The sequence below is a fragment of the Dipodomys spectabilis genome, unplaced genomic scaffold (assembly GCF_019054845.1).
Source record: "Dipodomys spectabilis isolate Male_0828 unplaced genomic scaffold, ASM1905484v1 ptg000036l, whole genome shotgun sequence".
Lineage (NCBI taxonomy): Eukaryota > Metazoa > Chordata > Mammalia > Rodentia > Heteromyidae > Dipodomys > Dipodomys spectabilis.
The window spans coordinates 2,671,276-2,743,364 of record NW_024870713.1 but is presented as its reverse complement, the minus strand read 5'-3'; the positions used below and the strand labels follow the sequence as shown (position 1 = coordinate 2,743,364).

The 72,089-nt window shown below is 42.3% G+C and overlaps 1 protein-coding gene across 1 annotated transcript; it reads left to right on the top strand.

Annotated features, from left to right (window-relative positions):
- The first annotated feature begins 42,359 nt into the window (after window positions 1-42,359).
- Window positions 42,360-63,577, top strand: Mgst3 (microsomal glutathione S-transferase 3). Its single transcript, XM_042677326.1, has 6 exons — window positions 42,360-42,467; window positions 56,018-56,144; window positions 58,326-58,399; window positions 59,920-59,977; window positions 62,154-62,226; window positions 63,326-63,577. The coding sequence occupies exons 2-6, from the start codon at window positions 56,028-56,030 to the stop codon at window positions 63,496-63,498; spliced, it is 495 nt and encodes a 164-aa protein (XP_042533260.1). The 5' UTR covers window positions 42,360-42,467; window positions 56,018-56,027; the 3' UTR covers window positions 63,499-63,577.
- Window positions 63,578-72,089: the final 8,512 nt, after the last annotated feature.

Below are 72,089 nucleotides of genomic sequence, written 5' to 3'. Positions count from 1 at the left end.
CTTATGTGGTGCTGAGGAGTCGAACCCAGGGCCTCATGCATACAAGGCAAGCGCTTTTATCTCTAATAAACCACCAGAAAACTGCAAGTGGCACTGTGGCTCAAGTGGTAGAGTGCTAACCTTGAGCTGAAGAGCTCATGGACTGCGTCAAGGCCCAGATTTCAAGCCCCATGACGGAGGAGGAGGAAGAAGAGGAGGAGGAGGAGGAGGAGGATTAATAACTGCAAACAGTACAATAAAAAAACAAAACCTGTTGCTTCCATTTCTTGGATCTAATTTTGATAAGCATCATTTTATTTGCTCATATCCATATCATCAGAAAGAATGGCATTGCCCCATTTGTAAGGAAGTGGAAAGACTTTGAAAATTACATTAAACATTACATTAAATTACATTAAACAAAGTAAGCCAAACTCCAAAAAACATGGCTGCATGGTCTTCCTTATTAGTAATAACTAGAATATGTCTAGGATATTCTTAGCAGAGGATTGTAATAGCTCAATGCAGATATGATCATGTTAAATGATGCTTATTGAAATGAACTCTAAATCGTAAATGAATTTTTATTTTTTTTTAAATGAATTTTTAAACCATTTTGTTTCTGATCAAAATTTTTTCATGCTGGATGCAAATGGTTCACATCTATAATCCTAGCTATTCAGGAAGTTGAGATCTAAGAATTATGGTTTGAAGTCAGGCAGGCAAGAGTATCCATAAACACTTATCTCCAATCAACCATCAAAAAGCCAGAAATGGAGGTATGGCTCAAGTGGTAGAATGCCTGTCTTGGGCAAAAAAATGAAGGGGCATCACCTTGACCCTGAGATTCAAGCCTTACTAACAGAATTTTTTTTTCCTTTGAGATAGACTTGATATATAGGCCAGGCTGTCCTTAAATTGTGATCCTCTTACATCAGCCTCCTGATATCTGGTATTCTAGGAATGTATCACCACCCTCAATAAGATCAAAGATTTTTTTTACTACTCAGTTTGAGAGATAGATATGCTAATTTTCTACCTGATTATTACACAGAGTATATATGTATTGATATATTACATTGCACTCCCATAAATTTGTACAATTATTATTTTCAATTATTTTTTAGTGGCTACATGTTCATGCTAATGCACACATGTAATCCTAACATTCAAGAAGCTAAAGCAGGAGGATTGCAAGTTCAAAGCCAGTCTGGGCTACATACTAGTCTCAAAGAAAAAACAAAAGTTCTTTTAGAGGATAGACAATGTATGCACCTCAGTGAGTGACTGCATCAAGAAAATGTGGTATATATACACAAGGAAATTTTACTCATTCATTAAAAAGAATGATATTGTACCATCTGTAAAGAAACAAAAACTTGGGGGGAAAACTGCTAAGTGAAGTAAATCAGGTCCAGAGAGATAACAGATTAATGTTTTTCCTTATATGTGGAAGCTAGATTTAGCTTACAAACTCATAAATATGTTGGGTGGTATGCAAATTTATACAAATGTATTAAATAGGGCTGGGAAGGTGGCTCAGTGGTAGAGCACTTGCCTTGCATGCCAGAGGCCCTGGGTTCGATTCCTCAGCACCACATAAGCAAAAAGAAAAAAGCCGGAAGTGGCGCTGTGGCTCAAGTGGTAGAGCGCTAGCCTTGAGGTGAAGAGCTGAGGGACAGCGCTCAGGCCCAGAGTTCAGGCCCACGACCGGACCCAAAAAAAAAAGAAATACAGTAGATTCAAGGGAGAACTAAAATAGTGTAATTCCTTAGAAAGTCAAAAGCAAAGTTCAGCAAAACAAAACACCAGGAAGCAGGTAATCCAAAGGGGTAAGGTGGGGTCAAGGGGAAAGAAGTAGATGAAGAGAAACAGGAGGAAATGCAGACAAAAAATCCAATGTGTAGCCTACAAAATTAAGAAGAGTGAGAGGAGGAGTGCGTAGAGGAGGGATGGGTAAGAATGTTGAAAAGGGTGACATTGATCAAGATATATTGTATTCATAAACTGCTTTGTTGGGCTGGGAATACTCCTCAGTACCACATACACAGAAAAAGCAAAAGTGGTGCTGTGGCTCAAGTGGTAGAGTGCTAGTCTTGAGCAAAAGGAGCTCAGGGACTGTGCCTAGGCCCTGAGTTCAAGCCCCAGGACTGGTATAATTAATAAATAAATAAATAAATAATAAACTGCTTTGTTAAATGGCAGCTCCTTTGTATAACTATTTAAATATAATGATTCAAAAATTCAAAAACAAAGTTTTAATGAGGCTAAGAGAAATTATTTGGAGAATGAGACAGAACCCTGCCACAGGCCTTTCAGTCCAGGCAGAATCACTTTAAGGAATGCACAGCATTGTAAGATACACACTGTATACATAAACAGCTATCCTGCTTTATTAGACCCGAGAAAGCAACTCACTTCGGCTTGGCAAAGCAGAAGGTACTCCATTGGGAAGATGACATCTAAGCTGAGTTTCAAGGTGGCAGCTAGGTCAGAACTTTCCAAACAGAAGGAAGCATGTGAGTGTCCCAAGGTGCGGTGGAGGGTGACACATTCAAGTGTTGAAAGGAGAGAGCTTGGTAACTATAACTCAGGCAATAAGAAGTGTGGTGCAGGGCTGGGAAGGTGGCTCAGTGGTAGAGCGCTTGCCTTGAATGCATGAGGCCCTGGGTTCGATTCCTGAGCACCACATAAGCAAAAAGAAAAAAGCCAGAAGTGGCGCTGTGGCCCAAGTGGTATAGCGCTAGCCTTGAGCTGAAGAGCTGAGGGACAGCGCCCAGGCCCAGAGTTCAGGCCCCACGACTGGACCCCAAAAAATAAAAAAAAGAAGTGTGGTGCAAAATAAGAGGGACAGCCAAAGCCTAGATCACTCTCCAATCTTCAGTGTATGTTTTCTCTCATTATGTGGAGGTTAGGTCTAAATTATAAACATATATGTGTAAGGTAAGTAAAATAGGTAGGTTTAATTAGGTAGCCGATGAAAAGAATACCACGCTACCAAACTGCTGCCCTGCCTTGCATGGTGGGTGTGCACAGGCTGAAAGGGGATGTCCTGTTTGTGTGTAAGTAGGAAAGGGGTGGAGAGGAAGTGTAGCCAGGTGTGGGAAGGTGTGGCTGCTCTGGATGTGGATGTGACCTCAGGGCCTGGGACCCTCCCCTGGTTGGATGGAGGCATGGGGGGAGGGGGCAGGATGTGACCTCAGAGAAGGGGGAGGGGACTGCTTCCAGTTACCTAGGTAACAGCAGGTGCTGGGTAGAGACTGATGCAGGAGGTGGGGAGGCCAGGGCCTGCATGGCCAGGGACAGACCTTACAATATGAAAACATACAAGGTCATGTACACAAATTGCCTAAAGTATGTCCTATTCAGGGAGAGATTCTAACGGTGTAACTCGTCTGAACAACTAGCAAACAGTTTAACAAAGTGAATACTAGAAAACTCAAATATGCTGGTGATGGGGAGGCAAGGAGAGGGGAGGAGAGGATAGATGAGTGGAGAAAGAAGGGCAGGAAATGCAGGCATTATATTCAATGCACATATGTGAAAATCAAATCATGTAACTTGAGGGTATGGCTGGAATTGAGAAAGATGGAAAGAATGATGGAAGGAGTGACATAGATCAAGATGCATTCTGCTTATAAACTGAAATGCTGAATTGAAACCTCTTTGTACAACTACTTAAAGATAACAATGATAATTTAAAAAATAAAAAAGGCCAGATTTTGCAGGGCCCTGTGTGTCATAGAAAAGATTATGGTCTTTATTGGAGAAGGGAAGGGGAGAGAAGGGGAGGGGAGGGGAGGGGAGGGAAACCATAGAAAGTCATTAAAGAATATTAAGCCAAGGTAGAATATAACCATAATTTAGATTTAAAAAGAAAATTATTCTAGCTGTAGCTTTAGTAAAGGAAAGAAAGGAGCCGAGCACCAGTGGCTCACACCTATAATCCTAGCTACTCAGGAGGCTGAGATCTGAGGATCACGGTTCAAAGCCAGACTGGGCAGGAAAAGTCCATGAGATTCTCATCTCCAATAAACCACTCAGAAAACCAGAATTGGCACTGTGGCTCAAGTGGAAGAGCACTAGCCTTGAGCTGAAGAGCTGAGGGACAGTGCCCAGGCCCAGAGTCAAGCCCCATGACCAACCAAAAAAAAAAAGAAAAGAAAAGAAAGGATATAGGAGGATGTTGCAAGGTCTGAATAAAAGAGGATTGTGTCGGGGCTGGGAAGGTGGCTCAGTGGTAGAGTGCTTGCCTTGCATGCATGAAGCCCTGGGTTCGATTACCCAGCACCACATAAGCAAAAAAAAAAAAAAAAGAGAGAGGATTGTGCCGAGCACCAGTGACTCATGCCTGTAATCCTAGATACTCAGAAGCCTAAGATCTGAGGATCATGGTTCAAAGCCAGCCTAGGTAGAAAAATCCCCATGAGACTCTTATCTCTAATAAAGTATTCAAAAAAAGCTGGAAATGGCACTGTGGCTCAAGTGGGAGAGCACTAGTCTTGAGCACAAAGAGGCTCAGGGATAGTACCTACACCCTGAGTTCAAGCCCCAGGACCAGCAACAAAAAAAAAGGAGCATTGTGACAGTCAGTACAGAGAGAAGTGGTAGATCCAAAAGACGCTGAGGATGTGCAGAGAAGAGAATCTGCAGCTAGACAGAATGAGAGACTGCTAGAGAATGGAGATTTAACAATGAAATTTTGGTGTCCCGTGGGCATAACTGTCTGGATGGCATGTTCTAGAGGGGAAGTAGGTTTATTATATTGGATTTATCTGGATATTGTAGCAGACTTGGGTAGGTGACTGGCTATATGGTCTTGGGCTCAGAGGCATCTGATTGTGAGGAAATATGAATCATTAGAGACTAGCTAACTGAAGCCACAGTTATATTGAGATCACATGTAGAAAAGAGTAGAAGAGAAAGGGGCTTAAGAAAGCCTGAGAATGTCCACATTTCAATGAGTAAAGAAAAATAAATCAGGCTGGGAAGGTGGCTGACTGGTAGCATGCTTGCCTAGCATGCATGAAACCCTAGGTTCAATTCCTCAATACCACATAAACAGAAAAGGCTGAAAGTGACACTGTGGCTCAAGTGGTAGAGTGCTAGCCTTGAGCAAAAGAAGCTCAGGGACAGTGCCCTGGCCCTGAGTTCAACCCCCAGGACTGGCAAAAAAAAAAAAAAAGGATGAATCAACAGTGACTGAAAATAAGAGGGAGAAAAAAAATAAGAAATATATTTTCAGACATTAATCAATTATCATCATCAATTATTATCAGCTGTGTTTAAAAAAATTTTTAATGCTGAGATCAGATAAATGGCCATAGACAAAGAAAAAGAAAAGCAAAACGGCTCAAGGATTTCATGTACACAATAATTACCCCTGGATTACAGGGAACTTCCTCCATTGACGATATTAAGGTAGATTGTATCACTCACTTGCAAGGCCCTACCATACTGAACTTGCCTTTAGGCAAAGCATACTTCCACACGAGCTGACTTTGAGTCTGGCCATAGGATATGAGTAGGTGGAATGTACACCATAGCCAAGCAGCAAGTTTAAACACTCTGAAAGAATGGACTCCGATTTTCTGGAGTTTTCCCCTTCCCCCTCTCTCTCCCCCTCTCCCCCACCACAGGCATACACACCACCATGAAAACAACAAATGTCTCCAACTGGCATGGTGGAATGAAAAGATACAAAGAGCAGACCCATCCCAGAAAAGCCATATGTCAGGCACCTCATGGGTGACATGATGGGGAAATAAACACACATGATTTCTTTTGTAAAGGTAATGTACACAGGGGTTACAAAAGTTAGATAATGAGTACACTTCTTTTTGAACAGTGACAATTTCTCCCTCATTTTCTCCCAGCTTTTCCCTCTCCACATGTGTTTTTAACACAGCTTTGAAGGCTGTTTGTTACAAAAGTTAATATTCTTTCCACAGTTAGATAATTTAACAGGCAGAAAAGGTTGTGTTTGTCTGTATCATTATATATCTTGTACTAATAAGCAATTAATGGGCATCATCTCCTTTGATCCTGATGATAGTTGTTTTTACCATTTTATATGAGCAGAGTTTCAGACACGTTAAATACATTTCCTGGCTTCACAAAGCTAGCAAACAATGGAACAAACTAACTAATTGTGAAGCTTATATACTCCCCATAATATAGGATTTCCTAGAGATCTAAACTTGGTCTTCCACATTGGAAGAAAAAATTTAAATCCTGGTAAGTTCTCAATATAGTCTGAAATCTAGATTGTGGTAACTCTAGTCATCACAGATAACAACAATGTCACCAAGCTGTGAACACCAACTCTCTATCCCTTCCATACTCTAATGCCACAACCTTGAAGCTGTTAACTGTAGTACACTCACTTCAGAGATTAGCAAACTAAGAGGGCAAGTGGCAAATTCAGAGCAGAGCTGTATCTCCCCTGCCCTTATTGGGGAGAGAGAAAGAAAAAGAGAGAAAGGAAAGAGAGAAGGAAGGAAGGAAGGAAGGGAAGAAGGAAGGAAGGAAGGAAGGGAAGGAGGGAGGGAAGGAGGGAGGAGGAAGGGAGGGAGGGAGGGAGAGAGTTGTGTTCTTTGAGGGCTGCACAAACTCTCAAAAGGTATTGATTGTAAGACTTGAATGCCACAAACAACAAATCATTGCTGAATGAAATTAAAGAAGATCTGAATTAATGAAGGAACATTCCATATTTCTAAATTCCAAAGTTCAATATGGTTACCATGAGAAATGCTTTCTAAATTGATCTATAAATTCAAAAATATACATATTTAAAGCAAGCTATTTTGCAGAAATTGAAAAGCTGATATATTAATATTTATCTGGAAATGCAAAGAGTAGCCAAAACAATTCTGAAGGAAAAAATAGTTGAAGAATTTATATTTTCTACTTGCAGAATTTATCATAAAGCTACAGTAATCAGACAGTGCGGCACTGACCATAAAAATAAACACATACCCTGAGGGAACAAAAGTGAAATCCCAAAAACAATCCTATTTATGATCAATTGATTTTCTTTTCTTTGGTTTTTGTTTTGTTTTTGCAGTCCTGGGTCTTGAACTCAGGGCCTGGGCACTGTCCTTAAGCTTCTTTTGCTCAAGGCAAGCACTCTACCACTTGAGCCACAACACTACTTCTGGCTTTTTCTGTTTATGTGGTACTGAGGAATCAAACCCAGGTCTTCATGCATGCTAGAAAAGTACTCTACCACTAAGTCACATTCCCAGCCGGATCAGTTGATTTTCAACAAATGTACCAAACAATCTAACAAGGAGAAAACAGTCTTTTCAAAAAATGGTACTGTAACAGGTAGCAGTTGCTTATACCTATTATCCTAACCGCTCAGGAGGTGGATATCAAGAAGATCACAATTTGAGGATACTCTGAGAAAAAAAGTTTTCAAGCCCTATTTCTGCCAGTATAGCTGGGCATGATGGTACACACTTGTCATCCCACCTTCAGTAGGAAGTATAGATAGGAAGATCAAAGTTTAGGCTAGCATAAACAAAAATCAATACTCTAATCTCAAAAATAACCAAAGCAAGGCTGGGAAGTTGGCTCAGTGGTAGAGTGCTTGCCTTGCGTGTATGAGGCCCTGGGTTCAATTCCTCAGCACCACATCAGCAGAAAAAGCAGTAAGTGGCACTGTGGCTCAAGTGGTGGAGAGCCAGCCTTGAGCTGAAGAGCTGAAGAACAGTGCCTAGGGCCAGATTTCAGGCCCCGAGACCAATAAAAAAGCAGAAAGGACTGGAGGCATGGCTTAGCAGTAGAGAACCTGCAAACCCTTTACTTTGAAAAATAAAAATTAATAAAGAATACCCACATGCAAAAATATTGAAGTCTCACTTAAATCATACATAAAATTTAACTCAAAATTAATCACATCCCTAAATTTAAGAAGTAAACATTTGTAAAAGAAAATCTAGCCAGGCGCCGGTGGCCACGCTTGTAATCCTAGCTACTCAGGAGGCTGAGATCTGAGGATCTCAGTTCGAAGCCAGCCTGGGCAGGAAAGTCCATGAGATTCTTATCTCCAATAAACCATTAGGAAACCGGAAGTGGCACTGTAGCTCAAGTGGTAGAGCACTAGCCTTGAGCTGAAAAGCTGAGGGATGGTGCCCAGGCCCAGAGTTCAGGCTCCACGACCGGACCCAAAAAAAAAAAAAAAAAAAAGAAAGAAAATGATTTGACTGTTTCTTAGAGAGTTACCTTACCATACAGCCCAGCAAGTCCACTCCTGGCTATTTACTCAAGAGAAATGAAAGTATTACACATTGCACACAAAGTTATCCATAGCAATATTATTCATAATAGACAAAAAGTGGAAACAATCTAAACGTTCATTAGCTTATGAACAGATAGGTAAAACGTGGCACACCCACACAGCAAAACCATAAGTAACAAAATCCTAATGAACCAACACAGATGAAACTCAGAAATATTAAGTGAAAGACACCAGAACAAAAGATTATATGCTACATGACTTTCCTTGTTTCTTTCTGCTTTCTTTCTTTCTTTCTTTCTTTCTTTCTTTCTTGTTGGTCATAGGGCTTGAACTCAGGCCCTGGGTGCTATCCCTGAGCTTGTTTGGCTCAAGGCTAGTGTTCTACCACTATGAGCCAAAGCACCACTTCCAGTTTTCTGGTGGTTAATTGGAGATAAAAGTCTCACACACTTTCCTCTCTGGGCTGGCTTTAAACTGTGATCCTCAGATCTTAGCCTCCTGAGTAGCTAGAATTATAGGTGTGAGCCACCAACATCTGGCCATGTATATATCTTAAAAAGGCAGAATTATAGAAACTGAGATTCCAGAATCTAGAATCTAGATCTGGGCTAAAGGAGGTGCTGACTGCAAACAAGCAAGGGGGATCTATTGAGGGTGATAAAATATATATATATAAATATATATATATTTAAAAACCACATTGTGGTAATGGATTCAGATTACAGAGCTCTGTATATTTGCTAAGACTCATCAAGTTGTACACTTAACCCAGATGAAGTTTATGGTTTGTAAATTATAACTCAAGAAACCCAGTCTTTCACAGGTTTCTATGGAGTTCACTGCAAAATTCCACAAATGAGGAGAAGCAAATAACCTCAGTGAGTCTCCTCCCCAGCCTTCCTCCTTTCTGTTCTCTAGGAAGATCACCTGAGTTCCTCTCTGCCTAAGAGCTATTTTCCTAGCAGCCTGCAGTATCTGTGCCCAACTCTGAGTGACTCTTAGTGGCGCCAGTTCAGGTCTCTGGCAGCAAAGCTCACCTTGCTGAAATACTGTAAGTGTTATAAATACTTTAGGACCTTGAGGAACTCTGTCAGTTCTCGGCAATGGCGCCCAGTGACCCAGAGGAGCAAGGAAACTTCTACTCCTGGGCATGCTGAGTTGCCAACAAGCAGGCTGGCTTGAATAAGCTACAGGCATTCTGGTGCAATAAACTATCTTGACTGAGTCAGGCTTGGAACCCTTAAAGCACCTGTGCTTTCTTAAAAGCTAATTCCTAAAACTTAATTGCAGCCAATACACCCAGAAAAAAAAAACAAAACAGCTAAATGTAGATAATTCAAACTAAAGCCCATTCCCCAGATGAGAGGACTGAGAAGGTTCTCAGTGGAAGATTCTTAGCTTCAGAATAAAACTACCTGGTAAGCTTTTAAAATCCTTTGCCTGGCCTCCACCTACTGAGGTTTAGATTTAAGTGGCATTGAATGTGGGCTGGGTGTCAACATTATTTTTAAGTTCTCCAGGAGATTCAGTTGCATATCTAGGGCTGAGAATCACCAAGGGACAGAGTCAAGGCCAGGTCACCCCCTATGATGCACTAAAAGCTGCAAGTGCATTATTCCCTGGAAATGGACCTTCACACATACACACACACACACACACACACACACACACACACACACACACACACACACCCCTCAAATGACTGTTGTAACTTGCAATTCTATGTTGCCCATTTATCTCAGTTTATCTCAAATGAGTGTACCTAGTGTGTATATTCATAATCAAGTGCCCTGAAAGAAGAGCCAATACAAACAGCATTACTATTAATAGAGAGGGTTAAAAGAAGTCACTACTCCTATTTATTTGAGGAGTGACAGGGTTTGCACTCAAGATTATATGCTGACCAGTAAAGCATTTTGTCATTTGAGCCATTCCTTTTTTTGCTTCTGAGTAGTGTCTCATATTTATGCTGAGGTGGACCTGGACCTCAATCCTCCTATTTATGCTTCCCACATAGCTTGGGTGACAAGCTTGTACCACTATGCCCAGATTTGTCTGTCTGTCTGTCTGTTTGTTTTGTTTGTTTTGATTAAAAGGGAGAGTCTCACAAACTTTTTGCCCTGACTGGCCTCAAATCTTCATCCTCCCGATCCCTTCCTCCCAAATGCTAGGATTACAGACAGGAGCCACATGAGTCCAGCTAAACTCCTTATTATCAGTAATCTAGAACTTCTCTGTACATAAGGCACCAAGAATAAAATCACTTAGCATCTAGTATAATAGAAATAGCATTAAATATCAAAGGAAATAATCTCAGACGTTCAGTGAACAGAAAAATCTTTGTGGGTGGGCAGAGAACTAGCTGAGTCTTGCAGAATGGATATAATGTAAGTTGGAGAAGTCCAAGAACAGTAAGACAATCACAAACCAGACACCTTCATTTCAAGTATCCTTTTATTTAAGCCTCAGAATCACCTTATGGGCCTTATTTTACATCTAAGGAAATGAAGGCCAAGAGGGGTTAAATTTCTTCTCATGCTCACAGTCAGCAGGCAGGATTCAAACCCAAGAATCCAGGTATCCAAGAAAAGGCAGGAAGACAACCACAACAAAAGAAAAAAACAAAAACACTCATGCCATGGGGGGGGGGGGGGGGTTGCCCTGCAAAGAATCCAGGGGTCCAGGTCCTGTCCTCAGAACCCCAGGGAGGAAGCTGTCTAACTGGGACATCAGCTCACCTCCAGGGCCTTGACATGTCAGAGCCAGAAAGGGAGATGCCCCAGATATTAAGCCAACTGCAACTTGGAGAGCTGAATCAAAAGGAAGCTAAAATGGGATTTCCTTTTTTAGAAAAGCAAGATGAAAAGAGCATCAGCTAGGTGAGTGTGTAAGCACAGAAGCCCAAGTCTGGAGATTCCCAAGGGCCAGACTTCACCACATGCGAGCCATGCAAGCAATGCAGGATCAGATTGGAAGAGGGTTCCTCAGCAGGAGCTTAGGCTTTACCCATCAAGGACTTCCCAGGATGTGGTAAAGGGCAGTTGAGCTAGAAAAGCAGAGACTGTGTGAAGGCTTCACAGGGAGTAAGACAACAGGAATGGCAAGGCAAGTATCTGGGCCTGAATCACGTTTTTCTGATTCTTGTTTGCAATCAGAAGGAATCTGGTACCTACTATGGATTTTTTTTCTTAATATATATTTTTTATTGTAAAGATACTGTACAGAGGGGTTACAGTTACATGAGAAAGATAATGAGTCCATTTCCTATCCAGCATTGGTACACCCTCCTTTGTTTTTCCCCTACGATCCCTTCCCTCCCCACCACCCCAACTCATCCCTCCCCTCCCCACCACCACCCCCCCTGCAAAGTTGTAAAGTTCCTTTTCAACATATTGTCTTGTACATCTCATTATTACAATGGTCATCCTGAATCCTTATTTCTGCATTTTGATTTTAATGCCAGGAGCATGAGCATGGAAGAATTGTGGCTGTGACAGGCACACAAGAGATATGATCCCTTGCAACAAGGAGCACACTTACCTGTAGGAAAGGCAGGAAGATAGTGACTTGTACTTGTAATTCCCTCTGATCTTTGGAAAGAGTTGATTGAAGCCTCAATTATTTGGCCTTTTCTCAACATTTCAGTCTGAGACTAAGTCACTGTGAAAGATCACAAGGAAAAGAAAGGGAAAAATAGGAAATGAAGAAGAGAGGGAGGAAGTGAAAAGGAAGGAAGAAAAGGAAGGGGAGAGAACCAAATTCATATGAGAAACTCATTCATGGGGATTTAATCCAAGTGTGAACATGTCTTGTTTACATTAGAGTCAGCCTGGCTCCCTAATAAGACAGATGCTCTGAAGCGGAACTTCAGTCACAAGTCCCTGAAAGGATCCCTAGGCACTCAGATAACTGAACTATAGGTCTGATCTCTGCCTGTGACCAGCACATATGCTCAGAGCCCAACACCTGCTCTTAACATCTTCAGCTTCCAACCTGTAAGTACCACCTCCTACTTAGAATGGGGGTCCTGATGTGAGGCAAAGTCCTGAGTCATCCAAGAAAAAGGAGAAGAGGAAGAAGGAGGAGGAGGAGGAAGAGGAAGAAGGAGGAGGAAGAGGAAGAAGATGAAAAAGAGGAAGAAGAAGGAGGAGGAGGAGGAAGAAGAAGAAGAAGAAGAAGGAGAAGGAGAAGGAGGAGGAGGAGGAGGAGGAGGAGGAGGAGGAGGAGAAGGAGAAGGAGAAGGAGAAGGAGAAGGAGAAGGAGAAGGAGAAGGAGAAGGAGAAGGAGAAGGAGAAGGAGAAAGAAGAAGAAGAAGAAGAAGAAGAAGAAGAAGAAGAAGAAGAAGAAGAAGAAGAAGAAGAAGAAGAAGAAGAAGAAGAAGAAGAAGAAGAAGAAGAAGAAAGAAGAAGGAGAAGGAGAAGAAGAAGAAGAAGAAGAAGAAGAAGAAGAAGAAGAAGAAGAAAAGAAGAAGAAGAAGAAGCCACCTAAGAGAAACCCTCTTGCCCCTTCCACCATGTGAAGAGACAGTAGTTAGAGGGGCTGTTTATAAATAATGAAACAGGCACTCATCAGACACAAACATAAACATTTAAAGATCAGGGCATTTTAAAAAATGCTGTCACACAGCTGTAATCCTAGCACTCAGGAGGCTGAGGCAGAATTCCGAGTTGGAAGCTATGCAGTAAGACTGTCTCAGGGAGGGGGTAACAATGTTCAACAAGAAATGTATTCATTACCTGGCTTACGTAACTAACTACTCTGTGCATCACCTTTACAACAAAAGAAAATTTTTTTTCAAAAGAGAGGAGGGTAAAAAGAGAAAAGAATAGATAAAGGAGGAAAAACAGTGAGATGTTCTATATTTATAGTAGGATGTTTTTGTAAGACTGAAAAAACAATAAACTCTCACCTAAGACCAACAACAAAAGACCCTGTCTCAAAAATTCATAAACATGCCAGGCACTAGCAGCTCATGCCTATAATTCTAGCAGCTCAGGCAACTGAGATCTAAGGGTTCCAATTTGAAGCCAATCCAGGAAGGAAAGTTTATGAGACTCTTATTTCCAATTGCCTATCAAAAAAGACAGAAGTGGAGCTGTGGCTAAAATGGTAGAATGCTAATGTTGAGCAAAATAGTTCATGGACCGGAGTTTAAGCCCCAGGACTGGTACCAAAATGAAAATCATAAACAAACAAGCAAATAAATACAAGAATATGGGTAATTTTTAAGAACATGAATATCAAAGGTTATTCATTCAAATATAGGAAGTTTGTTTCAAAGCAGTCATTTTAAGGATAAAGTTGCAAACAAGTAGGGAATCAAAAGAGAAGTTACCTATCAGAAAGATGCCCCTAAATTACAGAACTGATCAAGAACAGGCTATTACTTTAAATAATGCCCTATTTTGCAAGCATGATATATCATTATCAAAAGTATAGCTTCAATAAAAAATATTGCTTCATTGCAGCAGTGGTCCTCACAGACACCATGTTGAAAATGAACTATACAATTTGTGAGTCGTGATGGGAGGGAAAAACAGAGAGGTGAGGGAAGGGGAGACATTATCCAAAAACAAATGCATTCTTTACTGGACTTTATAATAATGATGTCTTTTTCCATATATATTTTCATTGTAAAAATACTGTTCAGAGGGGTTACAGTTACATGACTAGGGTAATGAGTACATTTCCTATCGAGCATTGTTACCCCCTCCTTTGTTTTTCCCCTACCGATCATCCCTTCCCTCTCCACCTCCCCAACTCCTCCTCCCCACCCCCCAAAATTGTGAAGTTCGTTTTCAACATAGTGTCTTGTACATCTCATTGTTACAATGGGTCAATTTGTTTCCTTATTTAAGCATTTTGTTATATCCCTTCCCCTCTCCAAATTACAGAAATGTATATATAAGATGGAGGACACTGGAATCAGGTACAGTGAAAACAGGGGTTATACCATGGGGGAAGAACATACAAAAGAAAATTACATAGTGCTGGAGGAGATGTGGCCAAAAGGGAATCCTACTGCATTTTTGTGGGAGTGTAAATTTGTTCAACCATTTTGGAAAGCAGTATGGAGGTTCTTCAAGACTATACATAGAGCTCCCCTATGACCCAGCAATCCCACTTTTGGGCATTTACCCAAATGATCACAAACAAGGCCATACTAAAGCTACCAGCACAACTATGTTTATCACAGCATTATTTACCATAGCTAAGATATGGAACCAACAGGGATGCCCTTCAGTAGATGAATGGATCAAGAAAATGTGATATATATATATATATATGAAATGGAATTCTATGCCTCCATCAGAAAGAATGGCATCGCCCCAACTGTTAGGAAATGGAAAGACTTGGAAAAAATTATACTAAGTGAAGTAAGCCAGGCTCAAAGAAACTAGTTATTTGCAATAACTAGTACATGTCTAGGACAAGCAAAAAAGGTCAAAAGGTATGTACATGTGACCTTATAAGATGATGTTAAGTGAAATGAACCCCAAGACAGGGACACACGTAGTTTTTTTCTTGCTTGCTATTGTTTTTAATGTACTTATATAATAATGATTTCTAAAAGTCCAAAAAAAGTATTTGCTTCTAACTCTGTTCAAACTAGTCTCTTGTTCTGCCAATTAGTGCAACAGAAGTTCATTCTGAACATTAGTATATAATTAATGAGTAATCCTGAACTAACTACAGATAAAATATCAATTCACAGCAAACCAGACCCAAAACCCCTAGATGTTCCAACAAGTCACATGCCAGAGTGGAACTCTGTCCTCAGATTCTCCTATCCCCATCTTTGACTCGGCTGAGACACTGTGGCTTCTCTGCTGGGTCAAGGTCAAGGGTTCAGCTAGAGCAGGGTGTTTCCACAGCCAGTGTGTGACCCATGGCTGGCACTGTGGCCCAGACTATTACACCAGTGGCCTGAGTCACAAAACCATGCTGGCTGCAAGCTGTGAAAAAGGAGAGAATTACAGGAATTTTTGTAATCCTTCTTTTAGAGTTCAGGCCCCAATAGCAGCACAAAGAAGAGTGTTTTTTCAACACAATTCCCAGTCCTGCTTGCTTTAATTCTTTATAATTGTTAGTGTATTATAAATACATCTTTTGGGGCGGGAAGGTGGCTCAGTAGTAGAGTGCTTGCCTCGCATGCATGAGGCCCTGGATTCAATTTCTCAACACCACATAAGCAGAAAAGGCCAGAAGTGGAGCTGTGGCTCTAGTTGTGAAGCACTAGCCTTGAGCTGAAGAGCTGAGGGACAGTGCCCAGGCCCAGAGTTCAGGCCTCATGACTGACAAAATACATACATACATACATACATTCATACATCTTTTGGTATCACTATGGAATGTTTAAACATCCTTTTAGTGATATAATTTGTTTCCCAAAGAAGAAGTCTTGGCTAGTTTTTTTTAATAAGTTTTTTTTATTGTGAAAATACTGTACAGAAGGGTTACAGTTACATGAGTAAGGTAATGAGTACATTTCTTATCAAGCATTGTTGCCTCCTCCTTTGTTTTCCCCTACCAACCTTTCCCTCCTCCCACCTCAACTACAATCCCCTCCCCTCTTGGCTAGTCTTGAAAGTTACTTGCTAGTCTTTGTAGTGAGTCATCTAATCTACTGGCCCATTTTGAGATAGTCCACAAAATGGAATGTAGAATCACTAGACCTTCAATTCTAAATCTGGATTCTAATTCTCAGCCCCAGGCTCCATATAAAATTTTTATGCTTCAGTTGACCATAGCACAAAATATATTTCTGACCCAAGCCTCCTTTTTTTGGTGGTGCTGAAGATTGAATTCAGGGCCTCACACATGGAGCTACACTCCAGGCCTATGGACTCTCCCTTTTTAGAATGACTCCCACCTGATTTTCTGTCCAAGAAATCAAGACTCCCTCCCTACTTCTAAGTTGATAATGAACAATAAGCAAAGCACCATGCACAGGTTAAAAAAGAAAAAGAAGAAGCTACATTAGAAAGGAGAGGTATATAGAAAACAGGGAGCTCTGGTGGCTAATGCCTGTAATCCTAGCTAGTCAGGAGGCTGAGATCTGAGGATCGAGGTTCAAAGACAGCCTGGGAAGGAAAGTCCATGAGACTATTATCTCCAATTAACCACCAGAAAAAAAACAGAAGTGATACTGTAGCTCAAGTGGTAGAGTGCTAGCCTTGAGCTGTAGAGCTCAGAGACAGCGCCCAGGCCCAGAGTTCAAGACCCATGACCAACATAAAAAGGGAAAAAAGAAATCAGGAAGAACCTTCTTATTGAGCATCACATCTGGAAAGCATATACTTATGAGCCATGAAGAGAAAGAACCAACCTCTGCAGCACCTGCTGGAAGCAGAAAGACAGGTGACAGGTCTCTTTTTCACCCCCTCCTCCCGAGTAGGAGATGCCTTGCATTGCACAGAGGTGTCATTTGTCTTTCTTCTCAACTGCCCAGTGGTTAGCCCATAAGTAGGTAGAGGGATAAAGATGATTAAGAAAGAATGGGAAGGGGCTGGGTAGGTGGCTCAGTGGTAGAGCGCTTGCCTTGCATGCCTGAGGCCCTGGGTTCCATTCCTCAGCACCACATAAGCAAAAAGAAAAAAGCCGGAAGTGACACTGTGGCTCAAGTGGTAAAGCGCTAGCCTTGAGCTGAAGAGCTGAGGGATAGCGCCCAGGCCCAGAGTTCAGGCCCCATGACCGGACCAAAAAAAAAAGAAAGAAAGAGAATGGGAAGAAGCAGTTGAAAAGACTATCTCCACTAGAGAAGACCAAGGGAAATTAAATTTACTGCTTATCTGCCTAGCACAGGATCCTTCTTATGCAGTAATATAGCAGTTAAATATTCTTCTTTTCCTTCTTATGCAGTAATATAGCAGTTAAATATTCTTCTTTTCCTTCTTATGCAGTAATATAGCAGTTAAATATTCTTCTTTTCCATTCGGAAGGCGCAACTTTGCCCAAAGTGGTGAGAAACTCCAGCTGCCCATGTGCTCAAATTTATAGGTCTGAACTTGACATTGAAATCCAAATAAATGTAATACCATGACATACTTTCCACTGATCCTTCCCTTGAATTCCACTGCATTTTGCATAACAAGGAGCTTATCCACCTGTGGCTAGGGAGGAAAATACCCTTAGAGGCCAGGGAAGGCCAACAAAGATAGAAGGTTCCGCCATGGAAACTCCACACTCTAGATTGAATTTCGCAAGTAGGATACACAGGCAGCACCAAATTGCATCCAGTGTCCTGGCTTTGGCTTCTCATTTCCTAAGCAGTACTATCCATGAGTTACAGGAGACCTGGAAATGTTATACAGTCACTAAATATGAACATATTTCCAAGGGATCTAGGATTCTATCCCTAAGACAACCATCTTTTTTCTTTTACCTTTATGTTCTAAATGCTTCTGAAGAGGTTAACTACATTAAACATCTCAGGAATACCTAGACTGGATGTGAACATGCTCCAGAGAATTGCAGATATTTCTCCAAATCGAAAAAGGTAGTTCCCTAGAGCATACCTGAGGAACTAAACACCTACCTAAGCCCTTCTGCACAGATATTAATGCTCCCCAAAAATTTTTTTCTCAAAACTTTAGCTATGGATCTTCACCAACTAGCTGAGAGACCATGGTATTAAGGAGGCTCAGTCTAAAGAGAAGACTAAGAAGGAAAAGCTCAGAGACTACAGTGATCCTGACAATAACATCAAACATCTATTCATTCCTTCACTAAATACATACCCAGACAAACATCTACCTACATATCAGAACAGCATGTGAAAAGCAAAATAAAGTATGTAAAAACAATTGACCATAGCCGAGAATAGTGACTCAGGTTGGTGATCCTAGTTACTTGGGAGGTCCTAGAAGAACTACTAGGAGGCCCTTGACAGGGGCTGGGCTGACAAAAGCAAGAGACCCTATTCAGAAAAATAACCTAAAAGCATAAAGGACAAGAGTCATGTTTTAGGCCAGGAGCTGGGGGCTCAGGCCTGTAATCCTAGTTACTCAAGAGGTTAAGATCTGAGGATCATGGTTCAAAGCCAGCCTGGACAGTGCAGAGAAGTCTGTGAGACTCTGATCTCAAATTAACCACTAGAAAAATGGAAGTAGCATTATAGCTCAATGTGATAGATTGCTAGCCTTGAGTGAAAAGGATCAGGGACAGTACTCAGGTCCTGAGTTCAAGCCCCATGACTGGGAAAAAAAAAAAAAAAAAGAGTCATGACTTGTAAGTATGAGGCCTTGAGTTCAATCCTCAGTAACACACACACACACACACACACACACAGTACCTTGTCTTCTAAAACTAAGTCAAGACATAAACATCAAATAGCAATAATAAGGCAGATAGGAATCATTAGTTTCTCTGGAAGGTATAGATAAAGTGGTATATGAATGGGACCTCAGAGAAATTTGATATTATTTCTGCTAGAAAATATCAAGAAAAACTTCCTAGGGAAAATAACATCTGAAATGACCTTTGAAAGATGAGTAGAATTTGGACTTGAAAGATAAAAGAAAATTGCACCAAGGTGGAAGGATTGGCTGATGCAATGAATCCAATGAAGCAAACACAGGAAGCAAGACATATGTTCAGTGTGGCTGAAGAATAGGATGAAGGGTACATAATGAGGAGAGGGCAGTTGGAAAAACTAAGCTAGTCATTTCATAGATGGCCTTCAGTAGAATTAGAATGTATGTCCTACCCAATGAAGGTTTCTAAGGTAACAGGGATAAGGTGAAGATTCAGGATTTGGGGGTAAAGTAGATTAGAAGAGAAGGTAAACAGAAGACAGAAAATTGGGTCAGAAGTATAATTGTAGGTAAAAACAAAAAAACAAAACACAAAGACTGGGGTGGGGGGAGGAGTCAGGAAGGGCATAAAGAGAGAAGGAGGTGAGAGAAATGTTGTCCAGCTGGGCTCCCAGGATTTGGCTTTAGTTCCATCGTAGGACATGAATCTCAAAGATTATCCTGAAGTAGGCATTCTGGATGTCTATAAGGACAGTGATACTAGCAACAAGAAAGGAAGTCAGAAGTTAGAGATACTGAAGGGACACTTATATGCCTATGTTTGCCATGATCTGGAAATGTGGACACTGTCTAGTCCTGTCTTACCTTACTTATCTGCCATGTTTGCCACTGTTCACCTTCTCTCCTGAAATTCTCCTCTTAAGTTTCTAGAGAGTATCCTTTTCTCATTTTTCTCATTCCTCTGTGGCAACATGCACTTTGTCCACAAAATGATGATGACTGTGGTAATGATGACTAACCCTGGAGACTAATGTTTCCCAGGCTAACGTTTCCAGCCTCCGTCCTTTACTTTTCTCATTCCAAATCCTGTTCCGAGATGAGGGAGAAGGGGTTGGGGGGGGGGGGGAGGGAAGGTCAGAAGGGACAGGAAGGGGAAACAAAGGAGGAGGCAACAATGCTTGATAAGAAATGCTTGATAAGAAATGTACTCATTATCTTGCCTATGTAATTGTAACCCCTCTGTACAGTATTTTCACATTTAAAAAAATGCTATTCAAAAAAAAAAAATGTCTCACATGAGACATAGTTGCTTCAATTATGACTCATGAAGAATGCAATGGTTAAGAAGCTATGTATGAACCCGGTGCCGGTGGCTCACACCTGTAATCCTAGCTACTCAGGAGGCCAAGATATAAGGATTGCAGTTCAAAGCCAGCCCAGGCAGAAAAGTCCATGAAACTCTTATCTTTAATAAACCACTCAGAAAACTGGAAGTGGCTCAAGTGGTAGAGTACTAGCCTTTAGCTTAAAAGCTGAAAGACAGTGCCTAGGTCTAGAGTTCAAGCCCCACAACCGAACAAAAAAGAAAAAGCTAAGTATGGTGATTCTCCACTGTTACCCCAGGATTTGGCGGCTGAGGCAGGATGATTGCAACTTTGAGGCATGCTTCAATACACAATGAGACCCTGTGTCAACAACAACAGTAACAAAAAAGACAACACCACAAAAGAGAGCAGACTCGAATCAACCCAGATTCATACGTCAGCTTTGCCACTTGCTAGTCAGGTAAATTTGGATAGAAGATGTGCTTTGAGGGCTGGGAAGGTGGCTCAGTGGTAGAGTACTTGCCTTGCATGCAAGAGGCCCTGGGTTCGGTTCCTCAGCACCATATAAGCAAAAAGAAAAAAGCCGGAAGTGGCGCTGTGGCTCAAGTGGTAGAGTGCTAGCCTTGAGCTGAAGAGTTAAGGGACAGAGCCCAGGCCCAGAGTTCACCCATGACCGGACCAAAAAAAAAAAAAAAAGAAGATGTGCTTTGATCTGTACCATGTGTAAAGTTCATGTAAAACAGGATTGATAAAAGGATTAACCATAAGAATTAATACAGTATCTGACACACTATGTCCTCAATAAATGGTTATTATTCAACAAAATCTGTACCTGATAGGTAGGTAGTTGTCCTTGAAGTCCCAAAGTAAATTCAACTCCCACAATTCAACTGCTATCCTTCCTTGGTATTCCCAGCATTCATCCTGTCATCCAAAGTAGACTCATCCCTTATTTTTCCCACTCCCTATGTGTCATCAAGCCTTTCAAATAGGCTGAGAATGTGGCTTAGTGGTAGAGTGCTTGGCTAGCATGCATGTAGCCCTAGGTTCCATTCCTCAATATTCCATACACAGAAAAAGCTGAAAGTAGCACTATGGCTCAAGTGGTAGAGCACTAGCCTTTAGCAAAAGAAGCTCAGGGACAGTGCCCAGGCCCTGAGTTCAAGCTCCAGGACTGCCCAAAAAAACAAAAACCAAAAAAAATCTTCAGATACAATCTCAACTATTCAACAAGGCATAAAAGGTCTTCCTCCACCACCCCCATCTCCAAGCACATCTCTAGCTTCCTTCAAAAGAACTTTCCAGGCCTCACAAACATCAATCAAGCTAGTATCCTTGTCTTTACATGTTTCTTTCCTCTGCCTAGAATGTCTTTCTCCTAACTTCCCATGCCCAATTTGGAATAACTTCTGTTTGTCTTCAAAGGCTCAGCTTTTGTCCTCTCCTTGTGAAGACCTTCTTGTCTGGCAAGTTAGGTGTTTTTCTGTATCTTTCTGTAACAAAGCATAGTCCCCAATTGTGGTAACTCCCCCAATTAGAATTATTGACTGACTTCTCTCTCTTCTCTAGCAAATTACAAAGACTTACAGGGAAAACCTGTGTCTTATTCATTACTTCCTCTTTCTACACAGCACACAGCAAGTGATTTTTTTTTTTGGGGGGGGGGTCCGGTCATGGGGCCTGAACTCTGGGCCTGGGCGCTGTCCATCAGCTCTTCAGCTCAAGGCTAGTGCTCTACCACTTGAGCCACAGCACCACTTCCAGCTTTTTTCTTTTTGCTTATGTAGTGCTGAGGAATCGAACCCAGGGCCTCATGCATGCAAGGCAAGCACTCTACCACTGAGCCACCTTCCCAGCCCCAGCAAGTGATATTTTTAATTGCATCCTGTATATACATTTTTCTAATTTGGGGAGGAGAAGGGAAATAATAAAATGCTGAAATAAGGATACAGGCTGACCCATTGTAACAATGAGATGTACAAGATACTATGTTGAAAACGAACTTTACAACTTGTGGGGAGAGGATTTGGGGGGATGGGGAGGGAAGGGATAGTAGGCAAAAAAAAGAGGAATAACCCTCATCCCAAAACCAGGCAAGGACTGATCAAAGAAAGAGAACTATAGACCCATTTCTTTGATGAACATTGATGCAAAACTTCTCAACAAAATTTTGGCCAATCGACTTCAACAATTCATTCAAAAAATCATACACCATGATCAAACAGGATTCATTTCAGGGATGCAAAGCAGGTTCAATATACACAAATCAATTAATATAATCCATCACATCAACAAAAGCAAGGATAAGAACCACATGGTTTAGCCGGGTGCCGGTGGCTCACGCCTGTAATCCTAGCTACTCAGGAGGCTGAGATCTGAGGATCGAGGTTCAAAGCCAGTCCGGGCAGGAAAGTCTGTGAGACTTTTATCTCCAATAAACCACTAGAAAACTGAAAGTGGCGTTGTGGCTCAAGCAGTAGAGCACTCATCTTGAGCTGAAGAGCACATGGACAGCGCCCAGGCCCAGAGTTCAAGCCCCACAACCGACCAAAAAAAAAAAAAAAAAATCAATGGCTTTTCTGTATACCAACAATGAGAAGAGCGTAGCTGAAATCAGGAAAGCAACTCCATTCATAATAGCCCTACAAAAAATAAAATACCTAGGAATTAACTTAACCAAAGAAGTGAAGGACCTCTATGATGAAAATTTTAAAAACCTGAAAAAGGAAATCAAAACAGAACTTAGAAAACCTCCCATGCTCCTAGACTGGAAGGATCAACATCGTGAAAATGGCAATACTTCCCAAGGCTATCTACACATCCAATGCAATACCTATCAATATTCCAACCTCATTCTTCAAGGAAATAGAAGAGGCAATCCAAAAATTCATATGGAACAATAAAAGACTCCGAATAGCAAAAATGATCCTTAACAGAAAGAACAGTGCTAGAGAAATATCAACACCAAATTTCAAACTCTACTACAAAGCCATAGTAATCAAAACAGCTTGGTACTGGCACAAGAAGAGACCTCAGGACCAATGGAATAGAATTGAAAACCCAGAAATGAACCCACAGACCTATAGCCATCTAATCTTTGATAAGGGAGCTAAAAAAAAAAAAATAGAATGAAAGAAAGACTGCCTCTTCAGTAAATGGTGCTGGCAAAATTGGTTAATCACTTATAGAAAACTAAAGCTAGATCCTTATATATCACCTTCTACCAGAATCAACTCCAAATGGTCAAAGACTTAGGAGTCAAAGCAGACACTCTGAAAACCTTACAGGATGGAATAGGAGAAACCCTAGGTCTCCTTGGCACAGGCCGAAATTTTCTTTTTTTTTTTTTTTTTTTGGGGGGGGGGGGGGTCCGGTCGTGGGGCCTGAACTCTGGGCCTGGGCGCTGTCCCTCAGCTCTTCAGCTCAAGGCTAGCGCTCTACCACTTAAGCCACAGCGCCATTTCTGGCTTTTTTTTTTTCTTTTTGCTTATGTGGTGCTGAGGAATCGAACCCAGGGCCTCATGCATGCGCAAGGCAAGCGCTCTACCACTGAGCCACCTTCCCAGCCCTGAAATTTTCTTAAGAGACCCAGAAACACAACAAATCAAAGAAAGGTTGGATAAATCGGATTGCATGAAACTGCAGAGCTTCTGCATGGCAAAGGACATAGCTAGCAAGATCAATAGAAAGTCCACGGATTGGGAGAAGATCTTCACTAGCCATACAATGGACAAGGGTCTCATATCTAAAATATACCTGGAACTCAAAAACTTAAATCCCCCAACAACAAATCCTCAAAGAAACAACTGCCCAATAAATAAGTGGGCTAAAGATTTACAGAAAAACTTCTCTGAAGAGGAAAGAAGGATGGCCAATAGACACATGAAGAAATGCTCAACCTCCCTAGCCATAAAAGAAATGCAAATCAAAACAACATTGAGATACCACCTCATCCCAGTCAGAATGGCTATAATCAAGAACTCTAAAAACAACAGATGCTAGAGGGGATGTGGACAGAAGGGATCCTTACTGCATTGTTGGTGGGAGTGTAAACTTGTTCAACCACTTTGGAAAGTAGTATGGGAAGGGATGGGAAGGGGAAACAAAGAAGGAGGCAACAATGCTTGATAAGAAATGTATTCATTATCTTGCCCATGTAATTGTAACCCCTCTGTACGGTATTTTCACAATAAAAAAAAAAAAGTAACATTGAAAAAGAAAAATGAACTTTACAACTTTGGGGGGGTCTTGGAGGGGGAGAGATGGGAAAGGATGGGAAGAGGAAACAAAGGAGGAGGGAACAATGCTTGATAAGAAATGAATTTATTACCTTGCCCATGTAATTGTAACCCTTTTGTACAGTATTTTCACAATTAAAAAAAAAAGCAAAAACAAAGGAAAGGTAACAATGCTCCATAGGAAATGTACTCATTACCTTATGCAACTGTAACCCCTCTGTACAGTATCTTTAAAATAAAATATATAAATTGGGCTGGGAAGGTGGCTCAGTGGTAGAATTCTTGCCGTGCATACATGAGGCCCTGGGTTCAATTCCTCCACACCACATAAGCAGAAAAAGCTACAGGTGGTGCTGTGGCTCAAGTGGTAGAGTGCTCGCTGTGAGCTGAAGAGCTGAGGAACAGCGCCCAGGCCCAGAGTTCAGGCCCCAAGACTGACAAAATAATAATAATAATAACATATAAGTGATTGAGTCATTGAACAAACCAAGATAATCCATGAACTCCTTTTTGTTGTCCGTGTGGTTAATCACGAAATTCAGTAGCTCAATTTTTTTTTTTTTTTTTTTTGGTCGTGGGCTTGAACTCTGGGCTTGGGCGCTATCCTTGCACTCTTCAGCTCAAGGCAAGTGCTCTACCGCTTGAGCCACAGCACCACTTCCATCAGTAGCTCAATTTAACAGTTCAGAAAATTTTCTGGTTTAGTCCAGGCCTCTGAAACAAAAAATAAAAATAGTAGTTTGCCAGGCACCACTGGCTCATTCCTATAATACTAACTATTCAGGAGGCTGAGATAGGAGGTTCTCAGTGCAAAGCCAGCCCAGGTAGAAAAGTCGATGAGACTCTTGTCTTCAATAAACAACTCAGAAAACTGGAAGTGGTGCTGTGGCTCAAGTGGTAGAGTGCTAGCCTTGAGCTGAAGAGCTGAAAGACAATGCCCAGAGTTCTAGCCCCAAGACCGAGGGGGGTGGGATTGGGGGGAGGAACAACAACAGTTTTCTATTCTGTTTAAGATATGTATTTTTTCAATGGGAATATTCTGGGGGTATGCTATGTACATGCATAAAATATCACCATGAAACTCCCTCATGCCAGAAATGCATGTTCACTGAAAAGCAAAAAATTTTTTTAAATGTGTCTCTTAAAGTTAATGGTGGTTTTCATTCTATATTCCCCAAATATTCTCTAGTTAATTACTGATGATGCCTAATCAGTCAACTGGTTCACCTGATGGAAACTAGCAAACTTAAAGCCTAAAACAACTTTATGTCAGCTGGTTCAATTAGACTATAGCTCCAAGAGTTAAGTAAGGGTTATCTTTCTGAATGGTAACTATCATTATACTTGGAGTTACAGTTGGAAAGGAAGGAAAACAAACTCCTGGTAAGAAAATAAAAGGAGCCAGAGCATATTCTTCAACTGTATCCTTCTCATCAAAGATAGAAGGTTTTCTCAGAGCTTTTTTTGTTCAAAGCTAGCACTCTACCACTTGAGTCACAGCACCACTTCTGGATTTTTCTGTTTATGTGATACTGAGGAATCAGACTCAGGGCATCATGCATCCTAGGCAAAGCACTCTACGTCAAGCCACATTCCCAAAGAAGATAGAAGGTTTTTCTAAGGGAGTATTACAACGTGAAAGCCAGATGTTACAGTGAATCTATTTGCAGAAGCTGTTTATCTGTTTTCAACAGCCCCTCAAGGTTAGCCTCTCTATTCTTTCATTTCTTACAGCTTGATCTTTAGGGATCTCTTGCCATTTCCTTGCAAGGTCTCTGCTATAGACCTACCATCAATATGCCACCTCTTAATAGGCACCTTGATTCTGGGCTTCAATATTATCCCCAATGTCTAATGGCAGTTCTGTTTCCTAGGTTTCCTCAAGCACATTGGCAGCTGACCTTGTAATGTGGTGTTTTTAACTTTTTTTTTTTTTTATGAGTTCTCTTCAGGTTGAAAGAACAACCACAGATAATCACAAGGCACCAAAAAGGAAAATAGAATAGAGCAGCAGCTGAGAGGTCCATGACTTAGACAATACTGCCATCCATTGGTCAAAAACTAAAGTACTGTTCACCTTTCCCCCAAATTCAGAGAGATTTATAGAATATGTCCCAAGGACTTGGCCTTATTGCTGGAATTGTAACTGGATTGTTATTACCATTATTACTGGTGCTTCAACAATAAGTTCTTTATTTGCATTATACAACTGAAATTTCAACAGGTCTATGAACAGGGGCTGTAGCAGAAATGGAGGATCTGAGGATATAGAGTAAGAAATTAGGGTCAAGTTCTAGAAGAGGGTTTAGAGAAAGAGAAAGGCAAGGTAAAGTGCCCTATGGGGGAAAACAGGTGGAGAAAAGAAGATGGTACCAGTAACCTGGGCACCTCCCACACACCACACACTGACTCAAGTTACATTCGCATAAGGAATCCAATCCAAGTCCATTAAACCCTGTAAGCCAAGTACTTTGGGTCCATGATTAGATCCTTATTATTAGAGTGTAGAAGCTACAGGTCTGCATAAACTCACAGGCGTTCGGGTTTGAATTTATATCTGCCTTGTTCCCAAAGTCCATTCTCATTCTATCAAACCAAAACCACTTACCCTGCTCCCATTTCTCAAGGTAGTGCAGGCACTGAATATATAACATTGTTTTGATGGCATATTCCTACTGGACTGGTAAAGCCCCAAACTGATGTTATAGGTTGAAATTTTAAATAGTGAGCAAAAGTATGCTACTGTGGGAAATCTGTGGCCACGAATTATGTTTGTCTCTCAGAGGCATTTTTATCCCCTCCTTCCTGCTCCATGTCCCCCTCCCATTAAAGTCTTCTGCATAACTATAGATTGAAGAACAATTTAAGCCATGCTGTCCCAACTCAACAGCCATCTGTGATTCTTGAACACTTAAAATGTGGCCAGTCCAAATTGATATACATGCAATATACACAGTGACTTCTAAGGCTTCAGACAAAAATAGAAATATAAATTATCACGTTAATGGTTTTTATAGTGATGATACATTACCATCATACTATTCTGGATATATTAAATTAAGTGAATATATTGTTAAATTTAATTGTTAAAATTATTTCTTTATGCTTCTTTTTGTCTTTTTGGGTCCTAGAGATTGAACCTAGGACTTAAAATACATGCCCAACAAGCACACTATACTGAGCTACATCCCCAACCCTTCTTTCTAGTTTTTAATAAGACTATTAGAAAGTTTTAAATTATGTGTGTATAGCACTCACTATATTTCTATTCAATAATACTGATTTAAATCATGCTTCTGTACATAAAGGCATTTTACACATTAGTTAATAAAAGATCTCAGACATGAAACAGAAATCTATTTCCCCCTACTTGATAGTCAGAAAACTGCCACCTGAGGTTCAATTAAGACAACCATAATTATTAACCGGGAGTTTCACATCGTGAGGAAACTAATAAAGCTTGATTTTCTCTGGTTGTGTCTCTTGTGTGTGACTGACTTGTTTGTTAATTATCTCAAAGTTTTCATCCTTCAGACTCTGTTAATAGTAGTGTAATTTACATACAAGAAGCATGTGGTCTATCAGGCTCACAAAGAATTCATACTTCTTACATTAGAAAAAATGGAGCTATTACTATTCCACTCAGAATTGTGTTCCATGAGCCAGGCATGGTAGCATATGCCTGTAAGCCCATACTCTGGAAGATGAGGACGAAGGATGGCAAATTCAAGGTCAGCCTGGGTTATATAGGAAGGCCTTGCTTTGTTTCAACAAAAACTAAGAGTTGTGAGGTCTAGCTTAGTAAATGAGCACTTGCCTGTGTTCAATCAAATCTCAGGGGAAAAAAATCACAGGAATATGTTCCTAAGAAAGGCTGTGGAGGGGTTGGAGGCATGGCTCCATTGGTAGAATGTCAAACAATAAACAAAACCTCAGGTATTGAGTTCCAGTCACAGTCTCTCAATTAGAAGAGGGAGGAGGAGGAGGAGGAGGAAGAGAGTGGGGGGAACAAGGCTGTGGAATCTTTTCACTCTTATCTTATTTGATTAGAATTTCCTTTAAATGAGATAAATATGTCATTGTAAACTAAAGATAGATCACACCCTAGGTAAGATTAAACCATTTTGGCCTTGAAGTCTCATTTCTAAGCTAACAACCAGAGTTTCTTAGCTATGTTCAATTGAATTGCTATTGCTCAAGAACTAAAAACCTCATTATACAACTACTTAAGGATAATTTTTAAAAAGCAAAATTGGAACCCAGGTGTTAGTGGCTCATGGTAATCCTAGCTACTCAGGCTACTAAGATATGAAGATCAAAGTTCAAAACCAGCCCAGGCAAAAAAGTCTATGAGTCTCTTAATTCCAATACCACCAAAAAGCCAAAAGTAGAGCTATAGCTCAACTGGTAGAGTTTCTATCATCCTTGAGAAAAAAGCTAAGGGACAGCACCCACATTCTGAGTTCAAGATCAGTACTGGCACAAATAAAATAACACCTGGAAAATTGATTACAATAATCTATAGATCAACAGAATCCTAAAAAGCAGGTAAATTCAAAGTTCCAGGTATTAAGAGTACGTGTTTAGCTGTTGATTCTGAAGGCTAACAAACTATTCATCTATTAGTTCAAGCCAGATGGAGTTACCTCTTCTGCGAGGTCCTCAGAACAATGATGGCCTGTTCTAGAGCATATACTTACAAGGATGATTACCAGTGGGAATGGCCCCTGGTTGCTTAAGAATTTTGAAAAGACCTACGTTCACCTCTTGGAATCAGACTGTTCATCACAATGCTGATTTTCCAGACAGGAGGAGGATGGCCTAATTGACTTCTCAAATTCACCTTCAAACATAAACTCTGATCCCAGTCTCCATCCAACTCCATCCATTAAACTGAAGTAAAAAAATAACAACAATCACCTTGGTCTGAACACCCTAGGAACCCATCTGAACAATGTGCAATGCAAACCCAACAGATATCTTTGGCCAGCTCTTTTCAATTTTCTTTGCTATGTGTGATATTTTCCATGGATGAGACCAGAGATGTTTGGTTACAAATGATTGTCAGATGTTTGAACAATTTTATTGCTGAAACATGATAATTTCCAGAAGCTTCCTTTCTGTCTAAGGTATCTTTTTCGTAAGACCCACCACAAAGAAAGTGAGTTGTATAAAAATGGCAGAAGAACTGGAAATCAACTAGGAAACTGGACCATAACAGGCCTCCAACAAAACAAAACAAAACAAAATCATTAATAGGAAACAGGCCAGTTTTCAAGGGTCATGGAAAGAATAGATGCTGGGCTCCCAGCAACTGGCTAAGTTTCAAAGTCAGTAACCTCCAACTTGTCAGGGGGGATTGTGGTTAATGCTGTGAAAGACATGTGCTGAAAGATTTCTAGTTGCCCTGAAATTCCTGCATTTAAGTCAGGATGTCATCCCACACATGTGCAAAGCAGAGAAGTCTGCTAACATTTAAATGGATCTTTCTATATGTAAGCTCTATCTATCTATCTATCTATCTACACATATATAATCTCAATTTACAAAATCAATAGGAGGCAATCATCTATATAAAAAAAGATTTATATTAAAATATTCTAGTAATTTTTTTCTATTCACCTATTAGCTTAAGTTCTATAAAAATACCAATATTTGACTGGGCTTTTTTTTTTTTTTTTTTACCCCTAAGACTCTCCAGATTCTGGCAATTCCATGTGATTCATTCTGTACATTTTATTAACAACCTAGAAAAAAATGAAAAGAGCATTAGGAATTCCTACAACTTACAAGGAGGCAGAAAAAGATTTAAAAAAAATACTTTTCATCAGGCCTGTAATTCTAGGTATTCAGGAGGCTGAGATCTGAGGATCATGGTTCAAAGCTAGCCCAGGCAGGAAAATCTGTGAGACTCTTATCTCCAATTAACCAAGAGAAAACGGGAAGCGGTGCTGTGCCTCAAGTGGTAGAGCATTAGCCTTGAGCAGAGGAGCTCAGCGACAGCACCCAAGCCCAGAGTTCAAGCCCCATGACTGACCAAAAAACCAAACCAAAACAAAAAAAAAAACAATTTATAGTAAATGGGGAAATACCCTTGTTGGACACTTTTTCATTATTAGCTAATTATTAGTTAATTTTTAATTAACACTTATAGTCCATTTTGATCTGTGTACCATTGTAGCCAGAAATAATGTACTGTATTTGAAAAAGCTAGAAGAGCCAGACATGACAATTCACATGTATAATCCCAGAACTCAGGTGTCTGAGGTGGGAGGATCTTGGGTTCAAGGTCAGCCTGAGCTACATAGCAAGACTTCGTCTTAAAAAATAAATCAAGGGCTGGGAAGGTGGCTCAGTGGTAGCGCGCTTGCCTTGCATGCCTGAGGCCCTGGGTTCGATTTCTCAAGCAAAAAGAAAAAAGCCGGAAGTGGCACTGTGGCTCAAGTGGTAGAACGCTATCCTTGAGCTGAAGAGCTGAGGGACAGCGCCCAGGCCCAGAGTTCAGGCCCACTACTGGACAAAAAAAATCAATCAAATAAAAAATATACATGTTTGAAGTAATATATCTGTGCTCATTTAAACATTACACAATAAAAGAAAGAGAACTTTTAAAAAACAACAGAAAAAATGTAAATAAACATTACACAATGTACACATGTATCAAAGATCACATGATGTCTCATAAGCATGCACAAATTTTATCTTTTAATTCATGATTTAGAAAATTAATTAAATTTTAAGATAAAAGATCTGAGGGGGCTGGGAATGTGGCTTTGTGGTAGAGTGCTTGCCTCGCATGCATGAAGCCCTGGGTTGGATTCCTCAATACCACATAAACAGAAAAGGTCAAAAGTGGTGCTGTGGCTCAAATAGTAGAATGCTAGCCTTGAACAAAAGCATCTCAGGAACTGTGCCCAAGCCCTGGGTTCAAACTCCAGGATTGGCAAAAAAATGAAGAAGACAGAAGAAAGAAGGAAGAAGAGAAGGAGCAGGAGGAGGAGGAAGATCTGAGTAAGCACAAGATATAGTCAACAATGATTAAAAATTTTGATAGTACATATGGTAATACTAAATAGCAATACACTCCACATTTGCACATCTTTACATTTCAAAGCTATTTTAGCTGAATCTATTAAGCCACATCCTAAATCCTTCTGGAAAATGAGAGAATGAAGAGGAAACCAAAAGTCAGTCATGAGGCCTGAACTAGCTCAAGGCTAGTGCTCTACCACTTGAGCCACAACGCCACTTCGGGCTTTTTCTACTTATGTGGTGCTGAGGAATCCAACCGAGGGCCTCATACGTGCAAGGCAAGCATCTACCACTGAGCCACCTTCCCAGCCCCAAAGGTAAGCTAATTTTAATTATTAGAATTTTGGCTCCAAAAAACATATTCTTCCTTTCTTCTTTCCTTCCTTCCTTATTTTCTTCTTTCTTTTTCTGCCCAAGGCTTGATCATCTTCTCCCCCACCCCCTTAGAGAATTGCTTTTCAAAGGAGTCCCTGTGGGCAGCTATGTATCTAATTTCAAGTGACATTACAAGGACCAAAATGTTTATGAAATTCCTCTTTGGAACCAACCTCAAAGCTACATTAGAAAACAATATATTCCTTAAAAGTCACATTTATTTTCTTCTCAGATTCCAGAAGGGTATCCATCACTTTCTTGATGTACTTATTTCCCAAACTTAATTCTAAGTAACCTTTGGTTATTTGCTAAAACACCTCTATACATTCACACATACAAATTAGAAACTCTTGAAAAAGGATACCTGGCTATGCTGAGATACTTAAAAATGCCTGATCCATCCTCCCACTTGCCCTCTTTGTCTGCGTATTGCCATCTCCCCCATCAGTCCCTTCTGAGGAAAACAACAAAAAAGAACAGCTCTGTTACCTTTTTTTTTTTTTTTTTCCACTAGTGGGGTTTGAACTCTGGGCTTGGGCGCTGTCCCTGAGCTCTTCAGCTCAAGGCAGAGCCACTTCCTGTTTTCTAGTGGTTTTTTGGAGATAAGAGTCTCACAGAAGGGGAAACAAAGGAGGAGGCAACAATGCTTGATAAGAAATGTATTCATTACCATGCCCGTGTAACTGTAACCTCTCTGTACGGTATTTTCACAATAAAAAATTTAAAAAGGGCTGGGAAGGTGGCTCAGTGGTAGAGTGCTTGCCTTGCATGCCTGAGGCCCTGGGTTCGATTCCTCAGCACCACATAAGCAAAAAGAAAAAAGCCAGAAGTGGTGCTGTGGCTCAAGTGGTAGAGCGCTAGCCTTTGAGCTGAAGAGCTGAGGGACAGTGCCCAGGTCCAGAGTTCAGGCCCCAAGACCGGACCCAAAAAGAAAAAAAGAAAGAAAAAAAAAAGTCTCACGGTCTTTCCTGCCCGGGCTGGCATTGAACCTCGATCCACAGATCTCAGCCTCCTGAGTAGCTAGGATTACAGGCGTGAGCCACCGGAGCCCAGCCAGCTCTGTTATCTTTACACTGTGGTAACTTCAACTCATGCCTTTCCTCTTGCTGTTTTCATGTATCTGTAAACAGAAAGCAGGTGAACTAAGCCTACTTCCTAGACTATGGAAGGGATCTAGGATGTAGCATTCGAAGAAACATACATTTTGTTATTTCAGTTAAGTTTCTTAAAAACAAATCAAGCAGGGAAGGTGTGTGTTTTTTTTTCTCTCTCTCTTTAAAAGAGGACAAGAGTAGAGAATGAGATGGGAAAAAAAAAAGAATTTTTTGAGAATTTAAACAAGTACACTGACCTACAGAATAAAAGTTCTTAGTCTGTGTCCAAGGCAATTGGCTTTTTGCTTTAATGATGACAAAAGTTCTTGGGAACGACGTGTACGCAAGGCTCCTCGCTGACCTGTCTCTCATAGCTCTGGATGGTTTTTGTCCCCAGCCTGGCCTGGACATCCACGGGCTCAGCACACAGCTTACGTCCCCACCCACCAAGCACCACGCGCCTCCGAGGTTGCTTCAGCAACCGCAACACAGCACGCGTAGTGAATTGCGTTTTCTACGGGTCCGCTCCCTCTCGCCCGCTGGCTCGCAAAGCTTAAGAGCGCGGGGAGTCTGTCCAATGAACGCCGCCCTCTCCAGCGCGCTGTCCGTGGAGGACCAACCAGGAGTTGCCACGTAAAACCGGAAGGCGAGGCTCCACAGGAAGGCGCGTTGGGGATGGGGACCTTCGAGGTGGAAATGTTTTCTTTCCCTTGCTTGTGAAATGGGCAATGTTCCAGAGGAGAAGAGGCAGTATGCCACGGCTTCCTCGAACAGTTTCAGAGGAATCCGAGTCTCTTGACACTCCTAGGATGTGGAAAGTGCCCGGAGAGCCTCCTTCTGCTCCTCCGAGATCTCAAGCTGCTAAACCTGGCTATTGCTCAGCCAGCATCTGGCCAATCTGCTCTGGGATACACCGGAGCTAGTTTCCTTTCTGATTTGACGGTCTTCTGGGTGCTGTCTTCTGAAGCCAGATTTACTATAATTAATTTTCTCTTCCCGGAGCAGTTCTGCCTAGGCAGTTTTCCATTTGTCCCCTGGGAAATTCTTCTTGTTTCATTTTTGAATCTTAACAGCTGCCATCTATCTTCATTAAGGAGAGCAGCATCTTGTTCTTCATAGAGCTCTGAAGTGGTATGGCAGAGAAGGGAGCTGCAAGCATCAGGCTGGCTCTTTTTAATTTTCTAACAGCTTAATACAGTGGTTGTTTAGTCTCCGCTGTGTACTGACTGGTGTTTGAAGTCATTCTTTCTGCTAGAATTTAGATGAATTATATTGCAGGCTTTCAAACCTTTCAAGAGGCAAGCATGATTGCTAACACCTAGAACATCTCAGATCCACTTCCCTAAGATTCGGCTGTTATTCCCTCATGGTTAAACTGATGCAAGAGCTGTAGGTATTGAAATGGTTCTGTGTTCATTAAAGATGAAAGAATCCAATCCCCACCTTCTGCCCTTCTGTCAGGATGCCCTAAAATGCAACACTGAAGAAGATACTGGGATACACTGAGGAAGAACTGGGGTTCACACGTTGATCTGGACATTCTCAGAATACAGATATAAGGAAGACAGACCGCATTCATGACCATGAGCACCAACATCCTCCTGTATTCAGGTTCCCACTCTGGCACTTGCTATCTGGATGATTCTAATAGAACTACTCAACCTCAGTTTCCCTATCTGTGAAGGGGAATAATGTGTCAAACTCATAAAGTTGTTGTAAAACCAAATAAGCATTTGGTTTTGCTAGACAGACTTGGCATTTGGAAGTGCTAGACAGACATTAACTGTTGTTATTTTAAAGCCATAATCCCAAACCTTGTGTAGCCAACAGACTCATTCTTTAGGCAGGGGGAGTGAGGCACCCTTTTCCATACTTACTGTTCCTTTCTAGCCATAGAATGGAATACTCTTGCTATTAAGGCTATTAATTAAGCAAACAAGCTTTCTATTTGAATTTTGTAAAAGCACCAGAATCCACTTTCACTTCTGTCACAAAACAAGGATGAACCCCAACTGACATTCATTGGTAATGGAATCTCCCATGCGCGTGATTGCAGTAGCAGTGGAGGAAGGAATATGTGTTCCTCTTCTCTCTTCTTAACTCCCAGTATTCAACAATAAAATACTTTAATACAGCTGGGTGCTGGTGGCTCACGCCTGTAATCCTGGCTACTCAGAAAGCTGAGATCTGAGAATCGCGGTTCAAAGTCAGCCCGGACAGGAAAGTTCGTGAGACTCTTATCTCCAATAAACCACTAGAAAACCAGAAGTGGCGCTGTGGCTCAAGTGGTAGAGAGCTAGCCTTGAGCTGAAGAGGGCAGGGACAGTGCCCAAGCCCCAGAGTTCAAGCCCTACAACTGACAAAAAAAAAAAAAAAATCCTTTAATACTACAAAAAAAAAAAAGGCTAAAGAAATCAATGGGCATCCTGAGATACACCTCCAACTTAAACATTTGGCACCACTCAAGTGAGGTTGCCTTTTGAAGATAAAGGAGTAGTAATAAGTATTACCAGTGTGAGGTTTGAAAAGGTAGAGCATCTGGTGGAAAGTGGTAAGGTGACCACAAGGTGGCACAGGCAACTCTGTCCTGCATTAGGGTTCTTTCTTCTGCCCTCACTCTTTTCCAACTTAAGGCCTTTAAAACTTTCTTCAAACATTTTCACCTCTTTCTTCTTCCACAGTCCACAGTCTATGGGATGTTATCTTTTTCTAGTTACCTTACTTTCAACAGGTCTCGATTCTCATTGCTTCGGTGGTGGATTCACTTCTCTCCCCACTTACCCTACCTGCTGATCCTATATGTAGCACTGCCTTGTCTGGAAAGAGGACTCTTAATTCACATACTCAGGCTAATCTGCTGCATACAGCACTGATTTGGTATTCATTACAGTTGGGGTCCAACAGGGCTGAGTAATAGGTTTTTGGTTTAACTTATGTAACCTTCAGATGTTTTCTGAGCAGTGTCAAAAGGATGTAGATTGGGGCATTAAATCTGGAAGAGCTGTGTCTCACTGAAGTTTGGCTACAGAGTTATTACTGAATAACAAGTGGCTTAGATGTTAGGATACCTGAGTTCTAGTTCCAGTCTGGACCTCTCTTGTGCCTTTAAACTAGTTATTTGTTTTGAATAGCATCTCCCTAGGTATAGAACCATTATAATATCTGCCTTATATGACTAAAATCATATGAAAATGATCTAATTCAATAATTCATATTTAAAATGAAGGTTAGACTTAATCTCTTTGTCTCTTACAATGTAATAGGGTTTTGACCTATTAGGAAGTGTTATGAACTGACTTGCATATCTCCAAAATTCATATATTGACATCATAACCCATAGTACCTTGGAATGACTATGTTTGGAGATGGGACACTTTAAAAGGTGGGTGAAATATTTTCTAGTAGTGTGAGAAAATAAGTCATTCAGTCTAGGTACTCTGGAAAAACGACTGGAGGGAAAATTATCAAGTCATGCTCCATATTTCTGCCCTTCATAATGCCTCCATCTACAGGCACCTGCTTACTTATCTTGGCATGCTGTCCTGAAGGGGCCACCTACTATGACTGGACCCTTGGCAAACTAGGAGAGGTTTTCAGACACAGGCAGAAAGTCACTTTGTGCCAAAATGCTGGGTGCTGGTGCCCAGGATCCTTACTTGCTGTAGTCCCTGCTTAATTCGAACACACACTAGATATTATTAGCCAGTGAGTGTTTCTTAGCAATATCATTTGAGCATAATCATTTTGTTTGTAAAACCAAGGAGGATGTAAAGACATTTGCACAGCCATGTTCATTGCTGCACTATTCACAACAGCCAAGTTATGGAAACAGCCCAGATGTCCTAGATGAGTAGATAAAAAAAAAAAATGTAGTACTTATATACAATGTAATTTTACACAGCCATTAGAAAATGAGGAGGAGGAGGGGGGGAGGGGGAGGGGGAGGGGGGAGGGAGAGGGGGAGGAGGGGGGAGGGGGAGGAGGGGGGAGGGGGGGAGGGGGAGGAGGGGGAGGGGGAGGAGGAGGAGGGGGAGGGGGAGGAGGAGGAGGAGGAGGAGGAGGAGGAGGAGGAGGAGGAGAAGGGAGATATCCTTTGCAGGGAACTAGATAGGCCTAGAATAAGTCATGTTAAGAGGGGTAAGCCAAGCTCAGAGAGACATGTTTTCTCTCCTATGTGGAAGCTAGATCTAAAATACACTGGGACATGATAAATTATATAGGATTCTAGGCATTTACACAGCGAGACCAAAAGAGGACATTCTTAGGAGAGGAACATAAAGATGCAATGTCTATGTACATCCAATCATATAAATATTTATCTAAATGAAGTTCAGAAAACAGAAACAAGAGGTTTTGTCTGTGTTGTTTTTGTTTTCTTATTGTCTTGTTTGTTCATTTATCTGTCTTTGGGCAGATGGAGGGGGACACAGAAATGGAGGGACCAAGGGTGAACAAATGTAGGAGTGGTACTCAGTAGACACTATATTGAAAATGTACTATACAACTTGTGGGTGTGGATGGGAGGGAAAAACTTGGAGAAAAGTGAGGGAAGGGGTGACATTGTCCAAAAAGAAATGTACTCATCACCTGACTTAGGTAACTATAACTCTCTGTATATTACCTTTATAGTAACAATTTAGAATTTTTTTAAAGCAGGATGCAAAACTTAAAATGATGTTTATACTGGAGAAGAAATAGACATCAGTGAGACAATCTGGAGAGTCCAAAAATAGCCCAAGTACATATGGTGTTTTAGCTCATGTTAAAGGTAGCATTTTGAACAAGGAGGATATACGGATTCAAGAACAAACCGTTGAGAAAATGGCCAGATGCCTACTTCCCTCTCCAGCTCAGGGCCTCAAGATGTAAACTGTCAAAGATTTAGCATACATTAAGGAGTTGAACATAAAAATTCAATAACGAAGAATGAGTGAAAGTAGGAAAAGATGTTCTGAAGACGTGTACCTGGAACCCACATAGTAAAAACCCTGATAAATGTGAATACACAATCTTTTTCTCTATGGAATAAAAGTGGTAAAAAAAAAAAAAAATAAAGTCTAAAACCATATATCTCATTTTAAAAGATGACATCAGTGGATTAATTTCTTCAGTTTAAAGAAGCTTATATTAAGACGTGGAGGCAAGCCAGGCTCTGGTGGCTCATGCCTGTAATCCTAGGTACTCAGGAGGCTGAGATCTGAGGATCATGGTTCAAAGCAAGCCCGGGCAGGAAAGTCCATGAAACTCTTATCTCCAATAAACCACTAGAAAACCGGAAGTCCCACTGTGGCTTAAGTGGTAGAGTGCTAGCCTTGAGCTGAAGAGCTAAGGGACAGCTCCTAGGCCCAGAGTTCAAGACTCACGACTTACCAAAAAAAAAAAAAAAAAAGTGGAGGCAAGAGGATTGTGAGTTGAAGGATCGCCTGAGCTATGTAATGAGGCCTTATCTCAGAAAAAAAAAAAAGAGACAAGCGAGGCACCAGTGGCTCACGCCTATAATTCTAGCTACTCAGGAGGCTGAGATCTAAGGATTGTGGTTTGAAGTCAGCCCAGGCAGCAAAGTCCCATGAGACTCTTACCTCCAATTAACCACCAGAAAATTGGAAGTGGAGCTGTGGCTCAAAGTGGTAGAATGCTAACCTTGAGCAAAAGAAGCCCAGGGACAGTGCCCAGGCCCTAAGTTCAAGCTCCATGATAATTTATTCTATTATTCAGTATATGGTTTTCGTTTATAGCAGAACAAAATGGACAAGATATTCACATATTATTGGTTTTGTCAATGGGTTCAACCATAAAAATAAGTTCTACCAGCATCAGAGTAGCTCAGTAGAAGCATGCTGGGCCCCTAAAATATAAGTTCTATTTTTTTGGGGGGGGAGGGGGGTTGTCTGGTTGTGAGGCCTGAACTCTGGGCCTGGGTGCTATCTCTCAGCTCTTCAGCTCAAGGCTAGCGCTCTACCACTTGAGCCACAGTGCCACTTCTGGCTTTTTTCTTTTTGCTTATATGGTGCTGAGGAATCAAACCCAGGGCCTCAGACATGCAAGGCAAGCGCTCTACCACTGAGCCACCTTCCCAGCCCCATAAAATATAAGTTCTATTAGTGCCTGGTATTCAATGCACATTTAATAAAGTTTATTAAATTAACATTAAATGAGAGGATTCTGGAAAAATCAGTTTGAAGCTCTCTAGATATTGAAATAACATGTTTCAAAGTTTGAATGTCATCGTACGGGATGACAGGACATAGGTCCCCATAATCACTGAAGAAGAGATCTGATTTAGAAAGTTAACCACAATGGCAGTGAATTATTAAGGGGAAACCAGGCAAAAAGTTTCTGTATGTGCCAGGCCCCAGTGGCTCACACCTGTAATCCTAGATACTCAGGAGGCTGAGATGTGAGGCAAGGTTTGAAGCCAGCCATGGCAGGAGAGTCTTGATACTCTTATCTCCAATGAAGTACAAAAAAAGCCAGAGGTGGAGTTGTGACTCAAGTGGCAGAGTGCTAGCCTTGAGCACAAAAGCTCAGGGTAGCATCTAGGCCCTGAGGTCAAGCCCCAGGATTGGCACAAAAAGAAAAAGTTTCTGTAAATGTCCAGGTCAGAGGAGACATAAGGCCTGATCTATGGCAGAAGGCCTAAGAAGGGAATTATTTTAAGGTGCAATCAACACACATTGATGATAATAGCAATAGACACCCTCCAGTTCACAACAGCCAAGCAAAATTGTTGCTAGTATGTTAACTTTGCACATAAAAACACTAAACAAGATTCAGAAACAATTTCCTCTAGCCATACAGTAAAATAAAAGACTCTTTAGGCTTCTATATAATACTGAGTCCAAAGAGTGAATAAAAGACTAGGAGTGATGACCAAGTAATCACTAAGTGATTTCTTTAGATGTTATCATTTGCTGAAATATCTTAAAGTTTCACTGCAAAGAGAATGGATGTTGTAAAAAGCCTATGAATGAAGCCTGTATTTTCCCCATGAAACAGAAACTGACTCTAGATAATTCTTGGGAGGTTATCAGAGTGGTGGGCCAGAGATGCAGGCTTCCTAAAAACCAAAGCAGTTACAGAAAGCTTGGCAATAAAAAATAATAATAAAAAAAATGAAACTGGGAAGTTGGCACTGTGGCTCAAGCAGTAGAGGGCTTGCCTTGAGCTGAAGAGCACAGGGACAGCACCCAAGCCCAGAGTTCAATCCCCATGACTGACACACACAAAACAAAACAAGCAGTAGATTCATTACAATCTGTAGATTCATTTAACACAGTTACTAAGTGCCTACTCTATGCCAGACACATAAGCGCAGTAGAGATGCAACAGTAAATAGACTGTATCTCCACATCTGTGTAACTTCAGTTTGAGTACAGGAGCCATAGCATAAGCAAATAAGTTAATTCATTAAAAACTGTATGGTAGAAAAGAATGAAGGGAACAAAGAGTACTTTCAGAAGAGGGAGACGGTCATCAGGACAGATTCACAAGAAATCCCTCTTTACCACTGTTGCCACCATAATAAATGAAGCCTCCAAATGTCTCTGTATTGCTGTTATCCATGCTCTCCAAAATAGAGTCCAAAGTCAAAGGCTTTGCCAACTTGGCACCTCTGAATTTGGAGGAAAGGAGAATTGGCTGGTCTGTCCTTCAGTATTATAACAGAACTGGGAGAGCATTTGCCTAGCAAGTGGAGGGTCCAGAGTTCAATTTCCATATTGCAATAAAAAAAAACAAACTTCAATATTCCAGTTTGTACTACCTCTAAAGAACACATTTAAAATGAGGACAAAAAAATTCAGGTAAAAAATAAACCCAAACAGGGCTGGGATATAGCTCAATGGCAAAGTGCTTGCCTAGCAAGTGTAATGCCCTGGGTTCAATCCCCAGTACCAAAAAAGAAAAGACAGAGGGAAAAAAAGAGTTAAAAATAATAGGAATTTTTCCTAGAAGAGAAGGGAATTTAGAATGTAGACAACCAAAATAGTCATGGAAATACAATCAAGGAAAAGTCAATGAAGGAACTCATAGAGAAGGATGCAAGTAAACATGGGAGATTAGTGTTTTGGGAGACGCTTGAACACATTTTAATAGTCAGAGAAATGAAGAAGGCCCAGTAAAGGAGAGTAGAAGGAAAATAATTAGGAAGAAGCAATGTTTGAGAATCCAGGAAAATGGTGACTTTTTAAGATTGCAATTTGCAAAGTGATTTGGAAGCAGAAGTCAGATTGCAAATGAGAAAGAATGGTGAGTGAAGTAGGGACACAATAACTCTTGAGCCAAATCCATACCATAATTTGTTTTATTACAATAGAAACCACAAACATATTAACCTAAGACAAAAGGGTTGTAGAACTTTTGTGAGGCACTGTATCTTCATTTCATTTGATTTTTGACAATAACCTTACTTAAAAGGTCTTATTTCAGTAGGGCTCCAGTGGCTCATGCCTATAACCCTAGATAATCAGGAGGCTGAGATCTGAGGAGCACAGTTCAAAGCCAGCCCTGGCAGAATAGTCTTATCTCCAGTTAACCATGCAAAAACAGGAAGTGGCACTAAGGCTCAAGGTAGTAGAGCAAAAATGCCCAGGGACAGTGACCAGCCCCAGGGTTCAAGCTCTACAACCAACAACAACAAAAGTTCTTATTTCTATTGGGAATTGGAGGGAAACCATATCCATTATTCAGTGCCAGAGAAAATTGTGACTGCTCATGAGTGCGTATTATGGTGGTAGCGGTAGTAGTTGTACTGGGGACTGAACCCAGCACCTTAAGCATGCAAGTATTCTACCACTTGAGCTTTATTTTGATTTTGAGGTGGTGTCTCCATCTTTTGCTCTGGCTGGACTCTCTCAACCCTCCACTTCTGTCTCTCATGTAACTGGAATTACAGGCATGCATCACTATGCCCAGCGTGTGCATATTAGAACTAGATATCCAAAGATATCAAAAGACAAAGAGGGGAAATGAACTGTGTCACTTATGAGCAGGGATAGAGTCCAAAAAAAAAAAAATGTCTTCATTACTCGACTTAGAAAATGGTAATCCCTCTGTACAACACTTTAATCATAACAATACAATGATATTTTTTAAAGAAGTTGCACCTGACACCGATGGCTCACACCTGTAATCCCAACTACTCACGAGGCTGAGATCTGAGGTCAGGGTTCCAAGCCAGACTCGGCTGGAAAGTGCTTGAGACTCTCACAAACTACCAGATGCTGGGAAGGGGTGCGGCGGCTCCAGGCTGTAAAGCTCCAGCTCGAGGACAGCGCCCGGTGGGCGGTGAGTTCAAGCCCCAGGACCCAGGAGGAGGGAGCAGGAGGAGTTCGCAGCCTAACAACTTGTATTAGTTGGGGAAACTCACCAGCCCTGACAGACCCGAGTCTTTGCACTGACACGGTGTGGAGACTAGGCTCGCCCCCGCGGGACAGCCGGCCTCGGGAACGCGCCTGCCGAGCACGCGCAGCGCGTGCCAGTGTGGCCCGACAGTGCCCCGCGCCCGCGGCCGCTGAGCCACAGCCAAACTACGGTGGCTCTGCAGGGAACAAATTGTGCTCGTGACACCGCCTTGCAAGTTCTAGCTGAAGAGGAACTGATTGAAAACAATGTAGGATAGCGGCCATGAAACTTGGGGAAGAAGCAGGCAGATACGTGGATTTGGGATAGAAAGAGTAACCCTGAAGGCAACCAGAGCAGGAAAAGAACTTAGTCTCCGCCTCCCGGACACGGGTCCAGCCAGGTCTTAAATCCTGGCGCAGTGCGCCGGCTCCGCGGGCTCCGCGGGCTCCGCCCTGGGGGCGTGGCCTCGCTCCCGGGGCGCGGGCGGGGCCTGCTCTGGCCTGTTCTGGAGCCGCACCCGAGCCGGGCCGAGCTGAGCTGAGCTGCGCAGCTTCGTTGTGCACCGGGCGAAGGTAATCCAGGTGAGTCCTAGCACCTGCAGGCTGCAGAAAACCTGATCTACATGAAGCAATTAATTGCTTGCCACCCGCCATAGCCTTGATCTCAGCTAGCCAGAACCGAACGCGATCTCTTCAACCTCCCTCCCTTTTCTGTAGAGTTGAGCTCGGCATTTTCCTCCCCTTGACCTCCATCTGTCCTGCACGCTTTCCCAGTATAGAGCAGGTTTGGACTATTTATGCAAGACCCGGCGGCAGGATCTGTGATGCAGGTTGATGCTCAAGGTCAACCCTTCCTCCTGTCCTTTCTTTCCTCGCCTCCTCTTGGGCTGTGCGGTCCTGAGACTCCCTCTTGCAGTCTTCTGAAACCCACCCGACCTCGAACTCCGAGGATGGACAATGGGGACACTGCGGAGGGGAAAGTTGGCTGCGCCGGCCTGAAGCGCCGCGCCCCTGCGGTTGTGCTGCTAAGAGTCTTTGGGGACAGTCTCGGAGGAATTGGGTTTCTTTTCCTCCTGCTGCAGAGAAGCAGTTGTATTAGAACCTACTGGAGGGCTGCCTTGCAGCTGGAGAGTCCTCCGGAGAGACTGAGGAGGAAAAAAATACTCATTTGTCTCTTCCTTGGGTTTAGGAAACTTCTTATCTGGAGTCTCTGCTGGGAGGCCCAGAACCCCGGGGTAGGGTGGAGAGTGATGCTGGGCGGTAGACAGGGCTGGAGATTCATTTATGAGTCATTGCCCGAAGTTGTGGCTTCTTGCTAATACTTTCCTTGAGAGTCACACATTTACAAGTAGCCTAGGAGACTCATGGTGGGGGGGCGGGGGGGAGGGAGGAAAAGCAGGATGGACGGCTGGGGGGATGGGAGAATGCAAAAGATTGGAGCCTGGGGAGTTAGGGCTTCAGTCCCTGAGCTGGAGGGAAGAAGGTGAAGGGAAAAATGATTCCTGCGCTGCTGTGGGCCTCGGTTTGGTCTTGGCAGAAGAATCGCTGCAGATTTTAGGGTGGGAACTGGAGCAAGGACTTCCTTGGGAAAGGAGTCTGCAGTGCCTGGGAGGCACCCAAGGTTACTAGTCAGAGTTACTGGCATGTTTTATTTCAGTGGACCGACTACGGCGAGGCTTATCGCATCGTAGTCAAGGAATCAAAAATGTGTGTTCTGACAGGGGTTAAATTAAACTGGGGTTAAATCAAACCAACATCTAAAATCCAAATAACTTCCACCCTGGGAAGACACTGTTAAGCTTCTCTCCTGACACAATGTTACAGAAATAGAAAACTTTGTCAAGTGATTCTTTCTTTTTCTGTAACCAATGTTACTATATATAAAATGACAGTGATACTGTAGCCAGCCACAGACACTGCTTTACAGAGGCATGCTATCATTAAAAAACAAAATCTTGCAGGGGGTGGTGGCATGTGCCTATACTCCCAGTACTTGGGGAGGCTGAGGCAGGAAGATAGCAAGTTTGAGGCATATTGGCAATTTGGTGAGAACCTGTCTCTAAAGTAGTAATAAGCCAATAAATAGGGAACAAGCCATGTGCTGGTGGCTCACACCTGTATTCCTAACTACCTAGGAGAATGAGATCTGAGGATCAGGGTTGGAAGCCAGCTCAGGCAAGTTCATAAGACTCTTGTCTCTAATTAGCCACCCCAAAACATGAAGTGGAGCTGTGGGTCAAAGTGGTACAGTGCTAGCCTTGGGCACAAAAGCTTAGGGACAGCACCCAGGCCCTGAGTTCAAGTCCCAAGACACATACATACATACATACATACATACATACATACATACATACATAGACAAAACTGGAGAAGGGCAGCCTTTCCCTTTACGTAAATTTCCTGCTGCTGGCCTAGAGTTCTGGGGGAACAATCAAGAAAAGGAATCTTCTTACCTGAAGTTAGCACAAAGAAGACACACAGCGAGAGAATATTGGAGAGCCCCAGGGGCAAACTGGAATGAGACAGGTATCAAATCATCTGTCAAAAATAACTTAGTGCTTGCTACACAGTTACACATATACATGCATATACATATGTACATGTAGATAGGTAAGTGAGTAGGTAGGTAGTTTTTTTTTTGTTGTTTGTTTGTTTTTTGGTCAGTCATGGGGCTTGAATTCTGGGCCTGGGCACTGTCCCTGAGCTTTTCTGCTCAAGGCTAGTGCTCCACCATTTTGAGCCACGTGCTACTTCTGGTTTTCTGGTGGTTAATTGGAGGTAAAGAGTTTCACAGACTTTCTTGTCCAGACAGGCTTCGAATCATGATCCTCAGATCTCAGCCTCCTGAGTAGCTAGGGTTACATTAGCATTAGCCATTGGTTTGTTTTTTATTTTTTTTTTAATTTATTTTTGGGTCCAGTCGTGGGGCCTGTACTCTGGGCCTGGGCGCTGTCCCTCAGCTCTTCAGCTCAAGGCTAGCACTGCCACTTGAGCCACAGCGCCACTTCCAGCTTTTTTCTTTTTGCTTATGTGGTGCTGAGGAATCGAACCCAGGGCCTCAGGCATGCAAGGCAAGCGCTCTGCCACTGAGCCACCTTCCCAGCCCTGTCCCTGAGCTTTTGTGCTCAAGACTAGCACTCTACCACTTGAGCAACAGCTCCACTTCCAGCTTTTTTTCTGGTTAATTGGAGACACAAGTCTCAGACTTTCCTGCCTGGGATGGCTTCAAAACTGTGATCCTCAGATCTCGTTCTCCTGAATAGCTAGGATTATAGGTGTGAGCCACCAGTACCTAGCAAAATGAAACTTTTTTTTTTTAATGTGGATCTTTCCCAGTCCCTCCACCCAACCCCAATTAGAAACTTCACAGGCTTTAGACAGTCACAGGCTTGGAGTTAATTATTAGCTCTCTCCTCTTGTTAACATATTTTATACTCTAGAGAGGATCTGAGAAGGTAGAAAGATTTCAAAAGAGGTCAGGTGTTGTCTAACTTGCTCTTCAACCTCTTAGAGAGACAGTAGAACCGAGGGTGAAAGCTGGATTCTGGAGCCAGACTGCCTAGAGTGTATTATGTTAATCCAGACTTTGCTCTGTGGTCACTGTGTGATCTTGGGCAAATTATTTAGCCTCTCAGATGTTCAATTTCTTCACTTAGGGATTGGAGGTAACTAGACATCATAGAAGTGCTAAGGGATTTAATGAATTAATATTAATGAACAGCTTTGAGCAGGATTCAAATAAGCATGCTAATGATGTGCAACAGGCACTAAATTCTGTTTGACAGATTGGTTTGATAGCTACCTAATTCCAATTATATATATTTTTTATTTTTTGGCCAATCCTGGGGCTTGAACTTGGGTCATGGGTCCTATTCCCAAGCTGCTTTTGCTCAAGGTTAGTGCTCTACCATTTAAGCCACAGGTCCACTTCTGACTTTTTTTTTCTTTTTTGGTAGTTTATTGGAGATAAGAATCTCATGGACAGATGGTAAGGGGAAACAAAAGAGGAGGCAACAATGCTTGATAAGAAATGTACTCACTACCTTACTCATGTAATTGTAACCCCTCTGAATGGTATTTTCACAATTAAAAAAACATTAATAAAAAAATAATAATCTCATGGACTTGACTTCTTGGGCTGGCTTCAAACTGTGATCATCCAGAGTAGCTAGGATTACAGGTGTGAGCCACTGGCACCAGGGCCAATTATTATTGTTAATAATAATTGTTTTCCCCAGTACTAGTAGCTCACACATGTAATCCTAACTACTCAAGAGGCTAAGATCTGAACATTGTAGTTTAAAGCCAGTCCAGGCAGGCTTAGAGACTTTTATCTCCAACTAACCAGCAAAAAAAGCTAGAAATAGAGGTATGGTTCAAGTGGTAGAGCACCAGCTTTGAGGGAAAAAGTGAGAGCACAAGGCCCTAGGTTCAAGCCCCAATACCTGCGTTTATAATGATAATGATAATGATAATAATAATAATTGGCTTCTCCCACTACTATTCTTCCTCTAGTCCGTCTCACCTCCCTTCACCTTGGTCACCTTGATCTACTTTATTCTCCGTATGAAAGTCAAACCTTTTCCTTTCTGCAGACCTACCTGTGTGCTTACTTTTTCCTTACTTCTCTCACACTTCACTATGGTCCTTTAAGGCTTTCCTCTCCAGCTGTCACTCCTGGTTTCTGATCTCCTCTATCTCCTCAGCATGCACACACACACACACACACACACACACACACACACACACACACACAACTTGACGACTGTTTTCTGGAGGATCTTCCTTCTCAGTCCTGCTCCTTCAGTGCTGCCTGGGCTTAGCCGTGGATGAACAAGGGCAGCCATCATACTGAGAACTCACTGAGGCAAGTGTCTTCTATGTAAAATGCTTTGTGCTGCACTGAGTTTACCAAACTACCTTCATTGAATGAATTTGGTGATCTCACCTCACCCCTTTCCCCTTTAGTATCCCTTGCCATCTCCCCATTCTTTTCCTTGTGCCCATCCTTTTCCCAGGGAAGATTCAGTTCTAGTCAAGCATATGTGTTGTACCTTATCAGACAAGAGTCCAACTCCAGAAAAGAAAAGGAAAGAAAAAAGATAGGAAAAGAGATGTTTATTTACATGGCTTTAACAGAGTCTGTACCAGCACAAGCTGGTCCCATATAACCAAGGACCATTTATTTGACTCTGAGCTTCACGCTAAGCCTTTGCTCCCCAAACCCCAGCCAGCAAGCACAGTGGTGTATTCAACAATTGTTTAGAATACCAACAGTTCACTTGAATGTTGTATATGGCTAAGCTGTGGCTGCTTAACTGTTTGAGTGTGACTGGCTTATAGTACATTTGTTCCTCAAGGGAAAATATTCCATCCTCATAATTCACTTCCACTTTGTCAATATACTGCCAACACATGAATGAGGAATGGAAGAGTGTGGGATACTGGGAAAGACCCACATTATGACCTGCCTAATGTGTGCCTCATTTGAACTTATAAGCAAGTGCTGGATAATGAAGTTCCTAATCAACTGGCTTTTCATATTCAGCCTTTGGAGAAATGTCTATCAAATGTGTGTTATCATTTGGGGACAATATTTAGAATTTTTTCAGGGGGGAGGCTGCTTTTTTGTGCTAATACTGGGGCTTGGACTCAGGGCCTGTGCACTGTCTCTTGTTCACTCAAAGCTAGCACTCTATCACATGAGCCATGTCTCCATTTCTGACTTTCTTCTAGTTAAGCAGAGAAAAGTCTCATGAATTTTTCCTGCCTGGGCTTACTTTGAACAATGATCCCAGATCTTAGCCTAGTAGCTAGAATTATAGGTGGGAACCACCAAAAGTTACTTCTTATTTTTTTTTTATTTTTTGGGTCCGGTCATGGGGCCTGAACTCTGGGCCTGGGCGCTGTCCCTCAGCTCTTCAGCTCAAGGCTAGCGCTCTACCACTTGAGCCACAGCACCACTTCCGGCTTTTTTCTTTTTGCTTATGTGGTGCTGAGGAATCGAACCCAGGGCCTCAGGCATGCAAGGCAAGTGCTCTACCACTGAGCCACTTTCCCAGCCCCCAAATGTTACTTCTTATCACCAAGGCTTTTCTTCAATGTCTTTCAAGTCCAGTGGCCTAGGTTGTGATTTAGTCTCAGCACTTGGGAAGCAGATGAAGGAAGATTAGAGGTTTGAGGTCATCATGGACATGAACAGTGAGACCCTTTCAAGAAAGAGAAAGAAGGAAATAATGAAGAAATGAAGTAGGAAGAGAATGGAAAGGAGGGGAGAGGAGATGTCTAAGTAATCATTTGAAGATTTGGTGCTGTAACTTGCTGATTCACAAGTGATAAGCTATTGGGCCCAAGTGACCAAGTGCATAAAAACTGCCTTTGTTCCATTTATGCAATGCCAATTGTATCCTGGGGAATTTCTGTTAGCAGCCAAGAAGGACTTGGGTAAACAGTGAATGACAGCCTCGTGTGGTATGTTGCATTAGAGCTGTAGTTCACTACGTTTCCTGGGCAAGCCTTTCTCTTAACTGAAGAAACCCTGCCCCAGTGAGATAAGGCCAAAAGTGGCAGGCAGAAGCAGGAATCAGGGAAGGGTGAGTGAAACTTTAGTACTAGAATCATTGGGTTTATAGGACAATCTGTTAGCAAAATTCCTAGGGGAAATTACCTTAGCCAAATATCCTACGAAACCTGGGGTTTCTTACTGAAACACTGGAATAGAGTTTGACCAACACTATCACATTTGAAGCCTAGGTTTGATCTCTAAAGTGACTCTTTACAGTGGTCCCTTTGCTTCTTTAACCTCCTCTGCTGTCTACTGATGGGCTGTACAGTACCCTTGTCCTGAGGGCTGTTCCACCACCACCTCCCTCCTCCCCACTCCATCCCCCAAGACTCTACTAATTACCTGGACAAATCTTGTCCTCCTGAATTTCCCCTCCAGGAAATCCTCCAGGCCCTGGGGGTTCTCTGCTGTCCTCCTGGCCTATATGTCATCTGCTTAAGATACTGTTCCTAATTTTCTTACTCCAACTTGATCATCCCTGACAAGCAATACACTCTTGGATAAATTTTAAAAGTTACAAATAGAGTTGCTACTGTGCTTTTAAAAGGGGGCATCCAGAAAAATCTACCATTAACATCAGATCTTGTGGTGAAAAACTGGATGCCTCTTCCCTACATTGAGGAAGAAGGTAAAGATGCCTGTCATTGGTCCTTTTGTTCAGCATATTATATGGATGAACTGTTCGAAAGATCCTGGGAACTGGCATATAGCTTAATGGGAGATTATTTGGCTAGCATGTGCAAGGCCCTGGGCTCAATCTCCAGCACCACAAGAGCAGTAATGTAGAATTTAAAGACCCTGGGTCTAGCTCTGGCCTCCCCTAAACTGGTGTGTCCTGCCCCTGTTCCTCTCCCTTTGTCCCTGGAGCAGAAGTCCAGGATGTGACCCAACTGCCCCAGAATTACAACAAGCTTTGCCAAGGGTTTCTCCTCATTGCAGCCCAGCTGGAGGAGGAGGTCCTCCCATTTGTGGGTAAGAAGCAAGCATATCGGCATAGTAGCAAAAAGAGTGGATAATCCCAGGGCTAATGGCTGAACTTTTTTTGCTCAAGGCTAGTAGTCTACCACTTGAGCCATAGCTATACTTATAGATTTTTTTGTTGCTTCATTAGAAATAAGAGTCTCACCGGGTGCTAGTGGCTTGCACCTGAAATTTTAGCTACTCAGGAGGCTGAGATTTGAGAATTGTGGTTCAAAGCCAGCCTGAGCAGGAAAGGCTGTGAGACTCTTATCTCCAATTAACTAACAGAAAACCAGAAGTGGTGCTGTGACTCAGAGTGGTAGAGTGCTAGCTTTGAGTAAAAGAGCTCAAGGATAGTGCCCAGGCCTAGATCTCAAGCCCCATGACCACCACCACCAACAACAAAAAAAGAGTGGATGTCAGTGTCCATGTATTTGCATTCAGATCCCAGTTCTGCACTTACCAGCTATGGACCATAAGCAAATTATGGAACTCCTCTTTGCCTTTTCTCATGTGAACAATGGAGATTATAAGAATGATAACTACCACACAGGATTTCTTTGAAGAGTGTTGATCTATACTGTCTGTCCCAGTGCGTGGCATGAAAGAAGCCGTCTAGTTCTTCTAGTTGATATTCAGCATGCAATGATAATGTTATTTCCTGTTCTGCTATTTCTGCAGAAATGGGATGAAATTTCATGAGAGGCTCCTTGGAGGTCCCAATAAATCCCTTAACAAGCTTTTCATTTGAAGTGATGTGATCATTCAGAATGTGAGGTAGAACTGATCCATGCTCTTGGAAGTGATGGTCCCCAAAAAGTCATCTTACAGCACATGAGCATCTCTCCTGAAGCATGGGAAGCCTTAAACTCTGGCTCATTTGACCTAGTTGGAAGGTCTTGTCTGATAATATGACCATGTAGAAAGACCACCAAACACAGAGTAAAGTCTCAGGAGAAACTAAGCCATCTTGTCTACTTCTATCCTGAGTCCTCTGCTAACACTGAATGGAGTCAGACTTGTGACAGGCTCAGCTGCAGCTGAGAACTGCAGAACTCTCTCTGGCCTCAGAAACTTCAGATTCTGGGGATACTTCAGGAGAAGGGGGACCTCAGTCTACCACTGTGGTGGACTATGAGTCACCAAGACAAGACCGTGCTTCTGGATAAAATATCTATCCCCTGCATTTTTTCCTTTGTTTAGGGGGGGAAGGAGGGGGTCCGGTCATGGGGCCTGAACTCTGGGCCTGGGCACTGTCCCTCAGCTCTTCAGCTCAAGGCTAGCACTCTACCACTTGAGCCACAGTGCCACTTCCGGCTTTTCTTTTTCTGCTTATGTGGTGCTGAGGAATCGAATCCAGGGCCTCATGCATGCACGGCAAGTGCTCTACCACTGAGCCACCTTCCCAGCCCCCTGCGTTTTTTCTTTTTTGCCTAAAACTAGTTCTGAAAAATGTGGTCTTTCACCAGAACCATCAGAATCATCTAGTAACTTGCTAGAAGTATATATTCATAGCTCCACCAAAGCCCGAGGAGATCAGAATCTCTGAGAGTGAGGTATGTTCTAACACACATTCCAGGTGATTCTGATACCACTGAAGTTTGAGAACCACTATATAGACAACAGAATAATAGCACTCTATTGAGTATATCTGCAAACAAGCAGCTTCTATCTTCTGCTCTCTGTCCTCAGAGAGCATATGGAACCATTTTCGTTTTTTAGTCTTTAAGTTCATGATACCACAGCTAACTAACCAGGGGTGCTAGCATTCAGAGGCAGAACCCAGAACTATGCAGAAGAGAGTCTAAGCTAGACACTGGTGGCTTATGCCTGTAATCCTAGCTACTGAAGAAGCTGAGAACTGAAGGTCAAGTTTGGAAACACCCCCAGGCAGACAAGTCTAGAAGACTCTTATCTCCGATTAATCAGCAAAAAGATGGAAGTGAAGCTGTGGCTCAAGTGAGGAATCACCAGCCTTGAAAAAGCACCACTTGGAAAAAGCCAAGTGAAAGCTTGAGACCCTGGGTTCAATCCCCACTACCAGGACAAAAAGGAAAAAAAAGAGTCTAGGGCAGAGTTTCTGCCTTCAAGAACTTTATCTTGTTGGAGCTATAAAAGGGTTGCTAGTGACACTGGGCAGGTAAGGCAAACACTAACAAGTAAATTCCAAAAGACCGCTCGTATCAGAGGGAGGTTGTGTGTCACTTATCAGTTCTCCAAGCCTGTCCCTGAAAGCTATCTGCTAGGTCTGAACTTGCACAACCCAGGGTGTGGCCAGGGCTGCCTGGGGTGTGATCACTGTGAACTATGAGCTACTTTCCTGTTCTGTGCATTCTCTATTCACCGAAGCCACTCTGCAGGCTGGAAATACCCATCTCTTCACCCTGGAGTCTCAGAAAATAAGGGTTTAGTGAATGTTGGTGTGTTTTTTAACCTTATTTGAATTAAGTGGATCCTTTCTTTAAAGGGCAAACCTTAACCTTTTTTTTTTCTTTTTTCTTCTTTTTTTTTTTTTTTGGTGCCCATTCTGGGGTTTGAACTCAGTGTTCCTGAGCTTTTTTCCTCAAGGCTAGCACTCTACCACTTGAATCACAGCTCTACTATTTCCTGCTCCACTGGAGATGTAGATCTAGTAGACTTAACTGCCACACCTAGCTTCAAAGCACAATCCTCAGATCTCAGCTTCTTGAGAAGCTAGAATTACAGACTTAGCCATGAGTGCCCAGCAACCATTTTTACTCCATATTGGATATATGTTTTCCATAGCGCTCTATGTTGCAACCATCAAGCAACAGACTCTGGGCTCACTTTTCTGTTCATTTTCAGTATTTCAAATGTCCTCCATAATCCTGGTTCTCCTTGTCTCCATCCAGGTTCATTCAATAAATACATACCACCTTCACAAGGAGAAGCCTTCTGAAACACCTAGAAGATTTCATATTTACTCTGAAAAAAAGAACTAAGTAGTAACATCTTTTTTAATATAATTTATGATTATGATTATTATTGTGTTTTAAAAAGGGGTTACCATTGCCTAACTCAGGTAATCAGTACAGGTTTTTGTTTTTGTTTTTGTAGGTTGTGGGACTTAAATTCAGGGCCTGTACATTGTCCCTCAGCTTTTTCACTCAAGGCTAGCATTCTAACACAGCCACAGCTCCACTTCCACTTCTGGTGGTTAGTTGAGGATAGGGGTCTCAGGACTTTCCTGCCTGAGCTGGCTTCAAACTGTTTTCTTCAGATCTCAGCCTCCTGAGTAGCAAGGATTACAGGCATGAACCAATAGCACCTGGTGTGAACATAGTTCTTTTTGGACAACTTCCTTCACTGTCCCCCAGTTTCCCCTTCCCATCCCTGCCTACAAGTTGCACATAGTGTCTTCTTCCCTCAATAACATTAATTTCTAATTGTAGATTGTCAAGCAGTTGCTTTACAAGTGTTTTTGTCTTTTTGTTTTTACCTCCAATGGAGACATCAACTCAAGAGACTCTTTGTCTTGCCACTTAGCTAACCCTTGGAAATCAGGAAAGCATGGTTCGTGACTAAGCCACTTCACTCATGTTGTCTTGGCCTTCCTGGAGTACTACAGTGATATTAGCTTTGTCAATGATTCACCTGAGCCTCTGGACTTGCAAACCCTGACCAAAGCAGATGTGATTATTTTATGGCCATTAATCAGGCAGCTTCCGGCAGAGTTACAAGGCAGGCTCATTTCAGTCTTATTTCAAAGAGCTGTTCAGAATCCACACTCTGTTTTAATAATTAGTACTGCAGATTCCTACTTGCACTAACTTTTCTAGACTTAGGAAGAGAAGGCAAAAGGATATGGAGGATAGCCAAGTCTCTTGATCTCTGCAGCAGGATGGAACAGGGCAGGGCAGGGCAGGGCAGGGCAGGCTCAGCTGCTAACCTGGAGGCCTTCTGTGCTGAGTCATGGAGACAGCCCTGCCCAGGCTGGGTTCTATTCCCCCAAGGGCAAGTGAACAACACACCAGGAGAAAACTGGTAAGAATGTATGGACCACAGTTGGGGAGAGGATAGATCTCTAGGGCTTAGGTCCCAAATATTACTGTCCAAACTAAGAAACTTAAAGACCTGAGCTGCCTGTCCACTCCGAGTTCCATATTGAGAAAGATGCTCCCCACTCCAGTGTCAGTTCAACTCTCAATTTTTCAATAGGACAGAAAGGGGACATTGGAACTAGATGAATTTGAATGTGACTCTCAGTTTCTATACTTTCTGTTTTAGACTTTGTGGGTAAGCCCTCAACCTTTTGAGAATCCCTTGGAAAATAGGGATAGTACTAACCTGTTGGTTTGTTTGTAATTTCGTGTAGAGACTTGTTGCAGAATGATGATCCTTCTCAATTGGCTTCTAGGGGAGAATGAAGCTAGATACTTAATGGGGATTTAATGGGGATGGATATCTTTTTTGGGGGGGAGGGGGGCCCGGTCATGAGGCCCGAACTCTGGCCCTGGGCACTGTCCTTCAGCTCTTCAGCTCAAGGCTAGTGCTCTACCACTTGAGCCACAGCCTCACTTTCTTTTTTGCTTATGTGATGCTGAGGAATCGAACCCAGGGCCTCATGCATGCAAGGCAAGCGCTCTACCACTGAGCCACCTTCCCAGCCAGGAGCCAGTGGCTCATGTCTATAGTCCTAGCTACTATAGAGACTAAGATCTGAGGATCATGGTTCAAACCCAGGCTGGTCAGAAAAGTACAAGAGACACTTCCAATTAACCACCAGAAAGTTCAAATGCTAAAATACCACCCTTGAGCAAAAAAGCTAAGGAACAGAGGCCAGGCCCTGAGATCAAGCTCCCAAATCAGCACAGCAACAACAAAAAAATGAAAGCAGAACTCTGTAAGAGCTCCTGTCCTGTGACAGTCTTTGAGCCAGTTAAAAATCTCTTGACATGGTGTAGCTCTTCCTTGTGTCCTATGGCACTCCAGGCTTTCCATATAGGACCCAAAGCTTAAAGAAGCTAATGGATGGGCCTAACGACCAACTGAGATGCTCTCTCTGATACCCAGTCTTTCTTTCTTTCTTCCTCTTTCCTCTTGGAGAAAAGAGCACTGGGAAATGATCTGGGATTAGCTTTTTCTCTAAGCTTTTAATTATGAAGATTTCTAAACCCACAGAAACATTGAAACAATTGTACCTTGAATGTTCATGTGAGATCCCAGTATCTGTTTTATTGGCCTGTATGGTCGTTTTTTAATGTATTTCAAAATAAACTGCAGATCTGAGAACATTGTATAACAAGTGTTATAGGCTCTGGAATCATGCTGTGCCTTCAATACACTGGAACAAGGACTATCTCTACTAGATAAGGACTTTCTTTACTGGCATGAGATTTCTTCTGCCATGCTAGCACCTGCTCCAGGATCAGGATCAAAGGGAAGCCACAAGTCTCTGACTTCCCATGGCTTCCCTCCAGAAGCCAAAAGGCTTTGTATCCTATCTCTTTCTCTTCTCCTTCTTATCTTTTCCTCCTCCTTCTTTCTTCCCTTCCTCCCTTTCTTTTTTTTGTCAGTTGTGGGGCCTGAACTTAGGGTCCGGGCACTATCCCTGAGCTTTTTTGCTCAAGGCTAGCACTCTGCCACTTGAGCCACAGCTCCACTTCTGGTTTTCTGGTTGTTAATTGGACCTAAGCGTCTCATGGGCTTTCCTGCTCAGGCTGGCTTTGAACCACAAATCTCAGATCTCAGTCTCTTGAGTAGCTAGGAATAAAAGCATGAGCCGACACTGCCCAGCTTATTTCTCCTTTTTATTGGTCTGGGTGTGGGACCTGAATCCAGGATCTAGACACTGTCCCTGAGCTTTTGTACTCAAGGCTAGTGCTCTACTACTTTAGCCATAGCCCTATTTACAGCTTTTTGCTGGTTAATAGGAGATAGGAGTCTCAGGACTTTCCTGCTGGCTTTGAATCACAGTCCTCAGATCTCACCCTCCTGAGGAGCTAGGATTACAGACATGAGCCACTAGTGCCACTGTCTTCTTTCCTTTCTTAAATCCTTTAGCATTTTGTCATGCAAACTTTGTTGGCCATACCATTCTACAAGTATGACAATGACATAGGTAAACCTTGTAAATATAACATTGGGCAAAAGACCTTGAACACAAGAAAATACATGATATATAATTGTGAATGTACTGCATACTTGACTAAGACTAATTTTTTAATTTCATTGTACAGTATACAGTATATTTCCACTGGCCTCTTGGACACCTATCTTTTTTATCTGTATGTGCAATGCCCACTGTAAGCATTATACCCACCTTTGGCTCTCAGCTCCATCCAGACCTGAGCTCCTCCCAGCCCTGGAGTTCCCGCCATACAGCTGGCCCCTCCCTCTCTCCACCCAGACCCACCTGAGCTCCCGTCTCCCTCACTTCCTACCCCCAGACTCTGCTGCTACCTAGATAGCAGAGGGTACGTACCTTGTGCTCCCTCTCTGGGGGAAATATGGCTCTTCTAATAAGCCTTGTAATAATCTTTCTCCTGTGCCTGCCTGCCTCTGCATGGTCCCCTGGATTGATGTGATGGATCCTTTCACCCACAGAGCTGGGATAGTATCTAATGTAGTATACTTTCTTCCACAGAGTCCACAAGATGGCTGTCCTCTCTAAGGAATATGGCTTCGTGATTCTAACTGGTGCTGCCAGTTTTGTGATGGTACTCCACCTAGCCATCAATGTTGGCAAGGCCCGCAAGAAGTATAAGGTGGAGGTAAGAATACAAACTGATGCTTTTATAGGCTTGTCTGAGGCCCCAGGTTTCTCCAAGGGTTTGTTTTCAGTCATGGAGGAATCAGTAGAACATGATAGCAGTTTTAGAGATGTGCCTCTTAGAAATTCTGCTTCTCAGTATGGAGGTTCCTCAAAAGACTCCACATAGAGCTCCCCTATGACCCAGCAATCCCACTTGTGCGCATTTGCCCAAATGTTTACAAACAAGACCGCACTAAAGCTACCAGCACGACTATGTTTATTGCAGCATTATTTACTATAGCTAAGATATGGAACCAACCCAGATGCCCCTCAGTAGATGAATGGATCAAGAAAATGTATATATACACAATGGAATTCTATGCCTCCATCAGAAAGAATGACATTGCCCCATTTGTTAGGAAATGGAAAGGCTTGAAAAAAATTTTATTAAGTGAAGTAAGCCAGGCCCAAAGAAACATAGGTCCCATGGTTTCCCTTATTTGCAATATCTAGTAAATGTCTGAGTCAAGCAGAAAAGGTCAGATAAGGTGATGTTAGGGAAATGAACCCTAAGATATATATTCAAATGGTTTTTTTTTTTCTTTCATGCGATTGTTTCTAAGAATTTATAAGATTATTTCTTTGTTGCTTTGTATGTCCCTCCCCCACAGTATAACCCCTGCTTTCACTGTATTTGATGTTGGTATAATTTGTGGAGGGGAAGGGGAAAAACAAATCATTTAAATAGGGATACAGGTGGACCCATTGCAACAATGAGATGTACAAGTTGTTATGTCGAAAACAAACTTTACAACTTTGGGGTGGGGGGGATTCGGGGGGCGGGGGGGGGGGGAGGATGGGAAGGGATGGGAAGGGGAAACAAAGGAGGAGGCTACAATGCTTGATAAAAAATGTACTCATTATCTTGCCCATGTAATTGTAACCCCTCTGTACAGTATTTTCATAATAAAAAAAAGAAATTCTGCTTCTCACTGGTGGCTCACGCCTGTAATCCTAGCTACTCAGGAGGTGAGATCTGAGGATCAGGGTTCAAAGCCAGCCTAGGCAGGAAAGTCCGTGAAACTCTTACCTCCGATTATCAACCAGAAAACCAGAAGTGGCACTGTAGCTCAAGTGGTAGAGTGCTCGCCTTGAGCTGAAGAGCTGGGGGACAGCACTCAGGCCCAGAGTTCAAGCCCCATGACCGACCAAAAAAAAAAAAAAAAAATTCTGCTTCTTTGTAGCAGGAAATAAGTGAAAAATAGGAGGCCCTGCTAGGGAATAGTTTTCATCTCCTCTTACTTTGTCTTCTCCATAGAAAAGTCAAGTCTACTGGGACTGAAATGATCTGCTTTTGGCTAGAGCCTTTTGTTAGGGAAAATGCTGCTTGCTAAAGAGAATTAAGTAGCAGCATGGTATCCTAATGCACTGCTTAGCAGAAGGTGATTTTCCTGTTTTCCAGTAGAGAAGCTATGTGGAGCTTAGCCCAAGGATTAGCCTTTAGATGCAGGAAGGAGATCTATTAAATATTTCCTTTAGTTCTAGCTAATCTAGAAGGGATGCTTTCTAAAGTTGTCCCTGGTGAGCAATTAGACATCTGTTTCTGTTTGGACTCTTACACATTTCACTGGAGCTGCTTTTAAAGTTTCGTATCTAGATTTCTTCTTCTAATGGACACTCCAATAAAATGTTTACACCTTCAATTATCTGTTCCCCCATTAAGGGAGTTCTTAAAAGGATGCAGTATATGATGTCTCTTGAGAAGGAATTTATTCTCTGTGGTGTCTTTTTAATGCAGCTGTAATGCACCACTGATGCATAGTATCAGTGGAAAGCACTGGTTTGGTACAAGCTGTTTGTAACTCTTGTGCAACCACAGCCCAGAGATACATATTCTTGTGGCTGGATATTTAATACAAACCTTGAGAGCTGGTGGTATAGCTCCAGTGGTAGAGTATCTATCTATCAAGCAGGGCACCTTCAAACAGCAGTACCATAAAAATAACAGTTGTTATTATAACAAACACTGAACATGCCCTGAGAGTGAAAACTCTGTCACTGTAAATATTTAAGCAGATAACAAATGACTTTCTCCAAGTGTCCAGTAGAAGCCGTTTGAGGTTGTATTGTTTTCATGGTTACTTCTAAGTGTCCACACTGAGTGCTTGACCATTTGTTTATATGTGCTTCATTTTCACAGTATCCTGTCATGTACAGCACAGACCCTGAAAATGGGCACCTTTTCAACTGCATTCAGAGAGCCCACCAGAACACGTGAGTGTCAAGCTTCTATGTACCAAAGACATGGACAGAGTGGGCTGTTCGTTTACTAAACAGAACAAGAAGGATCATCAGGGCACTTCATTAAAAGCATCACTAGCTAGGCACAGTGGCTCCTGCTTGTAATCCTAGCTATCAGGAGGCTGAAATCTGAGGATTGTGGTTCAAAGCCAGAATGGGTAGGAAAGTCTATGAGACTTTTATCTCCAATTAACCACCAGAAAAGCCAGAAATAGACCCTGTGGTTCAAGTGAAAGAGTACCAACCTTAAGCAAAAAAATCTAAAGGGACAGCACACAAGCCCTGAGTTAATGCTCTAGTACACACACACACACACACACACACACACACACACACACACACACACACACACACACACACAAAATGTGGCTTAGTGGTAGAGTGCTTGCCTAGCATGCATAAAGCCCTGGGTTCAATTCCTCAGTATCACATAAACAGAAAAGGCAAAAGGCTGGACGTGGCACTGTGGCTCTAGCGGTAGAGTGCTAGCCTTGAGCAAAAGTAGCCCAGGGACAGTGCACAGGCCCTGTGCTCAAACCTCAAGAGTTCAAGCCTCAGGACTGGCAAAAAAAAATAAAAAATAAAAAAGGCAGGGGGAGAAAAGGTATCACTACAAAGTTATATTTATCAGCAGATTATTCAGAGTTTTTTTCTGGCTGGGAGCTGGTGGCTCACACCTGAAAACCTTCCTACTCAGGAAGCTGAGCTCTGAAGATTGTGGTTCAAAGCAAGTCTGTGAGACTTTTATTCCCAGTTAATGACCAGAAAACAACAAGTGGAGCTGTAACTCAAAAGTGGTAGAGTAGGGGCTGGGAAGGTGGCTCAGTGGTAGAGTGCTTGCCTTGCATGCATGAGGCCCTGGGTTCAATTCCTCAGCACCACATAAGCAGAAAAAAAAGCCGGAGGTGGCGCTGTGGCTCAAGTGGTAGAGCGCTAGCCTTGAGGTAAAGAGCTGAAGGACAGCGCCCAGACCCAGAGTTCAGGCCCACAACTGGACAAAAAACAAACAAACAAAAGTGGTAGAGTACTAGCCTTGAGCAAAAGAGCTCCGGGACAGTGCCCAGGCCCTGAGTTCAAACCCTATGACACACACATACACACACAGGCACACACACACACACAAAGTTTTTTCCATTTTTGGAGAAGTTACTTGATAACATTTTCAGAAATGACTTCAATGCTGCACTGTTGTGTAATATTGACATCAGAGCCCATTCCTGGTATTGAACTTCCATGTCCCAGAGAATAAGAGAGTTTGTAAGGAAACCTATGCAAATCTGCCAACCCGTCCTCATGAGTATCGAATATAAGGTCCTTTTGCTCAGCATGTTCCCCTCTGCAAAGCAGAAGAGGAATGGGTACCAGAGTTGGATTTCCCTCCTGTCTGTGCTTTTATTCTTAAGCTGTTAACCTACACGTAGGAAAGTAAAAGTCTCTCTGTTTTGCATAGACATACTTAAGGCTACCTTTTTAAAAGTTTCTCTCTATTCCAGGTTGGAAGTGTATCCTCCTTTCCTATTTTTTCTAGCTGTTGGAGGTGTTTACCATCCGGTAAGTTTCCAGGAGGCAATTTATCTGTTTCATTTATAGTTCACTAAGCTACTGGGGATACAGGTAATAGTGAACATTGAATGAGCACCATCAGTGTAGAGGTACCAAGTTTTCAAGAGGGTTTTTTTTTTAATCTTTTTTTTTCCTTTTGTCAGTCATGGGGCTTGAACTCTGGGCCTGGGCACTGCCCCTGAACTGTTCAGCTGCAGGGAATCACTCTACCACTTGAGCCTCAGAGCCACTTTCGGTTTTCTGGTGGTTACTTGGCAGATAAGTGTCTCATGGACTTTCCTGCCTGGGACTGACTTTGAACCACAATCCTCAAATCTCAGCCTCCTGAGTAGCTAGATTACAGGCATGAACCACCAACACCCAGCTTATTTAATCATTTCTTACAAAGTTTTTTTTTTAAAGTAAGTAGTCCCTCCCCTTTTTTTATGGTGCTGGTCCTAGAGCTTGAACTTGAGGCCTAGGTACTGCCCCTAAGCATTTTTTGCTCAAGGCTAGTGCTCTACCACTTAAGCCACAGCTCTACTTCCAGCTTTTTTTTTTTTTAAGTTAATTGGAAATAAATGTGTCATGGACTTTCCTGTCTGGGCCAGCTTTGAACCTTGATCCTCAGATATCAGCATTCTGAGTATTTAGGATTACAGGGGTAAGCCACCAGTGCCCAGCTATCCCTGCTTTTACAGATAAGCTGGACATCTGTGGCGCACACCTGTAATCCTAGTTACAGGCTGAGAAGCCAGGCTGGGCAGGAAAGTCTGTGATTCTTAGCTCCAATTAACCACCAGAAAAGGCCAGAAGTGGCACTGTGGCTCAAGTGCTAGAGTGCTAAACTTGAGCAAAATGAGTTCAGGAATAGCACCCAGGCCCAGAGTGCAAGCCCCAGACTGGTGCAAAAAAAAAAAAACACGGGGCTGGGAAGGTGGCTCAGTGGTAGAGCGCTTGCCTTGCATGCCTGAGGCCCTGGGTTCGATTACTCAGCACCACACAAGCAAAAAGAAAAAAACTGGAAGTGGCGCTGTGGCTCAAGTGGTACAATGCTAGCCTTGAACTGAAGAGCTGAGAGACAGCGCCCAGGCCTAGAGTTCAGGCCCCACGACCAGACAAGAAAGAAGAAAGAAAGGAAGGGAGGGAGAGAGGGAGGGAGGGAGGGAAAAGCTTCTTTGATAATATTTAACTTTCATGAGATCAAAAGCTACAGAGTTGAAGAATCTTGACTTTGAACCCAGGTTTATCTGGTTCTAAATGTTCATATCCAGTGGCTGTTTTTATTTGCCATGTTCATTCATTCATCCACATTCACCATTTGGGGTTACAGCAATGAAAAAGAGACAGACACTGGTTTCCTGGAGCTTCTCTATTAGTGGAGTCCCAAACAGAAATCTAAGAATGTGGTATGTTAAGTGCACAAAGACAAACAAGGGAAGGAGAGGACAAGGCAATTCTGAGCGGTGTGGTCAGGGCAGAGGGCTTTCTGAGAGGGCAGAGTCAAAACTGGTGAGGAAGCAGGAAAGTACCCATGTCTGGTACATCCAGGAGTCTGCCAGGTCTGTGAGATAAGCAATGGGAAGGCTATGGATCAGGAAGAGGAGCAGGCAGCAAAGCCTGGGCAGCAGTGAGAGTAGACACACTCAGCTTGAGAGGCCTCCGTAACAGCTGAAGTTCATCTGGGCCTATTATTTGCCATTTGGGTTTTGCCATGGACAGGAAGTGTTCTCCTTTTAGGGTAATAATTATCCTCCATATAGATTCTGACTAGAGTTCTGACCCTTCATACTCCTAGTTCCTAACCTTTCGTGGCCCTCATGAGATAACAAGACTTTCTCTCTAATCCTGACTTTTGGTCAGCTTTCTCTTCAGACTCACCTTGAGGTCCAAAGTCTGCCTCTCTTCCAGAGCTCTAGTCCATGTTACCCAAGTTGTCCAGGGCAAGGCAGGAGACTCCAGTCCACCAGCCAGCCCAACTAGCAGGCCAGTACCTAGCGCTTGGGTCTGCAACCATAGGTCTTAGGTTTTCCTAACTGAAACACAAATTTTAACTTTACTGGGAGTATTTTAGCAAATCCATGGAATTATTAACTTGTTTCTAACATAATATGCACTAAACCCTAGGTGTTAGTAAAGATTGGTAATTTTTAATGTAAACACTAACATACTCTTTTTACCTTAGCGCATAGCTTCTGGCTTGGGCCTGGCCTGGATTGTTGGGCGAGTCCTTTATGCCTATGGCTACTACACAGGAGGTAAGTACATGTTGACATCTACCAAGGTAACTTTAAATTCTTTTTTTTTGAGTTGGAGAGGGGGCCTTACTCTGGGTCTGGGCGGTCCCTCAGCTCTTCAGCTAAAGGCTAGCACTCTACCACTTGAGCCAAAGAGCTACTTCCGGCTTTTTCTGCTTATGTAGTGCTGAGGAATCGAACCCAGGGCCTTATACATGCAAGGCAAGCACTCTACAACTGAGCCACCTTTTGTGTGCTAATGTGTGTGTGTGTGTGTGATTTTTTTTTGGTAGTACTGCTGTTTGAGCTCAGGGCTTGGTGCTTGCTGTCACTCAAGCCAGGCTTCCATCTCTGTTTTCTGCAGTTGTTTTTGAGATAGGGACTTTCAAACTTCAGCTGAACTACATTTTAAAAAAAAAAGGGGTGAGGGGGGAGCTGGCACCAGTAGCCCATGCCTGTAATCCAGCTACACAGGAGGCTGAGCTATGAGGATCATGGTTCAAAGCCAGCCTGGGCAGGAAAGTCCCTGTGACTCTTATCTCCAATAAACCACTCAGAAAACCAGAAGTAGTGCTGTTTTGCTCAAGTGGTAGAGTGCTAACCTTGAGCTGAAGAGCTGAGGGACAGCGCCCAGGCCCAAAGATCAAGCCACCCAACCAAAAAGAAGAAAAAAAGGTGGGGGGAGACTTTTTATTTTATTTTATTTACTTATTTTTTTTTTTGGGTCCGGTGGTGGGGCCTGAACTCTGGGCCTGGGTGCCGTCCCTCAGCTCTTCAGCTCAAGGCTAGCGCTCTACCACTTGAGCCACAGCGCCACTTCCGGCTTTTTTCTTTCTGCTTATGTGGTGCTGAGGAATCGAACCCAGGGCCTCGAGCATGCAAGGCAAGCGCTCTACCACTGAGCCACCTTCCCAGCCCGGGGGGAGACTTTTTAAAAGCCCTAGATCAGAGTTGCTTTAACAATAGGGGCCAGGCCATTGTGACATGTAATGGCATGCATTATCTCACACAGGGACTGTTTGCAGGCTAGAGCAGATGGTCAGATGTTCAGACACGCATGCCCTGATAGAATGGCTTGTGGATGCTCTGTTGGGTAACTTGCTGCCTTCTTCTTTTTCAGACCCTAGCAAGCGGTATCGAGGAGCTGTGGGGTCTTTCGCCCTTATTGCCTTGATGGGCACAACCGTGTGCTCTGCCTTCCAGCACCTTGGATGGGTTAAAACCGGCCTAGGCAGTGGGTCCAAATGCTGCACTCACAATTTACAGGGGCTTCAAAACCCTCGCTCATTTTAAATGACTTACCTTTATGTTCAGTTTTTTTTTTTTTTCTAAATATAATAAAAACTTAACTGGCATTGGCCTCATACCTAAACCTTCTGACTCTAGGTCTCATTTTTTGTTTGTTTAGGTTTTGTTTTGGTTTTTTTTTTTTGGTTTTGATGCCACTCTTGGGGCTTGAACTCAGGGCTTTTGTGCTCAGGGCTAGTACTCTGACACTTTGAGACACAGCTCCACTTCCAGCTTTTTAGGGTAGTTATTTGGAGATAAGAGTCTCACAGACTTTCCTGCCTAGTCTAGCTTTGAACTGCACCCCTCAGAACTCAGCCCTTCTGAGTAAGATAGGTTTGCAGGCATGCACCACCAGTACCCAGCTCTCTCATTTCCTTTTTCGTTTTTTGTTTTTCCTTGAATTCAGAGCTTGGGTGCTGTCCCTGAGCTCTTTTTGCTCAAGATTAGTGCTCTACTACTGTGAGCAACAGCAAAACTTCCAATTCTCTGATGTTTAATTGGAGATAAGAGTCTCATGGACTTACCTGCCCAGGCTGGCTTTGACCTGTGATCCTCAGATCACAGCCTCCTGAATAGCTAGGATTACAGATGTGAATTACCAATGCCCAGCTCTTCCATTTCATTTTGAATCTGTATTTGAAATAATCCATTCCTTCAAGACAAGAGAAATGTAACAGATCCTTGCTGTCAGATCTTTGCTAGCAGATTCTCAGTATAGTGTCAAGTTGAGAAACAGTCTGATTGTGGCAGTGTGTATGTAATCATGCCACAGTGGAAAATTAAATTATTTCTTAATCCTAGTTAGGATATAAATTCGTCTTATCACTTCATACTAATAATTAGAATAACAATAAGGATTTTTTTTTAATCTATTGAAGATTGCTTCCACTGCTGAAAGAGTTAAGAATGGGGGCTGGGAATGTGGCTTAGTGCCTAGCATGAAGCCCTGGGTTTGATTCCTCAGTACCACACAAACAGAAAAAGCCAGAAGTGGTGCTGTGGCTCAAGTGGTAGAGTGCTAGCTTTGAGCAAAAGAAGCTCAGGGACGGGATCTAGGCCCTGAGTTCAAGCCCCAGGACTGGCAAAAAAAAAAACAAAAACAAAAAAAGAGTTGACAATGGGCTTTACTTAAGATGATGAAACTTAAGGGTGAATGCTACTTTCCACATTTGGATAGAACAATCTGATTGCAAGTGGAGAAGAATACATTAAATAAAGGAAGATTGAAAGGCTTTAATTGAAAGAACGATCCAGATTAACAAACTAAGATGGTTGCTTCCAGAAACTAAAGTAGCCATAAATTCTATTAGAAAAACTATTGTCTAGACCTGTGCTGTCCACTATGGTTGTCACTAGACACACTTTGTTTTTGAGTGATAAGAGTTTAAACAAAACAAATATAAGAAAACAATGATTCAAATTGTTCTCTTTAGGGATACAAGGCTGGTTCAATATACACGAAACAATAGCCCTAATACAGCACATAAATGGAACCGAGGACAAAAATCATATGATTGTTTCTAAAGATCCAGAAAAAGCCTTTGACAAAATCCAACATACTTTATATCTTAAAGGTGTTGGAGAAGCTAGGAATAGAAGGATCATTCCTCAACATAATAAAGGCAACATAAGACATGTTGCCTTACAACTTACATCTAACTTCATACTAAATGGTGAAAAACAAACCATTTCCTCTAAAATCAGGAACAACTAATTTTACAGCTTACAATTAACATCATTCTAAATGGTGAGGAACAAACCATTTCCTCTAAAATCAGGAACAAGACAAGGGAGTCCATTCTTCCCATTACTATTCAATATACTACTGGAAAGCCTAGCCCAATAACACAAGGAATTCAAATTGGGAAGGAAGAGATCAAATTGTCGCTATTTAGCTGGGTGCCAGTGGCTCACACCTATAATCCTAGCCATTCAGGAGGCTGAGATCTGAGGATTGTGGTTGAAAGCCAACTCAGGCAGGAAAGACCACAAGATTTATCTCCAAGAAACTACTAAAAAAGCCAGAAGTGGAGCTGTGATTCAAGTACTAGGGCATTAGCCTTAGCAAAAGAAGCCAAGGGACATCACCCAGGTCCTGGGTTCAAGCCCCAGGACTGGCAAAAATAAAAAATTATCCTTATTTGCAGATGACATGACTATAAATCTATAGGCTTCTATCCCAAAACTCTTATGGCTAATAAATACCATTGACAAAGTAGTAGAATCAACACACAAAAGTCAGTAGCTTTCCTATATATCAACAATAAACAGAAGGAAATCAGGAAAACAATCTCATTCACAATAGCCTCAAAAAAACAAAAGAAAACAAACAAAAAGAAAAAACTAAGAAAAAGCCTAACCAATGATGTGAAGGACCTTTATAATGAAAACTCCAAAACTCTGAAGAAAGAAATAGAAGACATAAAGAGGTAGAAGACCTCCCATGTTTATGGATTGGCAGCATTACCATAATGAAAATGTCCATATTGCCAAGGGTGATCTGCAAATTCAATGCAATACCCATCAAAATCCCAGGATCATTCTTTATACAGATAGGAAATAATCTAAAAGTTTATATGGAATCACAAAATACCCAGAATAGCTAAAGCAATTCTGAGCAAAAAAAAGCAGCACCAGAGGTATCACAATTCCAGAGTTTAAACTTTACTGTTGAACTACAGTAACAAAAACAGCATGGTACTGGCCTAAGAAAACAGACCCGGGGCTGGGAAGGTGGCTCAGTGGTAGAGCGTTTGCCTTGCATGCGTGAGGCCCTGGGTTCGATTCCTCAGCACCACATAAGCAAAAAGAAAAAAGCCAGAAGTGGTGCTGTGGCTCAAGTGGTAGAGCGCTAATCTTGAGCTGAAGAGCTGAGGGACAGCGCCCAGGCCCAGAGTTCAGGCCCCACAACTGGACCCAAAAAAAAAAGAAAAAGAAAACAGACCCGACATAGTGCTTCACAGTCACCCTTTACTGAGTTAATGATGTCTTGGCAGCACATAGATTTACTGGAGGGAGAAATGGGCCCTGCATCTGTGTTAAAATATGTAGATAGGCCAAGAAGGCAGGGCAAGAAGAATTTCAAAATGGTAGATTGGAATGACATGAAATGACCCTGTGCTCACTTCCTATATATTGCTGCTTTGGAAATCAACCAGTTGATGGGCTGGAGTAGAGCAAACTTTAAATTATATGTAGATCTTTATTATAAAATTCTTAAAATATTTTTCCCTGTTGGGAAAAAAAAAACAATGACCAATGGGACAGACTAAAAGATCCAAAAATGAAACCATACACCTACTGCCATCTAACATATATACATATATGTGTATATACACAGATACACATATAAATAGTCTATGTACATATGTATTCACATATGTATATGTGTATATGTATGTATATATGTATATATGTGTGTATATGTATAGGAAAAACACAGCCTGTTCAACAAATTATGTTGGAAAAATTGGACATCCATATGCAAAAGACTGAAATTGGATCCCTATCTCCCACTCTCATCTTATACTAATATCAATTCAAAATGCATCAAAGATCTTATTGTAAGACCTAAAATCTTGTAACTACTACAGGAAGGAGTAAACACTAGAATTCATCCACATGGCAAAAACTAAGATCTGATGATTACAGTTCAAAGCTAGCTCAGGCAGGAAAGTCCCAAGAGACTCTTTTTTTTTTTTTTTTGGGGGGGGGGGGGTCCAGTCATGGGGCCTGAACTCTGGGCTTGGGCGCTGTCCCTCAGCTCTTCAGCTCAAGGCTAGCACTCTACCACTGAGCCACCTTCCCAGCCCCCAAGAGACTCTTATCTCCAATTACCCACCAAAAGTGGTGCTATGGCTCAACAAGGACAATACCCAGGACCCAAATTCATGCCCCAGAACCAACCAACCAACCAACGAACAAATAAATAAATAAATGAAGAAATGATCAATATCTCTGGCTATAAAAAGCAAAGTGAGTCAAAACAACATTAAGATTCGATCTTACTCTAGTAAGAAGACAAGCAGCAAAGTGCTGGCAAATATACTGTTGATAGGGATGTAAATTAGGGCAACCACTATGGAAATCAGTTTGGAAATTCCTCAAAAACTAAACACAGAGCTACGCTATGACTCAGCAATATCATTCTTGGGCATTTATCTAAAAGTCTGCACACCTATGTGCACCATAGCTGTCACAAATAATGATTTTATGTCATTTGCAGGGAAATATACTGACAAAGTATGCCAGGCCCAGAAATCTACAAGGCACATGTTTTCTTTCATATGTGGATCTTAGACCCAAAACATAACCCCCCACATAAATACACACAGAGGAATATGCTTATATACAGGATTAAGTTGACTAAAGTATAGTATAGGCACGGAGTGAACCTTTTGAATAATCAACAGTTTAAGAAAATGAGTATCAGGAAGCTGAAATAAAAATGTAAGGGGTGATGCTAGTGGGAGTGAAAAAGGGAGCAAAGGACAAATAGAACCAGAATACTCCATGTATCTGTGATAAAGTGGGAAATGTGAAGTAAGCCTGAGAAAAAGGATATGTCAAACTGTAACCTTGAAGTTCAGAAGAAAAAAATCATTCTTAATTTGCATTAGCCACATTTCAAGTGCTCAACAGTTTATGAGGATGAGGGATAGGATTTGAACCAGGCTGGGTTCTAAACTCCATGCAGTTTCCATTGTACCACTGTACTGCTTAAGCTTCAGAGACAGGGATAGAAGGATGGAGTGCTGGAGTGCTGTAGTCAGCCACTGAAGATGAGGAGGCTGGATTAGATCAGCATACATTCCAGTGTCAGCTGATAAGGAATATTCACTAGACTTGTGAAAAATAAGGAAATTGAAGCCGGGTGCTGGTGGCTCACGCCTGTAATCCTAGCAACTGAGGAGTTCAAAGCCAGCCTGGGTAGGAAAGTCCGTGAAACTCTTATCTCCAAGAAACCACTAGAAAACTGGAAGTGGCGCTGTGGTTCAAGCGGTAGAGCGCTCGCCTTGATCTGAACAGCACAGGGACAGCGCCCAAGCCCAGAGTTCAAGCCCCATAACCAACCAAAAAAAAAAGAAAAAAGAAAAATAAGGAAATTGAGAGCTGTTTTTATAAAGCTTTAATTCGCCTTCTTTTTTACACTAAATGTTCCTTTGTGACATAATGGTGGTACTGAGTGTCAAGAAGGTCTGGGTCCTGACTACAAGAAAAAATGGCATTACTGAATAGCTGTACCAAGCTAGATTTGGGGTTAATAAGAAATGCAACTAATGTGGCCAGAGAACTTGCTGCTGTTTTCTCACAGCAGATTGGAGGCCTCGAGAGGCAGGGCACAGACCTAGAGATGGATGGCCTCTGACATCTGAAAAGGATGAACTTTCAAAAGTAGAGTGACCCATTTTGTCATGTTGCTACTGCGGAAGGGACTTACATGGAGTTTTAGAGGAAAGCCTGGACCCTCACTACATGTGGTATGGTTGCATGCCTGCAGTAAGCATACATTCAGAGACTCCTAGGACAAGGCAGTTAGAGGGCTGCAGCAAAACATGGAAAGCTAGGTTGTTGATTCCTCATATTAAGGAGGAAAGTAATAGAAACCATTAACTGATAACCTATCAACAGTGTATGTTCCCAAGAGTCAATTTACTTCCATAAAAAAGTAAAGTTTTGTTACAGATGGAAATCAGAGCCACACCAATGTATAAAAGTTTAATTAATCCATACAATTAAGTACTATAAGAATCCCCACCTACAGGTAGCCCAGGTTTATCAAAGTTCCTTAGGCTTCAGCTTTCCTGGCCATACACTGGGCATAATAACACTAATTCTATGGAATTATTAAATATCAAATGATACTGCATACACAATGCCTAGTAGAAAGCTCTAGAGGCCCAGGCTAGGTTCAGGCGCCAGCATAAGGTGTCCTAGGAAGCATAAGAGCCACCTGCTGGTCAAACTCACAAACATCAGCAACCCAGATTATCCTCCAAACCTTCCCAATCCAGCCCATGTAGCCCAATCAAATGCAGAATAGGGCTGGGACTATGGCTTAGTGGTAGAATGTGTGCCTAGCATGCATGAAGCTCTGGGTTCCATTTCTCAATATCACATAAACAGAAAAGGCCAGAATGGCACTGTGGAACAAGTGGTAGAGTACAAGCCTTAAACAAGACACACTCAGGGACAGTGCCTAGGCTGAGTTCAAGCCTCAAGAATGGCAAAAAAAGAAGAAAGAAAAGAAGGAAAAAGGAAGGAAGAGGAGGAGGAGGAGGAGGAGGAGGAGGAGGAGGAGGAGAATCATCTCCCAGTTCCACCTCTATCTAAAGCAACACTGTCCAAAAGAATTATTTGAAAAAAAATAAAAATAAAAAAAAGAATTATTTGACAGGATGGCAATACTGCCTGCACTGTCCATGATAATAACCAATACCCACATATGTGGAAATGTGGCTAAAACAACTGACAGGCTGAATTTTTACTTAATTCATTAAATTTAAGAACGCTGCCAAGCGCTGGTGGCTCACCTGGCTACTGCAGGAGGCTGAGATCTGAGACCATGGTTCAAAACCAGTGCAAGCAGGAAAGTCCATGAGACTCTTATCTCCAATCAATGACCAAAAAGCTGGAAGTGGAGCTGTGACTCAAGTGGTAAAGCACTAGACTTGAACACAAAAGCTCGGGGACAGACCCTGAGTTCAAGCCACAGAACTAGTTTTTCTAAAAAGAGCTTTATGTAACTAATGCCACTGTACTTAAATTCACAACCCTGAAAGCAGTGGTTCTCAACCTCAGCTGCCCATTAAATTCACTGAAAGAAGTTTTAAGACTCCAGACACCCAGATCCATTAAGTTAGCATGTCAGTATTTTTTAATTCCCTGGGCAATTCTTAGTGCACAGCCAAACCTGAGATTCACTTCTGTAAAGGCGCTGCTTGGCAAACTATTTGGCTTATGTTGCTTCTGAGGATCTTACTAAAATTCAGGTTTACCTTCACACAGGTCTAAAGTGGAAACTGAGAGCCATATGTCCAACAAGGTGTAGTGGTAGTGTTGCGAGGGTTTGAACTCAGGGCCTCGTACTTGCCAGGCAGGCACTGTAGCCATGACAGCCAAGGATTCACTTTTATTGCTAAGAAAAGCCCAACTCAGACTTGAGCATTAAGAGAAGCTGGGGTGCAGACTCTGACAATGTATAAGGTAGCCAAGGGTGAGGTGCGAGTGACTCATACAGGTATCCTAGCTACTCAGGTGTCTGAGAACTGAGGATCGCCCATCGAAGCAGACAGGGCAAGCAAGTTCCTGAGACTCTTATCTCCAATTAACTACCAAAAAAGCCAGAACAGAGCTGTGGCTCAAGTGGTAGAGTGCTAGTATCAAGCAAAAAGCTTCGGGACAGCACCAGAGTGCTAGTATCAAGCAAAAAGCTTCGGGACAGCACCCAAGCCTTGAGTTCAAGCCCCAGGACCAGTACCAAAAAAAAAAAAAGCAGTCAAGGACTTGGAGTAGTGTTCTAATTTATAGGGAAATTTTGGTAAAGTGCTTGGTGGGAAGGTGTTAATCTTTAACCCACTAGGTCAGATTCTCGCAGCAATTAGGATCTCTCAGGCAAGGAAGAAAGCACAGCAGGGGAGAAAGCAGAAGGCCCCAGGGCTTTGTATGTAAAAGACCTGCTCAGTTAAGGTCTAAGGCAATTGTGTCCTTACAGGGTCACTAAGATAGTTGGGCTGGGAAGTTGGCTCAGTGGTAGAGCACTTGCCTTGCATGCAAGAGGCCCTGGGTTTGATTCCTTAGCACCACATAAGCAGAAAAAGCCGGAAGTGATGCAATGGCTCAAGTACTAGATTGCTAGCCTTGAGCCAAAGAACTGAGGGACAGTGCCCAGGCCTGGAGTTCAGGCCCCACAACTGACCAAAAACAAAAAGATAGGGATTCTGAAGTTGCAAAGGAGTGAACCCTCCAGGAACCAGCAAGTATTTCTTCTTTCTGGCATCAATACAATTCTCTCTCCACTTGCCCCCAAAGCATCATTCAATACACTTCACAAAGTAATCTGTCAATCAAAGACTTTTTTGTTTTTTTGGTTCCGGTCGTGAGGCCTGAACTCTGGGCCTGGGCGCTGTTCCTCAGCTCTTCAACTCAAGGCTAGAGCTCTACCACTTGAGCCACAGCACCACTTCCGGCTTTTTTCTTTTTGCTTATGTGATGCTGAGGAATCAAACCCAGGGCCTCATGCATGCAAGGCAAGCGCTCTACCACTGAGCCACCTTCCCAGCCCTCAAAGAAATTTTAAAATACTTAATATGAAAGGCCAGGCTCTTGGTGGTTCACGCCTGTAATCCTAGTCAGCCTTCCTTTTTGTTGGGTCTCACACCTGTGGGTCAGACATTTAAAATTTTTAAATTGCATCTGTAGGACTGGGGTGTAACTCAGGTAGTAAACTTGCTTTCATGTGCAAGGCCAGACTTTGAACTGGGATCCTCAGATCTCAGCCTCCTGTTAGTTAGGATAACAGCTCTGAGTCACCAGCGCCAGGCTCCATGAGACTCATGTCCAATTAACTACCGAAGAAGCTGCAAGTGGAGTGT

What these genes read in the sequence shown, in the direction of transcription:
- Mgst3 (XM_042677326.1), top strand. Translation starts at nt 56,028, where the DNA reads ATGGCTGTCCTCTCTAAGGAATATGGCTTCGTGATTCTAACTGGTGCT. An exon ending in TTGGAGGTGTTTACCATCCG is followed by an intron (nt 59,978 to 62,153) that starts GTAAGTTTCCAG and finishes TTTTTACCTTAG; the next exon opens with CGCATAGCTTCTGGCTTGGG. An exon ending in CTATGGCTACTACACAGGAG is followed by an intron (nt 62,227 to 63,325) that starts GTAAGTACATGT and finishes CTTCTTTTTCAG; the next exon opens with ACCCTAGCAAGCGGTATCGA.